Source organism: Cryptomeria japonica, chromosome 1 (genome assembly GCF_030272615.1).
Source record: "Cryptomeria japonica chromosome 1, Sugi_1.0, whole genome shotgun sequence".
NCBI lineage: Eukaryota > Viridiplantae > Streptophyta > Pinopsida > Cupressales > Cupressaceae > Cryptomeria > Cryptomeria japonica.
In genome coordinates, this window is record NC_081405.1 from 633,118,251 (window position 1) to 633,190,339 (window position 72,089).

Here is a 72,089-nt window from a genome sequence, read left to right on the forward strand (position 1 = left end):
ACCCCTCAGCACCTCTATCGTTGGTGTGAGCTAGGCGACCATGAGGACGCAAATTGCCCGCAGGCAAGGGTTAATCTCCTCAACATTGAGAAGGCTGAGAAGACTGGTGAGAAAGAAGTACTGGCGATCACCCGCGCCCAGACCAAAAAAGCTACTTATCCTGACCCCCGTACGGAGAAGGAGAGATTATGGGAGGCAAAGGCCAATATTGAACGTGAGATGACGATCGAACGATGAGACAACGAGGTGGCAAGTACATCATCCCGTACGGAAGCGAAAAATAACATCATTGGACAAATCTTGCAGATGGAGGTGCCGATAAAGGTAAAAGACCTTCTAGACTCTATGCCACAATTGAGGACTGTCATCCTCACCAATGTGCAAAGCACCGCAGCATCGAGTGCACCACAGGTACGGGTTCCCGCCACCGCATCGTCGAGTGCACCACAGGTAGGGGTTCCTGCCACCGCATCGTCGAGTGCACCACAAGTAGGGGTTCCCACCACCGCTTCAAAGAGTACACCACAGGTGGAGGTTTCCGTCAGCCCTTCGACTGACCCAATGTTACTAGCCTTGAGCACTGGTAGACACCCAGCTGTGGTAGAAATGGGTATCCGTGGGACCATTCTGAAGGACACCATTGTGGACGGGGGATCTGGGGTGAATGTACTACTAGAAGAAACATGGAAGCAGCTGGGGAAGCCCACCCTGTGGCCACCCACATTCAACCTGGTGGGAGCGGACCAACACGACATTAAGCCACTCGGGCTGTTGATGGCCCAGCAAGTGACAATTGGTACGCAACCATTCTTGTTAGATTTCGTGGTTATTCCCTCGAAGAAGAAAGGCTATGACGCCATCCTGGGGAGAGCGTGGTTGATCAACGCGAGGGTAAACCACAACTGGAAGAAAAATACACTTTCCATGGAGAAGGGAGGGCGGAAATATACCATTGACCTACACACCCAAGATGTCGGGGAAGAGCGCGCCTCTTCAGACTCGGACTCAGAGGACTCTAATAAAAGGGAAGGGGGTCCCGATGAAAGCAAGGGCAAGAACGCGATGGAGCCGAACAGTGAAGGGGTGCTTGAATTGGAGGGATGTTCTAAAGATGAGGTATGCTCACTTAACGGGCTCTTCCACTGGCAAATGGTGGATTACAAAATGTTCCAAAGCTATAGGCTCGAAGTAGAGGAACCAGAGCAACCAACAGAGGTGTACCTGCCGGAATACAGAGAATATTGGAAGGGAGACGCCCCAAACCTTGGTGACGTAAATAATCCGAAGAGTGTCGGCAATGATTGGAACCCTATGTGGAAGGTCGCAGCCTTCAAAATCTTTATTATCCTTCTTCTTCTTATGTACGGGAAGGAGGTCGTGGTCCCTGTAGAATTTGTGGTTCCAGGTCTTCGGATGGCCATGGAAAATAAACTTGCCACCAATAGGTTCAAATTGAAACCCTACCACGCGAAGCGCGCAGGGGACCCGAGAGGCCGGACAGACACCCGAGAGCCCGGAGGGGGATCCGAGAGGATGGAGGGGGACTTGAGAGGCCAGGCAAGCGACTTGAGAGGCACGGGACAAAAGGAGACTTTTGGGCGAGGAAAATCGAGAAGGATGAAGGGCGATCCCAGAGATAGGGGACCCGAGCCGAAGACTCTCTAGACAATTTTAAAAAAATTGCACGGTCGTACGACAGCAGTCGTACGGTCAAAAAAAAAAGAAAAAGGGAAAATGGCCACCGTACGGTGGGACCAAGGTGACACCACCGTGCGGTGGACGGGGACACCACCGTGCGGTGGAACCACCGACAGTGACACCATCGTGCGGTGGAATCACCGACGGTGACACCACCGTGCGGTGGCACCACCGACGGTGACACCACTGTGCGGTGGGAGCCACCGAAGGTTGTTGCCAAGACATGAACCCACCACCGCACACCGCACAGCCCGACCACCGCACAACACCGAACACCGCCGCACAGCAAGGGATAGAGGAGGAGGAAGACGCACCGCACGGCCCGACCACGCACCGCACGACCCGATCAACACGCACAGCAAGGGTTACGCACACCAACGCGCAACAGCCACAAAAGGAAAAAAAAAAAAGAGACCAAGCCCGCACAATCCACACAGCCACGTAAGGGCAAAACGACCGCCACAGGTAGACCAAGTAGCTACACAATCGGAGGTGCCAATGCTGTTGTTGACCGTATAGGGAGGTTGTATGGCCGGGGTGTCATCGGGGACATTATAGTGCTAAAAACAAAAACAAAAAAAATGACGATGACCAGAGTTTGAAGCCAGGACACTGGAAATTCAGAGTGGAAAAGAAGGGTTTTTGACATCATAAAATATCACAGAAATGATGCGCGCCATGGACTTTCGTGGGGTTCTGAAGGTTGTAAATTGGTGTCTGGGGCGCTGCCCCAGGACCCCGCGGGGGCGCTGCCCCTCGACCCCGCTGGGGGCGTTGCCCCCAGACCCCCAGTTTATTTTGAGCTACAGAAGACCACAGGAAGTGTTGTGGTTGTCCGTATTGTGAGGAAGAAGCCTGAAGCTAAGCATTGGTGGGGAAGCCATAAGCCGTAGAGGGAGACGGATTTGGAGGTTGGGAACAAACAGAGTTCGAGGGAAGGCATTGCAGGTCCGCGCAGTTGTATGACATCAGGGAGTTATTCAGTTCAGTTTTTAGCCTTTGGGGAGTGTGATGGAGGATTTGAGGTGTCTCCTAGCCTTTGTGCCAGCGGGTTGTGGCCACCTCCAGGCAGGATAGGTACGCTTTGAGGAACTCGGAGTATGTCTCGGTTGGACGTGAGGTTGCCTTGGTGGATGCACAAAGGGCTCGGGAGGAGCTGACCACCAGGTTGGAGGCAATAGTCGCGTGAGACTTAGTTCAGCGTACCCAGGAGTTGGATGCCGGGAGAGCAGCACGGGTGGCTATCGAGGACAAATTGGCTAGGGAGATAGTATCAATTGAGTAGCAGTTGGTGGAAGCTGAGACTGAAAAACGTGTTTTGCAGACAAGTTTGGGTTAAGCACAAGAGGACTATGATGGCAAAGGAAGCAATATTGGTGAATTCCGCACTTGAGCATTGGCTGGTAGCAGAAAAGGGTTTTCAGGTGAGGACGCAACAAGTGTATAAGATCCGGGCCCGACTGGCGTCAGTAGTTCCTGCCATTCATCTCTATTTTGTATTAAGTCGTCGGAGTCAACTTATTTTCTTGGGGGGGATGATGTTGACGGGAATAATCATTATGTTATGTTGTTATATTATGTTTATGTTGTTGTCGGTAATAATGAGTTACGGCGGTCAGTTAGTTAGCCGATGGGTAGGTAGTTGGAGTCACGACGGTTGTGTCGCACCCCTTCGGGTATTATATATTGTGTAACTTTTCTTCGAAAGGATCATGTTAGTCGTGTCAGATGTAATGTTATAAGCACTTATTGTACATGGACTGTGGAATTAATATAGAGGCTGGTTATTTAATATATTTCCATTATGTTCATTGCATTCACGTTCTGCATTTAACCGTTTACCCGAGGGCAAACAGAAGCCTCTTTTCATCAGCGTCATTTTTCATCAAAACAGAGTAGCGAAAACAAAGCTTTAAAAGATATTTCTTGAGCAAAATTTGTGTCAAACAAACATTGTAAGAATCCAAAACTGATCGCACGAAAAAACATATCTATCCTATCAAAATCCGGAAACATCATCACAAGTATCAAAAGGATCCTTTATCATCTCATGGATTTCATCTAAAAAACACTTGCTTAAAACCTCAGGTTGTCAAATCAAGTTTCCATATCGGGAGACTTTATCCATATCATTTGACACACTTTGTCGTGAAGGGGCATCTAAACCTTCACTTTGATAAAGTAGAACTTGAGTTTTCAAAGCAAGATCAACTGAATCCAAAACAAATCAAAGGAAACCATTGATCACTTATGCATGACTAATCCCCATATTTTGAGAAGAAAGAATATTTATCGTAACACCACGTTGAAGAAACAACAACCAAGTTTTTCCAAATTTATCAACAGAAACAAGTTTTTATACATCAATCGTCAATTCTTTAAATCTCATCGAGTATTCCTTCATCACGTCAAACTTTATATCCAAAACAAATCCAACGAATTTGACAAAGAGTCTTTAAAGACTAGGGCATATTGTCAAAAATCCGCCTTTAATCAAATCATAAACCGTGGAGGAAGGATCAATCCGGCATTCTTACTCGACGAGTGTATCACTTACAACACACCCCAACTTGAACCACCAACCCCCGAGCAATGTATCGAAGAGGATTTTGTCCCCTTTGTCACTGAAAGTTTCTACTAAAATGCATGTTACTCGCTCTCAACAAAACCAACAAAGCGAGGCACAAGCAGAGTCCAGTATGAATCGAAGGTTATCAAATCCTTTTGAAGGTCCACACCTAGAGGATACTGAAATTTCTGAAGAACTTCTTCAGGAATGCCAAGAAAGTGCTTCATTCCAAAAGCTTGTAGAAAGGCTCACGGAAAATGACAAGGAAAAATACTTGCTCATGCTCACAAGCAAAGGAGTCAAACTCCCTGAAGACCTTGACGCAGATGTATTCAGAACAAGACCTCAACATTATGAATATCAAGAACGACAATGAGAAGGGGAAGCACGCGACCCTAAACAAGATATCCCTGAGCAAAACATACCAGAGCAACATACACCAAGACAAAACATCCTTGAGAAAAACATACTGTTCCATACACCGTTTCAACCCAGGATCAATGCAAGGGAAGAACTCTTCCCTCGGCAAAACAATACACCTTTGGTTGCCCTTACTCAACAAATGCAAATGTTACAAAGACAAATGCAAGACATGCAACAAGGGACAACAGTGTGGTACTCATTAAACGAAATCTGTCCTTATCCTTTTGACAGAAGATTGCACATGATCCCTTTTCCTCCAAACTCAGACATGCCTAAATTTGACAAGTACGATGGGAAAAGCGATCCTCGTGATCATGTCAAAGAATTCTGTACCATGAGTCTTGAATTTGCTCATGATGACACCTATCTAATGAGGTTGTTCCCAAGAAGCTTGGGAGGACAAACAATGGAATGGTTATCCAAAATTACACCACCTGTCAGATCATTTGATGAATTGGTTAACAAGTTCATAACACAATATTCCTATAACATCCAACATGCTATAACCATGCTAGACGTCTGCAACACTAAACAGAAAAACAATGAAACATTCATGATATTCCTTCAACACTGGCGACGTATGGTTTCACGATATCCTCGAGACATTCCTGAAAAGGAGAAAATAGAAATCTTCATCGACAACTTGAATGGTGAGATGAGTTACAGGCTCAAACTCCAATGCATACCATCTTTCACTAAGTTAATCGAAAACAACATTCAAGTAGAAGAAGCATGTGTCAAAAAGGGAACGCTCAAATTCTTCAAAGAAGGATCAAATTCATCAAACTACAATAACAACAACAACTTAGACAAGTCTCGATCCTGGACTCGAAACAAAAACGAAGGCAACAATGAATCGCATGATCCAAAATCTAAGCAACCAGTGCTCACATTATCAGGAAATCCTCAAGCTACAAAGAATCCTAAAGGTGCTAACCCATACACTAACACATATGCACCGAATACCAATCAAGGTCAACCCAACGCAAACAACACCAACAATACTCAAAACAAAACCACGAATCAAGGACCTAGTAACAATTCATGCGACAACAATAACAATTTCCAAAAACGAGTCTTCACACCACTGGAAAAATCACTAGAGTCGGCATTCAGAGAGCTCCTGGCAAACAAGATTCTCTCTTTGCCTGCAATCAACAACTATGAACCCTGAATCAAACCACCTTGGTGGAATGACTCACATTATTGTGATTTTCATCGCAACAAAGGTCATCGAACGAACGATTGCATGAGATTGAAAAACATTGTTCAAGACATGATTGATCGAGGTGATTTAACGATAGATGGTCTCAAAACAAATGGTGACCATGAAGCCTTTAAAAATCCTCTTCCAAACTACAACAAAGATGGAGCTTCAACCTCAAACGATACACGTGGATCTCGTATCAACCACATCTACAATAACACCATCAATCACATATCAGCTGAAGACCATCATGTAAATGTCATCACAATCCGAGACCAACTTAATCACGAGTCTGTCAATGTAACAACCAGAGCTCAGAAATATGTCTTGAAGGGACATACCGCACCTACAACCACTACACCAAAAATCCAATATGATTTTTAGTCAGCCAACTATGCAAAACTCCGGCTCAAATATCTATACTAGAATTGCTGAAATCGTCGCCAAAACACAAAGACATATTGGAGCAAACGCTATTGGAAACAAATGTACCTCAAGATCTGGATGCAGACAGATTTCAAGCCATGGTCGCTCATATGACAGGGCCTCATAATCTCACCTTCTCAGAGCACGATAATACTTCCTTAAGTCATCCGCATAACACTCCCCTCCATATTGAAGTCATCGTTTATAAACACCGAGTAAAAAGAGTTTTGATAGATGGAGGAGCTGGACTTAATATATGTACCTTAAAACTTATCCATGCATTAGGCTTCTCAAAGGAGTCTATTGATCCACGTAAAAAGATTACCATAAAGGCATATGATGATGAAGAAAGGTCATCTAAAGGAACCGTGATGTTACCCATTCAAGTTGGACCAGTGCAAAAGGATACTATGTGTCAGGTCTTAGACATAGACCTCACCTACAATATTTTATTAGGTCGACCCTGGATACATGAAATGCAAGCAATGCCTTCTACGTATCACCAGTGTGTCAAATTTCCCTATAACGGACAAGAGGTCTCTATATCTGCTCATCACAATCCATTTCAACATTGTAATGCAATGGGGGCAGCCCAGGATAGTTTGGTTCCCCATAATAGGGAAAAATAGAGATCCTCAACATCAGATCTACAGACGGCAAAGCCCGAATCATTACCTGGAGATTTCAAGCAAAAAATGCAAATCAGAGAACAAGGTATAGGAGAGTACTCTTTGGAACCCACGTGTTTGGCCAAATTACCAACATCACCTAGATCTCATGGACTACCCACTACATCAACACATTAGGTAACTCAGGCCATCACCAAATTTGATGGTACCTTCATCCAACTAGGCACTCTAGCACATGAATCAGAAGAGAAAGACATTCTTAGCTGGTTATACAAAGATGAGGAAGAAGATAACAGGGCAGTTGCTCTGGATATAGTTCTACCAACACACCTATATGGAAAGGGCTACTTAATCATGCAACAAATGGGATATGACGGTAAAGGACCTATTGGAAAACGCAAAGAAGGAGTCACTGAACCCATAGATATTCCTTCGCAGCCCAGTAGAGATAAAACAGGATTGGGTTGTAAACTCACTTTCCTATTAAGAAGGACACCATACATAACTCCAAAACCTCAATGGAAAGCAAAGAAGAAGTACAAAGAAGAATCCTAGCAGGAAGCACTATTTGAGTCAGTAGAAACAATCCGCAAGGCATGTGAACGTCAAGAACAGAAGCAACATTAAGAAAAGCTTCTCAGCCACAAGAAGGCCATATTTGCAGCAGTAGCTCATATTCAAACACCAATATCTCAAAAACCAATAGAAACATCTCCTGATACCGTTATTCCTCCTCAAGGAGGCACAATCTATGAACAAATACATAAAGTAGAAGCAGGATCCGACACCGAATCGGCAAAGACTATCAAACTGGTATCCATCATCAAAGATCTATTTTCACCCTACAACATACCTATTTACAACACTGATAGAATCTGGGATGATGCCTCAGAGACTAATTCCAATGAATATGAATGGGGTAGCTGCTCAAATGCTACTAGAGATATCACTAACAATACTAGCTCCATATCCCTTTCCCGAGAAGAGCATAACGCAGAAGACAGACCTCTTGAATTTGGACCACAAAATATCTATGACGCCAAGGAAAGCGAACAGAAACATTATGAACAAATCTCTACAAAAGATGATACCATCAAAGACCTTGATGAAATCCTTGACTTCTTTACCAAGACCGATCACGATGAAACCTCTGTCTTGACACTTATAGTAGCAGAACTTGATCCACCAAATGATTCCTTACCGCTTGTCTTTCCCGACCTCATTGACTGGAATGAGCCCGAAATACATGATATACCTATTTTCCCAGACGATGAATCTATTATCCACTACCTATGTATTGTTAACCCAGAAACAGGCTCTACCAGTGAACGAAGTAAGAATGTCTGCAAACCAGGAAGTGCCAGGTCTCTCAGTCACAAAAATGAACCAAATAAAATATCTGATGTTGAAAACCAGTCAATGGCAGCTCTAGATCACAAAAAAGTAAAAATAAAAGACGCATTTGAGGGTGAAAACCTTTTTAAGGCACCTAAGGATGGGAGAATTGACACTCTTCCTGAGCATTTTCATGAGCGATCACCCATATTGATTGAGCCCACTCAATCAATCAACATTGGTACTACAGAAGCAGTAAAAAACATTCACCTAGCAGAATCTCTGACAGAGGAGGAAAGATCGACATTTCTCATCTTTTTTAAAGAAAAGCAAATTAACTTTGCTTGGTCATATGCAGATATGCCTGGAATTGATCCACACTTAATCATGCATCACTTGTCCATCTCTCCAGGAGTTAAGCCAGTCAAGCAAAAACTACGAAAGATGAATCCACAAGTAGCACTCATGGTCAAGGCTGAACTGAAGAAACTATTAGATGTCGGATTCATCCGACCCATCGACTATGCAGAATGGATCTCCAACATAGTGCCAGTATCAAAACCAGATGACAGTATCAGAATCTGCACTGATTTCAGAGATGTCAACAAAGCCTGTCCAAAAGACGACTTTCCTCTGCCCAGTATCAACATAATTGTAGACCTCACAGCGGGCCATGGAATGCTTTCACTAATGGACGATTTTTCAGGCTATAATCAGATAAAAATAGCCCCAGAGGATCAAGATAAAACAACATTTACCTGTCCTTGGGGAACGTACTGTTGGAATGTTATGCCTTTTGGCTTAAAGAATGCAGGAGCTACTTATCAACGAGCAATGACAATAATCTTTCATGACATGATGCATACCTTCATGGAAGACTATGTGGATGATTTACTAGCTAAATCCTTCACCAGAGCGGATCACCTCAGCATCTTGACAAAGATCTTTGACCGATTGGAGAAATTCCAAGTCAGGCTCAAACCTAAGAAGTGTGTCTTCGGGGTTACATCAGGAAAATTACTAGGCTACATCGTCTCAGCTAAAGGTATTGAAGTGGATCCAACAAAGGCACAAGCCATTATGGAGATGCCACCACCAAAGAATATCAGTCAGCTCAGATCTTTACAAGGACGACTCCAATCAATCAGGCGATTCATCGCTCAACTAGCTGATAAAAGTCTACCATTCAATCATTTGCTCCATAAAAATGTACCTTTCAGATGGGAGGCCAAGTTTGCAGAATCTTTTTATCAAATCAAACAGTATCTGATGAACCCACCAGTTCTAGTACCATCGGTAGCAGGAAAGCCCCTTATTCTATACATTTCAACAACAAATATATCACTAGGGGCACTGTCAGCACAAGAAGATCAAAAAGGAAAGGAATGAGCCATATACTACATCAGCAAGACATTGAATAGCTATGAACTTAACTATACATTCATTGAGAAGGCTTGTCTAACAATAGTCTTCGCATCTCAGAAGTTCCGACATTATATGCTAGCACACACAATTAAGCCAGTGGCAAAAATTGATCCTCTCAAATATCTACTCAGCAAGGCAGCTCTTATCAGCCGGTTGGCTAAATGGGTCACGATCCTCAGTGAATTTGCCATCCACTACACAGAATGAAGAGTTATCAAAGGATAAGCAATTGCAGATCAAGTAGCTGAAGCACCGCTACCAGGAAAACAAACTATGGAGATTGAATTTCCGGACAGGGACGTTCTTCCTATTTCTACCACACAATGGACCCTATACTTTGATGGATCCTACACCCAACATGGTTCAGGTGCTGGCATTCTATTCATCACTCCTGAAGGGCATACCATACCAAGATCATATCGGCTTATGTTCCCATGCACAAATAATGTGGCTGAATATGAGGCATTGGTCATAGGCATCAAAATGGCCATAGAATGGAAAATCACAGAGTTAATGGTCTATGGAGATTCACAACTAGTCAATCAAATCAACAACGACTATTAGACAAAGGATGACAAGCTACTACCCTACAAATGAATAGTGGATGACTTCAAATAGTATTTTGTACACATCACCTTCGAGCAAATACCAAGGTTGAACAATAAAGCAGCCGATGCCATGGCTACTATCGCTTCATTACTACAAATTCCAGAGCAACAGAGTCATTACGAGTTCCTGGTAGAGCAACTATTCTCCCTAGCCTATGACCACTCTGAATCCCAGGTTGTCTGTGCCTTAACTGGTTCAGATTCCCCTTTATATGGACCCATATATGATTATCTAAAGAACAACATCCTACCCCTTGATCAATCTCATAACCAAAAACGTAATTTTATCCGACAAGCTGCCCATTATACCTTTGTTGCTGATACTTTGTACCATCGAGGTCTAGATGGTACTCTTCTTTGTTGCCTTGATCGGAATGAATCTGATTCTGCTTTACATGAGCTTCAAGAAGGTATTTGTGGCACACATTCAAGTGGGACTGCTCTTGCTAAAAAACTTCTAAGGATGGGATACTATTGGCCTACAATGGAAAAAGATTCTTACCACTTCGCCAAGAAGTGTCCTAAGTGCTAGATCCATGGCAATCTGATACATGCACCAACACAGGAACTACAGCCATTTACAACATCCTGACCCTTTTGTCAGTGGGGACTAGATTTGGTCGGCAAAATTCATCCTTCATCTTCAAATGGACACAAGTTCATTATAACTGCAACAGAATACTTTACCAAGTGGATAGAAGCAGTCCCCATGACCACAGTAACTGGAAAGAAAATTGTGTCTTTTATCCCGAACTATCTGATCTGTAGATATGGTATTCCAAGTTCCATCATCACTGATAATGGACGACCATTCAAAAACCAAGATGTCCGAGAACTATGTGAGCAATTCAAAATACAACATCGGTTCTCTACACCATACTACCCCCAGGGGAATGGTCAAGTAGAAGCATCCAACAAAACAATACTGAAAATTCTCAAGAAAACAGTAAATGATGCAGGCAAAGATTGGCATATACAACTCAATCCAGCACTTTGGGCATACGGAACCAGCATCTGTACACCTACAGGAGCAACACCTTTCTCATTGGTCTACGGATTAGAAGCTATTTTACCGCTGGAAGTAGAAATTCCATCTCTCAGAGTCTCTCTAAAAGGCTTAATTCCAGATGAAGAGTATCGGGTTAACCGACTACAAGAACTGGAACTATTAGATGAAAGACGTCAGCATGCTTACACTCATCTCAAAGCATATCAGCAACGCATGTGCAGAAGCTACAATCACAAGGTCATCCCTCGCAACTTCAAAGTTGGTGACCTAGTCCTCAAAGAAAATCCAAGAAATCAGCAAGATCGAGAAAAGAAAGGGAAATTTGAACCTAACTGGTTGGGTCCCTATGTCGTCATATTAGTCTATGGATCAGGTGCTTATCAACTTACAACTTCAGAAGGAGATGTGCTTGACGAACCAACTAACAACATTCATCTGAAGAAATACTCCACTTGAGTAGTCTAATGCACGGAAAAAGTCAAAACAAACCAAAAAAATTAAAAATCAAGAAAAAGCAAATAAAAAGGTACAATAAAAGCAACTGGTGAAAACCTGGTAACAGACGCTATTGTGAGAGGACAACTTCTTCATCTATATCTAAAACTCAGAAACATTGCATCGACCAACCAAAAACTTCACTCCATCACAGAGCAAAACATTGGATCACTAAAACAAGAATCACAAAAATACTAAGATGGATGATTTTCTGAGGTACTAAATGTTGCATTATCGCATAAAGTCTTGACTATTTTTGCATTTGAACTTTTTAAATTATTGGATTCTCTACATTTTCTCACTAACGCTTCAAAAGCTAGAGATCATGAGGAAACTCCAATATTTTCTTAGTCTTCTGTCTTTGAGGCGATCACTTGTACTGTGTAAATACTTGTCTCGAGACGTGATACATCGAATATCACTGAAGACATGATTCCACTTTACGCATACAAATGGTTTAATCTTGTCTGTTTATACGCAATCCACACTCTGGTCGTCCTGGTTCAATTATACCTTGACGCTTGTGCTATCTTGCAAAATCAAACATCATGTAAATTTTTCTCAAGTCATTATGGTTCAATTATACCATTATGCTTGTATAAATTTTCAACATATCCCAAACAAATCAATGCTCAATGATGATACCTATATCGAAAGCAAATAACATATGGTTATATCGGGATGACAACTGCAGAATGAGGATGCTCAAAAAATAAATAGTTGCATATCATTTTACAATTAGTTACATATCATTTTAAATCTTTCATTTAGTTGTACATCATATCATTATCATACATCTCATTTTCAAGATACATCTCACATCATTATCATTATCATACATCTCATTTTCAAGATATATCTCACAGCATATCAAATCATACATCATACATTTACATCATGCATCATATCATCTATCTAAGCATTGCATCATCATAAAGTAAAGAAAGAACATATAGAACATGCATCCATAACACATCAAAATGATGTCATCTTGTAAGAGCCCAACTTGGCTCTCCTCTGCTGACTGTTTCTTTTGAATGCAGTAGATTTGAATTTGTTTGGTTTTTGAATGTTTATTGATTTTTTGTGTTTTTTTGGTAATAATGAGCAATGATACAATACTGAAATAAACTCCTATGCTTAAAATAATACTGAAACAATAATATATTACTGCTGAAATTAATTTACGAGACTATCAAGGGAATGTTTGTTCTATTTTATGGCCAATATGCCTGAAAAACAAATTCATTACAATGTAAGATAAAAACTTGATTTTTGTTGTCCCAGTAGATGAAAAAAAAATCTGCAAACTGCAAATTTTGATTTTTAAAATTTTTACTGTTCACGCGGCATTGTAGCAATCCGTACGGCGACACTGTTCACGCAGCATTGTAGCAGTCCGTACGACGGTACTGTAGCAATACGTACCGTACTTGTTAATCACCAAAATTTCTTCAATAATTCTGCAATAATTTCTCATGAATTTATTCTTCAATTCTGCGCAATTAGATGCAAATAAGACCTCTGAATGGAGTCTTCCTGAAACCAAATATCACTGAATATTTCATCAACTCAGATGGTGAACATTGAAGCAACTATGTCCTCCAATGGTGGCTGAAAACCCTAGTCTCCAGAGCAAAACCCTTTCAATTTCACAATGTCAAAATAAAATAGCCATCCTCTTCTTTCCAAACTCAACGCTATATATCCTTTTTTGTAAGTCGTACCCTAATCCTCTTAATTACAATTTTGCTTGTAATTTCATTTAATTTCACTTTGGGTGTCAAAACGATTTTAATCATTAAATGGGCATTTAATTTTAATATTTCAATAGTTTGGCTCAGATAATTTAATTAAAAACATGGCCCCGTCTAATGATGAGTTGACCCTCAAGTTAAGTGATTATAATATAAAGTCACTTTATAACTTTATTATTAAATCACTTAATAATAAATGCTAAGTCATTCAAACTTGTCTAACTCCACAAATATTTTGAATTTAGCTATGCTGTCTGAAACTGGAGCTCACTAGTTGACCACCCATATGACCGTGATGTCTGCTAAAAATAACAGGGGTCCATCTCCAACTGCTAAAAATAGCCTGGCCAAGCCAAACTCAAAGCAAAACTCATCATAAACAAACTCTGGCAACCCAGAAGTGTACTCTTCTCTGTCCCCGAAAGATCTCCACGCCAAGGTGACCCTCTATCCAATCCTACTAGCCTACGAGGGTCTTTGATAGGCTAATCACAAGCTAGAGTGATGTCTCTAGCTAGAAGGGGACATCACACATCTATATATATATATATATATATATATATATATATATATATATATCAAAAATGATCCAAATATACAAAATCTGTCATGTCTGTGCCCAGTACAAAACAATGATCTACAAATACAATAGAGACATTGTCTCTTAGATATGACTATCTCCTGAGGGGGATGGTCTCGCAGCTGATGTCCCAGCTCCTAGATCTCCAGGAGGATCCTGTCTCAAGGGCCCCGTCATGCCTCTGCTCTCTGACTATGACCCAGTCTCTCGAGATCGACTCGATCTCGCCTGCGTGAAGCTCTGCACTCTGCGCTCCCGGGGCACGACATCCTCATAATGGTGTCGATAATACTCCGCCTCCCTCACTCTCAAGGACAGCTCTCTCATGATATCTCTCATTGGGCCCCCTGCAGCCACTCTCTGAATGCTAGCTACCAGCTCCTCTGCTCAACCACGCCGCTCTATCTCTGTATCTCGCTCTAGAGTTAGCTGAGTAATCTGACACTGCTGCATCAATAGCTATGCCTGCAGCTGCTGAACTGTCAACCGCAGGGTCCTGATTTGAGCATCCTCCACATGTGTCGGGACTCAGACCCGTAGGGGCACCCGTGAAGGGGTACCCCCTATCCCTCTACCTGTCCTAGGTGCTGGTGGCGGTAACTCATTAGTCCTCCTCCTCTGCGCTGGCCGCTTCCACTCATCCGTCCCTCCCACCGCTGCCATCACCTCTCCCACTCTCCCCTCCTCCCCTGCACCGATCGCCAACCCTCCTCTCCCTCTGTCTATCACAGCTCGTCGAACTGCTCTCTCCACCCGACCTCCCCCGATATCCTCTCCCCTGTCGTCCTCCTCCGCCTCCATCATCTCCATCATCACCATTTCCCCCAACCTCCTCCTCATCGTCATCGAAGGCAGGCTACATCTCCTCAGGATCTGATATCCTGGCCACAGCACGCGCTGCAAACAAACCAGCAAAATCATGGGTCATACCTGCGTCTAGTATCTCAAGAGCATAGTCCTATATTTGACCCGCTAAGCTAGAGAACTCCTCTACAACTATTCCGCTATCAATAGTAGGGCCCCAATCCGGTATGTCCTGTCTCCGGTGCGCATACAAGCAGGTCCCCTGTGGTATACCCTACTGCCGACCATACTGCCTCAAAACCCTGCCCGCTTGGAATCTCTCAATCACAAAGGGCGTCCGCCCTATCAAAAACCGGCTCATAAAAACAAAAGGCATCTCTAGCCCATCCTCTGCCCAAACCTCACAATCTATATATGGTCACCAAACGACCGTATCTATATCATCCAGAACCCTCCTCCAGTGCTCCAGTTTGCCCAGCTTACGCTGGACAACTAAACCCTTGTAACCATAAGCATATGCCCACCCAACAGGCCTGTCTCTGTCCACCAGTGGCCTCGCTGCCGGAATGTGCTCCCAGCACCATACTTGTAAAAGTGTCACGCCAGCTGACAAACTGCCGTAACCCAGATACACAACCTCATGAAGGTCCCTATACAAGTGGGCTAACATGGATGATCCCTAAGAAAACCTGCGGCCCTAGGTCACCATCTCCTCGAGAACCAATCCCCAAACCACATAGAATCCCTTTGACCTATGATCAGGACAAAGGAATCCACTTATGAAACCTGCTAATACTGACGGAAGACACACATAGTCTAGATCAGGAACTCCTGCCATGGGATCTCATACCCACACACTGTCTCATCATGGAAAATACGTCGTAGTGCCTCAGTCCCACCCTCCTTAGTCTGCTCGTACGACAATAAAGCACCTGCTACGGGAATCTGCAAAATCCTGTAACAGTCCTCTAGAGTGACTGTCATCTCACCAGTAGCAAAGTGAAAGGTGTTCGTATCACTGTGCCACCTCTCAGCGAGCGCTGTAAGTAGACCCCGGTTCACAGTGAACCGAGGCATATCTAACAAAGATGATAAGCCGCATCTCTCAATCACATCCAGGTTAGTCTGTGCCAACTGTGGTATCAATGCCCAAGGTCTAGGGAACCGCTCCCGCGATTGCACCACTCCCAATCGCTCCTGCCAAAATGCAAAACAAGTCCAATATTAGTTTCCACATCAAAACAAAGATATCAAAATCAAAATCACATAAAAAACATGAAACAATTTGCAAAAACTAATCAAGTTCCACATCATATCATTCCATATCAACTTGTAACATAACTCAAGTTTTCAAAAACCATATCAAAACTTGTAAAATAACTCAAGTCTCCACATCACATAAACTTGTAAAACAAATCAAGTTTCCCACCCATATCAGCTTGTAAAACAACTCAAGTTTCCAACCCATATCAGCTTGTAAAACACCTCAAGTTTCCAACCCATATCAGCTTGTAACACAAATCAGGCTCCACACATATGAACTTGAAACAGTGCAAAACAAATCATGGTTTGAACAAAACAACACGTTAATATATCTACATCAATAACTTGAAACAAATCACAAATTTAAACCAAATTATATCAAAACTCATATTGGACAAATTATCAAAAACATGACCAAAGACATAGCAAATAGCAAAAATCCATCTCTCCAGGCAAAACTGACCTTTTCCTATGAGATCTTTCACATTCAAAAATCACTAATTCTTGCAAAACCCATTCCATGCGCTAAACTATATCCATGCGCTACCCTATTTTCTCCACGTGCTATTCTATCTACCCTATGCGCTAGACTAACTCTACGTGCTATCCTTTTTTCTCCATGCACCAACCAGTCTACCCTAAGCGCTAAAACCGACCCATGCGCTAATCTATCCCATGCTTGCGCTACCTATTCAACCCTATGCGCTAGGTCTAACCTACGCGCTACATCCCCCTACCCATGCGACCCCCTATGGACCCTATGCGCTAGGTTTGACCTATGCACTACCCTTTTAACCCGAAGCGCTACCCTATGTTCATCATGCGCTAACCTGCAGCTGTGCACTAACCTAAAATTTTCATGCGCTACCCTAAGCATTTTCGGACACTACCCTAAATTAATACCCTATGCGCTACTGAATTTATCGTATGTGCTAACCTAAGACCTCTATGCGCTAAAATGATAAAACCGAATTTCAAAAATAAAAAACAGACAAAAAATGATCAAGTGAAAAATCAAAAAGGGGTCAAAAGGGTTGACTTACCGGTGGTCCATACGCGACAAGTCTCCGATGCCTCCGAACGCGCTTGAATCGATGTGTAGAATAGGGAATAGACATTTTGTCTTCTCTCCAAAAGTCTCTTTCTCCAAAGTCAACAAGCACAAATGAGACAAAACAAAGCACTTTTCCCCTTTTATAGGGTAAAATAAAATTAGGGTTAGGGAAATGAGCATATAATTTGCTCGTGGTCTCCCTCATACCCTCGCCCACGTCAATTATCGGGAGATGAATCAATTTAAACATTTCACCTAGCCAAAATTTTATACCGCAAACACAAATTATCAAATCAAATCACATTTTTCAAAATTTTGATTCATCTCCCGAGGGGGCATTATCACCATCATTTATCAAATCCGGGGCATCACACATCAAATCTGGGGCATGACATAAAAATCCATAAAAAACGACATTGATCATAAAATCGCAACGACACATCATTTTCTTTGAAATAACATGTGCACACACGTCACTTCAAAGAGGGGCAAAATGTAGACGTAAAAAAATGACCATATTCCTAAATGAATATTTTATGTTCATTTCTCTATTTAATTAAATCCAATTTAATTAAATTACCCACATTCCTCTATTTAATTAAGTAAATTACTCAATTAAATTCATTATACCATTTAATAGGATAAATTCATTTTATTCAATTAAAGCCCTTATCCACTTTTTAATTAAATTCAAATTTAATTAAAATAGTCATCCTAAATTAAATAAATCTAATTTATTTAATTACAACCAAATTGAATTAAATTGAATTAAAACCTATTTTCCCTCACCCACTTGCAAAATCCTACACCTCCCACTTGCATCCTAACCCTCTTTCTAACCTCTTCTAGATTCTTGTAAACCTAATTAATTAACCCAAACCCATCCATTATCCCTTTTCCCTAAATTTGAGGAGGTCACTTCTCAAATTTGGAGCAAAGTCTTCAAAATGCATTAAAGCCTTTATCCATTCAACAACTTGTTGAATACCCCCAAATTTGGAAGGACTCTTACAAATTTGTCCCCAAAGTCTTCATAACCATTAATGGTTAACTCAACCCTCTTACATGGTTAACGAATTTCCATAAACTCAACCTCCATGTAACCCAAGGGTCTCATCAAGCATTTATTGCTTTGACCATGGTTATCCTTAAACCTTTGCACAAGAGTTTATCCTTTGGGTAAAAGCTTTATCCAATAGATAACCTTAACTTAACCTTAACCCTTAACCCCTAGGGTAACCATGAGGTCTTCTCAAGCATTTAATGCTTCTTACATCTCCTCTCAACCAACCTTATGTTGACAATTGTCACCATTTCATTGGTGCCAATTGCAAACATGGATTCCCAACTTTCAAACTTGGCCCTTGATTGCCTCTTTCAATCCTGACCATCCATTGCCCTATTTTTGCTATAAATAGAGCTCTCATTCCTCCATTTTTAAGAATCCAAGTCTCTAAGCATCACACTTATACTCAAATCCATTCAAGCTTCCATATTTCATATATGCTCATCATTTAGCCTCTCTTTTAAATAGGAATTAATCTAAATATGCATATTCAGAGTATGTTCCCTATCATTTAGCTTAAATCATAAACTAATATAGTATGCTAGGATAGTCTTGTTTACTAACCTTGTCATCTTATAGCTAGTTTATTGCATTTGTAGCATCATGCATAGCTTAGGATGCATCTCATCTTAAAATCAACAAAAGCATCCCTCGTTCTTGCATTTGTCATCCCTAAACCATTTTGCTCAGTGATCTGAGAGCAAAAACATTGGTTTGAGGGACTGTGCAAGATAGAGAACCATGGAACCATCCTTGGGAAGTTGAGCCATACTTCATGACTCCATAGCTTGCACCAAGAAGTCTTGTGGGTGTGTGAGCAAGGCTCCCTAGAGCTCCGTTTTTCACATATTGAGTTCTATCGACCCGCTTTTCCCGCATGCACATACATACATACATACATACATACATACATACATACATACATACATATATATAGATATATACACACACACACATACATACATACATACATACATACATACATACATATATATATGTGTGTGTGTGTGTGTGTGTGTGTGTGTGTGTGTGTCTATATATATATATTGGAGTTGAGGAAAAATCAACTCTACAGCTCCCAAAGATCACCTACATGCAAACTTGTCACAGAAGGAGAGACGCAGAAAAGCTATGGAGGCCAAAATTCAAAGATCCAAAAAAAAAGGAGTCATATTGATTGTGCAAGAAGAATGCAATTCAATAATTACAGTTGTTATGAAAATACAAAGAGAGAATCCTTATAAAAGGATAGTCGAAACCCTAAAGAATTATAAGATTCCTAAGTTTAGCTTAAGCATGGAGTATAATAGACTAATAATTAAATAAATAATTATTAGCTAATAAAAGATAACTCCAACACCCCCCCTTAAGATGAACTTTGGGAATAGCTAAAAAACAACTAAGGACTAAAAAAACATGTAAAAAATGCAGGAAAGCAACAATGGGTCCCAACAACTAGGCTTGATGAGGTACCCAAGTACAATAAAATCTCTGTAAAGTGGAGAAAAAGGAGAAAAACCTGTGGGAACAAAACTCCTCTCCAAGAAGAGATGATAGCTCAAGTGAAGGACTAAAAAGCCTCCAAATAAGAGTGTTCCAGAAGATATGAACAAAAAGAAGAGAATGAAGAACACCATTGAAGCATGAAATAGCTGCAAACACTGTCAAATAGTAACTGCTGATCTAAAGAACCTCCACTGAAATAGAACATGACCAGGTAGAGAAGATTGTAATCTGCATGAGTGCCCTCAAATGACACTACTCGGATCAGATGCCAAACAAAGACAAACAACCAAACTCGAAGATACAGATGGCATGAAACACCAAATCCTGAAGAGCTGATCAATTGAACCAAGGAAGCATTAGAACCAACAGGCAAACCTCCCCATAATGTTGAAAAGAGAGAGGGACAGGTACACTGAAAAGAACAACCAATAAGAACTGCATGATGAAAAACCAGGAACATTGAAGGTGCAGAGAAAGTACATAATGTCATGGAAGGAACACTCACTTGACACACATCATGAGGATAATGTCATGGAAGGAACACTCATGTGACAAAGGTAGATGGCAAACAAAGACAAACATCAACCCCCCCATGACACTTTATAAGTAGTGCATGTACAGTAAGGCACAAGATGTGCAAGATTCCAAGTATACAATACATGATGACACTTTATCTTAGTGTGTTTGCATAAATAAAATGATACAATGATCATAAGAGACAAAAGACTGGAAACAAAAAGAACAACCAAATACAAGACATCCTACTCAAAGAGAGAGATCCCAAGACCTGAAACATTCAAGATATTCACTTAAGTGCTGAAAAGCAAAAAAATGAATAAAATATACTTGGAGCAGAATCTGGAAAGAAAAAATTATATGAATGGAAATAATACAGAACAAGTTTTCCAATGATATAAGGTTTTCGAAAAATAGAATTCAGATGCTCAAGTTATGTCTCCTGGAGTGCAAAAAAAGAACTTCTGGCTTTGACAACAAAAAACACCATCAAAAAAGAAAAATCAGAAGATCAAACCTCCAGATCTGAAGAGAGCTCGAAAAGAGCTTTCCGACGATATAAAGTTTTTGAAAAAGCGCCTCTGTATGACCAAAAGAAAAAAAACCCCTCTTTTAGGACATAATGAGGGTAAAAAATAAAATATATATATATATATATATATATATATATATATATATATATATATATATATATATATATATATATATATATATATATATATATATATATATATATATATATATACTAAAATTTTATGATGCATTTGCAGGTACAGTCGTATGGTTTTTTGTGCCTTGAAAAATGTGCAAATAAAAAATCATGACCTAGATGCTTGTCATCGAAAATATGCAAATTATATATCAAAATCCATGGAATCAGCCTTCTAAATCTAACTATAAGGTCCGTTTGGCACCAAAATTTACCAAAAAAATCAGCTACCCCTAGAAATGGAAAAAAACAACTGCACAAACACCCAAATACACAGATCTGAAGAACAAGGCCCAAAATCTCTCATGAAGAAAACAGGGGCGTGCAGATCTGGAGCTCTGATACCATATTGGATTTGAGGAAAAATCAACTCTACAACTCCCAAAGATCACCTGCATGCAAACCTGTCACAGAAGGAGAAAAGGAAAAAAGCTATGGAGGCCAAAATTCAAAGATCTAGAAAAAAAAAAGTTATATTGGTTGTGCAAGAAGAATGCAATTCAATAATTACAGTTGCTATGAAAATACGAAGAGAGAATCTTTATAAAAGGATACTCGAAACCCTAAAGGAGAAAATCCTAAAGAATTATAAGATTCCTAAGTTTAGCTTAAGCATGGAGTATAATAGACTAATAATTAAATAAATAATTATTAACTAATAAAAGATAACTCCAACAATATGTATATGTATATGTGTGTGTGTGTGTGTGTGTGCACATACATATACATATAGTGTGTGTATGTCTATATTTATGCATGCATTCATGTATGTATGTATATGTACATACATACATACATACATACATACACACATACATATGTGTGTGTGTGTGCGCATGCGCATGCACATGCACATACACATATAGTACATACACACATGCATGCATGTATACATACATACATACATACATACATTAATGCAAATATTTATATTTTAATCACATGTAAGATTAACATTGAATGATTGCTATGAGACATGTATTCAAATTTATAGCATAACTAAAAGCGTGAAATTTAATAATATTATTCATTCAAAAGAGGACCTTTAGTTTCTACTAAGAATACTTGTTGATAGGACCTATAGACTTCAATTCTATCTAGGCAAAAGACACTAATGCTAAGTACCACAATTTCATATAGCGTGCTTAGATTTGGTCAAACTTGAAGTTGTAGCAAGACTTGCACTTTAATAGCTTGAAATGAAGTTGGCATTAAGAATAATCACCAATGAATAACAAAACACACATAATCTTGCACCTTGCCAACAACAAATCAACTAATGTACCTAGCCATACCAAGTTAAAATGGGTGTCTTTGGGGTATGTGATTAAAGGTCTACATTCTTCAACCAACAAGCTAAATAACATTATTTGTCTTATTTTCTTTTCCAAAATTACTATTGCTAATATCAATTTACTAGTCCCAACGATTATTTATAAAATCTAAGATTATTGATTTTAAAGTACATGTATATACTTAATTAACTTAGATTAACCTTTAGAACAATTTTGCATTACTTATATATCTATATGAATAGTGATTTTTAACCATTATCTAGAGAGTTAGAGTGTGGGATGGACACATAACTAACTAAATATACATTAATTAACTTAGATTAACCTTTAGAACAATTTTGCATTACTTATATATCTATATGAATAGTGATTTTTAACCACTATCTAGAGAGTTAGAATGTGGGATGGACACATAAATAACTAAGTAGATAGATAACAAAATGATATAAAAATATTATCATTAAAACTTCTACTTTAGGAGTTATTACATTGAGTGTTAACCTAGATGATAAAAAGGGGGCAAAAGTATTTGATGCAATGACTATGAAATAAAGTGAAAAAAGAAAAACCATTTATTTTTAAATAAAAAGACATAAAATTTAAACTCTATTCATTGTTTCCACATCTTTTCCACATTCTTCCCATAGTATAGAAGGAATCCTAATTTATCATTTTAAGTTTCAAAATTAGCATATAAGTGTATAATATTTGAATAAAACAAAAAAATTATGAAATTATAGTAATGCATTTTGAAAAGTAAAATTAAAAGTTACATACAAACAATATATTATCTTTAAAAAATAGATTTTTTTTTAATATCTGAAAAATATACAATCTTTTTTTAGTTGTTTTTAGTAAAATATACTCATTCATAAATATATTTATACATTTTTATTTAAAAAAATAATATTCATTATTTTATATTTTATTTATGATTAATTTTATATTTTATTACATACAAACAATATATTATCAAAAAAATTAAGATTTTTTTAAAATATTTGAAAAATACATAATGCCATTTTTTTAAATTAAAATATACTCAATCATATATATATATTTTAATTTTAAAATGTACTGTTTATTAATTCCTATTTTATCTATGGCCTGTTCATGGGCTTTCTAGGGTTAATCTTAGTGATGATGGGGGCTCAAACAGTGTCTGGGTTAAGCTGGAGCAGGGGTGGGTCAAAGTAAACTTTGATGGGGCATCAAGAGGCAATCTGAGTATTTCAAGTGCAGGTTGCGTCGCTTGTGATGCAAAGGGGAATGTTTTAATTAAAGGAGTTCAAAGGTTCCAAGATGGTACTAATAATGAGGTGGAGGCACAAGCATCCTTGCTTGTAGTTGAGTTGGCTAGAAATTTGAACATTTCGAAGGTACACTTAGAAGGAGATTCCAAAATTGTAGTTGATGCAATCTCAAAGGGTTCTTCTCCTAGTTGGCGTATTAGCAAATTCATTTCAATTATCTGCTCAAAGTTAAGGGCTTTCGAAGATTTTCGAATATCTCATATTAAAAGGGCAGGAAATGGGGTGGTGGATTTTTTGTCCAATGTGGCATGTGAGCTGAACCCTTTTGTAACTTGTTGGTGGGGTAGTGCAGATGAGGAAGTACATTGGTTTGCTTAGTTGGCAACTAACGATTGTGATCTTAATGATTGAAGTGATGTTGAGAGTACTTGGCACCAATTTTTGTGAAGTGCGTCTGGAGAATGATCTCTTTTTGTAAGTTGAAATCATGTTTGGAGTTTTAAGTGAATATCGTTGGACGAGTATGTTTAAACTCTTACATGCAAGTACGAGTCATTAATGTGCCTTCTTTATTCATCCCTTTGGAAAGCATGCAAACTCTGTCACCTTGGTTGAGAAGGGTAGCAGGCAATGGTACCTCATATCAATGGGGATTGAATGGGTATTATTTTGAATGCCTTTGGTTTATGTGGATTCAATTGCGGCCTTCTCAATATTTCGGTAGGCGTTGGGTAAACTTAATTACTGGTAAAGGTGGTGTAGGTGATTACCTTGCCGATATAGGAAGAAATGGAAGCAAATTTTACCTTGAAAACAAAGAAGCAACTTTGTCCATTTCTTGGACCTGTCTCAGAGAGGAGGCTAAATGGGATGTTTCTGTTCAAAGATGAAAGGCTGGTGAAGTGTGTGAAGAGGCTATTGGGGGAATCTATTGGAGTGGTGGAGCATCACTATAGAACCAACATGGATGTGTGCTCTCTTATATTGGGGATTGGAGTTGGAGAATTTTGTGGAGTCGGTGAAAAGGTGATGAATGTTGATGTCTCAGAGGAGTACCAATTGGGAATGGAGTCGATTCTTGAGTGGGCAGTCCCTGGTGTTGGTTTTGACTTATGTGAAGGCATTGTGAATTTTCACTAGGTAGTTGGGGTAAATTTCATCCCTTTTGTGAGGTGGCAAGATGATGAGACTAAGGCATGATTCAAAGGGGAGGCGCACATTGGCAGGGATGCCCTAAAGGTGTTTGTGGACTTAATGGAGGTGGAAGTGGCCCTGTAATAGACCATTGAGGAAGCGAGAGTGATGGAAGGTGATTGACGAAGGACAAGAAAAAGGAAGTGGGCGAATGAACCCTAGTTTTTTCTCCGGGTTGTTTTCAGTTCTTCTTTGTTTAATGGTGATCTTTCTTGGTTTTGGTCTATGGGGGTTAATCCCTGTTAGTGTTTTAGTTTTTGACAAACTGTGAAAAAATGTATATACTTCGCTGTATCGAGCAATTTTTGTAAGCTCGAAGACATTGTATATTTTTTGAGGGTTGGTGGTGCATGGGTGGTTGCGGTAGGTGGTTTTGGATTGTAGGGTGGTTTAGATGAGTGGTTTTCTAGATAATTTTTGGTGGATGGTTTGGTGTTCTCTTTTAGTCATTTTGTGAACTTCCCGTTTAATTAATAAAAAATTACTATTACCGATCAAAAAAACAATCCTATTTTATCTATGATTACATTTTTATTTTATTACTTACAAACAATATATTACAAAAAACAATTAAGAATTTTTTTAAAATATTTAAAAAATACATAATCTCTTTTTTTATAAATAAAAAAACAATACCTCTTTTTAATAAAATATACTCAATCATATATGTATTTATACATTTTAATTTTAAAAAATATATATAACTAATTTTTTTTATATAATCACACAATTATATCTTAAGATTTACTCATTATAAATTATATTTATAATAAATTATTAAAAATTATAAAATATAATCTAATCTTATCTTTATAATTTAGATTTGAAATTCATAAATCTGATTTTCTCAAATGTAATGAATTATAAAATAACCTTTCCTTTCTTTTTCCTATTTAAGAACAAACTGACAATGTATTCAAAATTTTGGAGCCAATTTTAAAACTAGTGAAATTGTTAATATTTATCTATTTTTTCTTTCCATTTTGAAAAGTAGATAACTTGAGTTATATTTCTTTCTATAAATTACATTACAGAAGTATATCTCTGAATTGCAGAGTTCTAAATGAGAGTGGTTCTGATTGAAGAAGAATATAACTCTCTGAATTGCAGAGTTCAGAATAAGAGTGTGTTTTGATTGAAGAGGAATATAACTGTCTGCAATATTTGAGTCAGATTTAATCCACAAGAAAGATCTCTGATGGATGCTTGGGTGAGTACTAGATTTTCTTTTATATTGATCTTTCCAGCTTTATTTGAATGCCATTATATAATTTTATATAATACTTTTGTTGTCCTTCCTTTTTTGTTCAAAGAAAATGGGTCGGGCCAGGATTCCCATGAAGTTGATTTCTAAAGATGCTTCAAGGAATTTGACATTTTTGAAGAGGAAGAAAGGATTGAAAAAGAAGGTTGAAGAGTTGAGTATTCTTTGTGGAGTGGATGCCTGCATGGTCTGCTTTGGGCCTAAGGCACACCAACAAATATCTCAAGAGCAGCATGTTGATGTATGGCCTGATATGTCCGAAGCTCTAGAGGTCATTGAGAGATACAGAAGGCTTCCTAAGGAAGAACAAGACAAGAAGAAGCTTGATAATTCCAGTTTCTTACAACAGAGGATAAATAAACTCAAGTTTGAATTGGACATGAAGAAGAAGGAGAATGGATATCTTGAGATGGGCATGAAGTATCCTTGCTGGGATAACTGTTTGAATGATCTCAGTGTTGAAAAGCTCAGGGACTTGATTAAGTATATAGATGTCAAGCTAGAAACGATTGGTGATAGAATAAATTTTCTTACAAGAACAGAGCGTGAGATTTTTTGTACTGTTGGTGCTGAAAACAATGGAGTTCCATCCAAAGAGATGGAATATATTGTTAGGCAGCCATTAATGGAACCATATCATTCTCCAACTTATCAGAACGAAGAGAGAATGAGTTTAACAACTGGTCGTTTACAACCCTATTTAAAGAGGGAAGGACATTTCTCCAGAAACCCTCTTGCAACAACAATGATTGATTATTCCTCCAAGGCCAATCCCAATATTCTCAGAGCAATGGAGGACTATCAATATGCAGGTGACTATCAATATGCAGGTAATCCCTGGACTCACAACATTAACAACAGTAAAGATAAGATGAAAATAACTGCTATGGACAATTTTCAGCATGATAGAATTATCCAAGATGCTAGTCAGGAATACCCTATAATCTCTAATCATGTTCACTCCAATGTTAGTTTGTTACGAAACTATTCAGACCAATGGATAGCATGTTGCACTATCTTTTCTCCTTGTCCTAAACATTCTACTATGGGTTCCAATGGATCACAAACTGCAACAATTTCATCAAGAATTGGGGAGAGTAAAATAGAAAGTAAGCAATATTATCTTTATTTTGAAAGTTTATAAAAATAAAACCCAAAACTTCTATTCAGATTACAGTATTTATTTGTTTGGTGAGTAATAGTTCGGTGGTTTGAAACTCATGAATTTGTAAATAAATTGCCTTATTCATTTTTTATTTTTAGGTGGGTCATCCTAAAACTCTTGGAGCTTTGATTTTCACCTTCGAGAACAAAATATAAGGTAGCAGAGATCTCATTTTCATGGTTTTAGTTAAAATTTACATAGATATATACATGAATTGTGATGCTTATAGCAGTAATAAGTAGAAAATTCTATTGATTAAAACTCAGTAAATTATTTGTGTTTCAATGTGCAGATGCATTTGCTGCTGTTTGAATGTGCATGAATTGGCAGAAGGCATTTCTCAAAAATTTTGGAGCCATGATTTAGGGTGAGGAAGTATGGAGGTTACAGTGGTATTGAAATTGTAGATTTTGTGGAGGCCTTTGTCTCTTCTGAAGAATTGGTGAAAGGCATTTTTCAAAAATTCTAGAGCTATGGTTGTAGGATGAGGAAATATGGAGGCTACGATGGTCTTGACATTGCAGAAGGCTTTGGCTCTTTTGTGCAGGCACATGTCCTCTGTATGCAATATTTAAGTATTTATTTATGCAGGGTTTAGGGTTGTAGTATCATGTTTCCTCGAAGAGGTTTTATTGCAGGTACATCAATTTAAAAGGGTTCTGTTGACATTGTGGTGTAGGTTCTAGACCTCTAAAATTTCAAAGACAGTTCTAATGACTAATCCTTAGCTTGTTCTATTTTGTGAACCTTTTTAAAACTCTCACTCTTTATTTTATAGGGCTTCTAAGCTTCTAGACAAGCTGTGTCTGAAATTTTTTCTTAAGAAACTGTAAAGTAGATTTTTTTTGTATTAGTTATTGCTGGTATTCAAATCATTGTTAGGAGAATATCTTCAATTTTAACTTCTTTTTTTCCTTCTAAGAACAGTGGATGAAATACAAAGTGTTGTTAAAATTTCTTTCTGGAATGTTTCTCTGGGGATGGCAATGTACAAATTAGATTATTTTATCTAATGGTAAGCCTCACGTGTTATTTAGATTACTGTATGATTATGTATTCATTCTCATAAATGATTTGGTAACAAGAGCTACAATGGGAAATTTCAGATTTCTGTCTACTGTCTTTGCTGTTATCATGTTTAATATGTATATTCGGTTTTCTGTTATCTGTTGTGAGGGACGTACAGGATGTGCTTGTATTGATCATTAAGAAACATGGTTTAGTAAGAGAATACCTTGGTTTGCAACAGATTAAATGTGGCCATGAATATTTCCCGTCTTTATATTGGTATTTCATGTCTTGCTAAAGAGAATTTAAAACTATTTCTAAATTTTTGTACATACAAGTTATGCTTGCACATCTTACCTTCATTCGGTTGATTGGCCATTTTCTGATGAAATGTTTTTAGTGATTTCCAAAATCTTAGTCGCTGCCATAAATATTTCCTCATATACCACCGTGTAATCTCCAAAGCCATTCTGTAGATTGCCTGGAGCTGCTGGCTTAGCTAGTGACCTCAGGTACAAACTCAGTTATCATCAACAATGTGTTTTCTGGAGTGTGACAACTTCAAGATGTAGATATTCATGAAAAATTTGACTGCTAAGATAATAACCCTAGAGCAGAATCCTCTTGATACAATTGACAATGTGAAGGAAAAAAGCCAGGATAAGGAGGATATTCCTCCTGATCAGCAGAAGCTAATCTTTGCTGGGAAGCAATTAGAGGATGGCAAAACACTGGTGGATTACAGTATTCAGAAGGAGTCCACCCTTCATCTAGTCCTTCGCTTCAGGGGTAAAGCCAAGTTGCCAACTATCATTGTCATTTTTAATGATGTCTGTGCTCACTTATGCTTGCAGAAGGACACAGTTCAAGCAGTTTCAAGCTTTGTATTTCAGAACTGGTTGCCACCGCTTTTTGGCTGTTTTACAATTGTACAAGGTGGACAAATCTGGTAAGGTGCAGAGTCTCAGGAAGAAATGCCCTAATCAGGAGTGTGGAGCTGAGGCTTTCATGGTTAACCGCATTGACAAGCATTACTGTGGCAAGTATGTTTTGACTTATGTCTATCAGAAAGCTAGGATTTAAGATAATTTTAAATTTTTGGCTAATTTGAGTTTAGAGATGAAAAAGGGCTTCTTAGCATTTTCACATCAAATGCTGGGGTTTTAAATTGTCAAGATCGATAAGAATTTTTGTATCAGGGATTTAGATTTTATTTATGCAATCGGTATTTATCAATCATTATACTGGATTCATGAAAATCTGTCATATTATTTGTTAAAATTAATAGACTGATCTGTTTTATCCCATATGTGCTTGATTGGGACTTCTTGGATCTAAGTTTATTTTTCCTTTTATATTTCTTCAATTAATGCCAGCGAACTGAGTTTAGAGATGAGGTGGATTGAGGGTTAACATTGTTTTTACCCTCAAGTGGGAAGTTCCTTTGCTAGAAGACACTCTCCTATCTGTATTGCTGTGTACAATGTCTGTCACAGGTTTTCCCATCTTTTATCATTTATCATTTAAATTTAAATATGTAAAATGGAAAACTAAAATTAATAGTTGCAATTGAATGATTTCAAGTTTGGTTCGAGGAAAAAACTATTTGTTTGTTGCAGTAAATGTTAAGCACCACAGAAATTTATTTGGTTCATAACATCTTCTTTCATACCTAAATTGCCTATTGCTTGAGCAAAAACATTGCCAAAGGGTTTTATTGAAGATAAATTGCATCAAACCCTTGAATCTAAACTATGGTAATCTTTGTGTGGATGAAATGCTAGGTAAAAGTCATTTTCTTGATTGTGGTCGTTCAATTAGCTTCTCCAAACAATGACACTGAAGAAACATTGATTTATGTGGCATAGGTAACAGAATTAACAATGTTAGTGCATAAGATCCAGAATTTCCATAAGAAGAAATGATCAGCAATCAGAAGGAAAAGATAAGATAATTGACAGTGAAGAAGAAGGGCATGATATATAGTTAAAAACAAATACAATTTTCATAAGAAGCTGGTCCATTGGACATGAAAATGCTGCAGGTAGAACTTAGTTCCTTTCTCCTGATATGAATTAAAGGAATCTTATTTTTCTGTTTTCTAGCAAAATCTATAGTTTGTTATCTTTCTTCACTTGTATCCATTTCTGCGTTCCAAGTTTCACATCTTCATCATGGATAGGTGAGTTGTTTGGCTCCTCTTATTCTCTTTATGAGATTATTATTATATTTTAAGTTATTGGATTCAATCTTATGCCCAATAAAAGATGAACATAGTTTTTTTTTCTGGTAAACTGATCTGCCAGTCTTTTACCTCTAGTATCAGGCCTTTGGAGATTATTTTCACTTGATTGAAAGCATTTTTTATTAATCATGAAAATGTGTATTTTGTTAATTGATCTAAGAAGCTCTCTTCAGCAATGCATGTAAACCTTTCCATTCCTCCATGATCATAAGCATCATCAAATGTGTATTTTTCAATTGACAATATAGCATCTTCAAATGTGTATTTATCAAGTGACACTATAGCACCTAGAATCTAACAGTCATAGAGAATGTAAACCTTTCCATTCCCCCATGATCATAAGCATCATCAAAGGTGTATTTTCCAAGTGACACTATAGCATCTTCAAATGTGTATTTATCAAATGACACTATAGCATCTAGAATCTAACAGTCATAGAGAGTACTTTAAATTTGATTGATTTCATTCTTCAAAAAATGTTTAGAGATTTCTATTATTCATCATGAAAATGTGCATTTGTTGATTGATAAGTATCCTGATGTATTACTCATCATGAAATTTGTGTCTACCAATTGATCAATACCTTGCTCCTCTTCCAAACTGCATCTAAGCCTTTCCATTCCTCCATGATGATAACATCATGAAATGATGCGTTTATCAGTTGATTGGAAGATGGTCCTTTTGATTACTTACTAATATAAGTTAAAATTCAACTATGCTGTGATGTCCTGTTATAGGTGATGGTTTCCCTTTCTTAGTATGTTCGGAGATATATGAATATGAACAAATCTGCAAGCAACATAAATAGATGATGTTGTGGGTGTGGTCCAAGTTCCAACTGAGCTCACTTATAATATCAAGAATATTAATCAACTTCTTGAGGCCTGTCACTAAAATTTCAAGTTTAACAAGAAGCCCTAGAGTTATCACTTGGTGGTAAACGAGGGCATCCAAAATGTCATTCCTGTTGTCTCCTAGTGGATTGGACAATATACAAAATTGCAAGTAGCATACAGTGTATTCATTAAGTTTCCTAGCAATGACAGTAGGAGGCAATGCCTATTGAGAATATTTCTCAATTGACATTTCCTTGATGTATCATGGTGCTGGTGCTCATAATCGGTAATGTACATTATGTTTTTCCATTGTCTCTCTACATTGTTTGCCACCTTTATGTGTATATTTCCTTGTTGGCATTGGAATCCATTATGGTTACTATAGGCTACCATTATCACCTGTAGTCAGAGCAGCTGTGTATTTGTGGAGCACCCTCATCCTATGTATCATCCTACTTTTAATTTCAACATGTCTTATTGAATAATACAATGCAGTGTTCTGGGGTTCTTCCCATAATGTGTTGGTTAAGTGGTGGTGTTGTTGTGATCACCAAGGTTCAAACCCTTGCTGGGCCATTGTGATTGCAGGCTTGTGCCTTCGCTGATCCAATGTGTTCGTAGGTTTGAGCCTCAGTTTTGTCATATGGGAATGAGGTCCCCCATTTGTGACCTCACCGGTTCATAGCTTTGGATCAAAAGTGTTTCATGTGGTGAAAAGCGTTTCATGAGGTATTGGAGGGTGTAAGTTTACCCAGCATTTCAAAAGCAAAAAAAATTGCAGCGTTCTGTTGAATTTGAGATTGATTGCAAGTTTCATTTTCTTTTACTAAGTACAAAAACTGAACTTTCATTAAAGCATAATAAGTTTGAAATAAATTAGTTTCTTGTATCTAGGGGATGCAAATTGTTGGGATTAAGGTGTCTCAACCTTAGAGTCCTAACATGTCGAATTATTAAATTAATTGTTGCCTAATTGATTTATCCTAAGCTACAAACTTCCTGAGTTGTAATTGTTATGGTTTGGAAGATATTGTCATATATTTCTATTTTGGAGTGGAAATTGATTTGGCAATTTCCTATGTTGACTAAAGAGTCTTGGTTTTCGACTTGTATTATGTATTGGAGTTGTATTTTAGTTATTGAAATTTATGGTGGAGTTCACTTTTGACAAGTGGTGTGGGGTAAGGTTGGTGCCTATTCTTGATCATAGTAATTTCTATGTTGTACTTACATTGTATTTGGCAAGATAACCGTTATGGATGAGATAGGTGTTGTTGCCTTGGAAGATGCTATGAGCAGCGTGTCATGGGATTAGCAAGATCTTGTTTATGACACAACTTACCTCTTAGGCATTGAAGATGGTTTTGGGAAACATGGGCATCTAGCTTTTTGTGTTGAGCTCTATATATATGTTGACACCTTAGCTGATTTATGAGAGGGGAAGTGTTCATTTTACAGGGTTACAATGCCGGTTTTTCTCTAGGATGGAACAAGATGTAAATCTCCATGTAAAATGTATTGTAACTTGTTGCTGAATAATACATTGGCTCGATATTTTGGAGTGTGGGTTTTTTTACCTGAAAGGGTTTTTCCCATGTATATTTGTGCTCTCTCTTCTGTCTCATTCTTGTTTCATGATTTTGAAGTATTAAATCTGTATGCTATAATGCTGCTAAAATTTTCTTAGATCTGTAAATTGCATCATCTTTCCTCAAGGTTTTAATCACGAGAAATCAACTATGTCTGTTTTCGCTTTTATGACATAATAATATGTGCTTGTATCAGCATGTTGTAATCTGTTTTGAAGAAACACATAATACTACAAATACATATTGATCTTAGAGGCTTTATTAGGATGCCCCATTTCCCTCCACAAATAAATTCTCCTTGCTAGAAGATCACAATAGTATTGCCAAACGGTAAATATTTAGCCTCTTTGTGCAACTCTTTTCTTCAATTTCAAAGGGAAAACAATGCGTATATGTTCTTTTTGTAATACAGTATATTTGCAAATGGTTCCTATTTGACATTTCTTCAACAATACATTTGAGGCAATTAGTTTTATATTTGAAATGAATATCAGATCAAACTTATCTTATGGCGTTCTTAATATGTTGTGGCCATGGCATTTGAGGAGGTTCGATGCTCTTTTTGCAAGGTACTCTTCTCTGCTCGTTGATTTTGAGCACCTTCAATAAATACTTCTTCCACGTTTTATTGTTTTATTTCTATGCTCAGGGTTTTTAAGATTTTGTTTTACTAAAGATAGTAGTTTGTTCATCTGCTCTGTTTTTTGTTGGGGAATTAGTGAACAACTATTAACTACTTTCTATTTTGAGTTTAGAAAGTTAAAATAGAAGTAAACCCATGTTTTGGGGATTTAGTGGTTAAGTTTTAGATTTTGGGGATTAGAATAGATAGATTAAAGGCTTGGTAAAAGCTTCAGCTTTCTAGAAAATAATAGGACATTTGCTTCATTTTTCCTGAGTATATCTATGTTGTATTCTTCTTGAGGTTATGTAATGTTGAACTATGGAAATGTCTTCTATTTTGTTTTTTTGGTCAGTTGTGTTGTTTGTTTGTCTATCTATGACAAAACAAATTGCAGGTTAGAGTTAAGGAGTGCCTACATCATTTTGGTATCGAAGCAAACCATAATGACCTAGAGGGGAGCCAATGTGGACTGGGGATGAATAGGCAGGAGGAATGCAAGACAGGAAATATAGATGATAAATTAGTTAGAAGGTTAGAGGCCCTTGAGGCTAGGTTGCCTCATGAGGATTCAAAGAATGAACTAGATGTTCAAAGGGGTCAGGTTGGAGCCATAGACCCCATGGAATGGGGTGTTGAAGCTATAGCCAAACAAGGGAACAAAATTAAATTTAAGTCCTTAAATTTAACTGTGAACTTAGTCAAGTGTTCAGGAATTGGATTCAGAGAAATATTATGAAATGGAAGGAATTGAGGAAACTAATCCACGAAGGGTGAAGGCTACAACATAAAAAGAAAAAAAAGTCTCATATTGCTCTTTGCTGGGAGAATCTCCAAGATGTTAAGAAAAGGGAATGGGAAAATCCAAATGTGGTTAAAGATGCTAGAATCTTGAAAGCTAAGTTTACATCCTCAAATTATCAACAAAATCTTTTTAAGGAGTTTCAAAATCTTAAACAAGAGTCATCAATACAAGCTTATAATGAGGAATTTTTGAGGTTGCAAATGAGGATTGATTTGCAAGAGTATGCTAAGCATGCAATAGAAATATACATCAACGGGCTTAAATTTCAACTTAAGATGAGATATATTTTCTTTTTAAAACATGTCAAAGTCATGGCTTGCATATATTAGCATTTTATGAACTTCAATACCATAACATTTGGAATGTGTTGTTTAAGTTCAAGTTTATCATGTTCAATTTTGGTCTACGCTTAATTGCATTAGATTATAAAAGGGGAAATATTATGTTTAATGCATGATTGTACACATAATCTATGGTTGAGAATCTATGGCTATAAGAATACTATTAACTTATATAATTCTAAAGAATGCATGTAAAAATTAGCCTACATTATCAATTCTTGGAACATTTTTATGATAATGAAGTTGAGATACCAACAAAATTGTCTCATTATATAATAGTTGATTCAATTAGAAATAACATTTTAGTTGAAGAAATGATTTTTTTTTTTTTTTTTTTATAATCATACTCTTTCCAATTTATATTATTACAAGATTGTCATGTAGAGAGGGCTAATAAGAGATAAAATTATGAGCAATGACTATTTAGATTATCATATTGTATACTTCTCAATACAAAAAGTTCAAGCAGCATGCATATGCTTTAAAATATATTATTTAAATGTATGTCTTGATATATTCAAAATTTTATCACAAACATTGTTTTCAATCATAAATTTATATTGATCTCAATGATGACTATCCCCTTCGTCAAAATGTCATTTCCTCATTGTTTCATATATATAATGTGCCTTCCTAATCATCCCACACATTGTAACAGTGTTGGTGAAAAAGAGAAATTATAGAAATGCATACCACTTGAAACCTACTAACAATAAAAGTCACAAACCATGCCACAAGGTTTTATAGTAAGTAAATCTAAATACCATCACCTACATGATGTTCAAGAATGATATGATTGATCATTTGTTCTTTGTCTTTTGGTAATTTTTTATTGCGCTCACTAGTGGTGTGTCTCTCAATGCTGCAACCTTTAGCACTTTGTCCCTTGCTTAATGGCAATATTATCCATAAATAGTCAAAGTTGATTCATTTACCCCAATTTATTGTTGGTAGAAATAGACGTGGGAGCCATATAGATCTAGAGATCTCCCTTTCACATCTTAAATGCTATTAGTGTATTTATTTTCTCTACCAAAATTTGGGTAACCAATATTGTACATTAAGATGGAGAATTTTTTTTGTGTGGAATGCATGAGGTAGTGAAAGAGAGAACTCTCATAATGCACCAAGCAATGGAAGTTAATCTCTATGGTGGGAAAATTAATTTGGGATTTCTCTTCTAACCTTAAAATATAAGATATTTGTTAATTACTAAAAGAAATAGTCCATATGAAATTAAAACATGATACAATAATATTGCTACATGATATTATGTGATTGTGATAATCTAAAATATTTATTCAAATAATAATTAGAAATTTGATTATACAAACTATGTAAATGCCAAATACAATAATTCTCTACTGAATACTTGATTACATAAACTTCTAACTATATTAGATAGATGAATATGTCAAATACAACAATTCTATAAGACCGAAACTTATCTTTAATTATACATGCTTCTATCTATAATAGTTTTATGAACATGTCAAAACAACAATTTTATATTGAATCTAATTCTCATCACACAAAATTTTATCTATAATAATTTAACGAATATGTCAATACAACAATTTTGTAAGACTAAATCTAATATTTAAAATTTAAAATTTTTTTAACTAAAACAATTTTAAAAACATATATAATAATGAATTCTTATTAAACAAACTTTTATCTATAATAATTTTATGAATATATCAGGTACAACAATTCTATAAGACTAAATCTAACAATTTTGTAAGACTAAGTCTAATATTTAAAATTTAAAAAACTTTTAACTAAAACAATTTTAAAAACACATATAATAATAAACTCTTATTAAACAAACTTTTATCGATAATAATTTTATGAATATATCGGATACAACAATTCTATAAGACTAAATCTAATCAATTATATAAACTTTTACCTATAACAATTTTATAAATATATAATAATAACAATTGCATAAGATTGAAGCTAATCTTTAAAAGAGAAATTATAAAATAATACATATTATCTATGTAGAGAGCAAGTCAAATTTATCCCTAGGACATACCATCCCCCATTTAAGAAAATCAAGTCATATTGTAAAATTAATATAAAAATGTAATATTTGACTCTAAACACTTTAGTCCTTTTTCCTACCAACTTAAAAATAAATATTTTTAGTTTGACCTTAAAGTGTGGGTTTTAATCACTCGCGTGCATTGTGAAGGATATGAAGGCTTACTCTAACACTTTCAATTTATGTTAATTTGATTTTGATTAAATATTTTAATATAATTATAAAATATTAATGATTTTTTTAATGTAAAATTGGATTTATTTTTTATTTATGTTTATTAATTTATATTTTTTAATATATATTATGTTCATATTATGGTACCTATTTTCATATATTTATCTTTTATTTTGATATTTTTGTCTTTTCAAGTCAATCTTAGATCACTTGGATTCACTTTTATTTGACACATAATTCTACATTTAGATTTTTTTTTTTTGTTGATTCAGCATTGTGAGCTATCTGGATATACATTTACATAATTATTGGTATGTCTTAGTATTTATAAGAATTCAATACATATTAATTCAGATAATGCTAAAAACTATTTTCTTCAATCTAAATACAAGTTTGTAAAACCATTTTAGTCAAGGGTGTTGTAATAACCCTTATTAAATATTTAAATCAGATTTAAAGAACTTGTTAATATGTTATCAGATTTGCAAAATGAAGTAAATTAGCAAATCGAGTACACCATAAAGTTTACTAAAACACACCAAATTGAAATATTGTTGAAATAAAGTGTTCTAGAATGTCTTACAATAGAAAATAACCATCATTATATGCTATTATTATCAACCATACAAACTAAAAATTACTTATATAATGTTCACTCCAAAACTTGCAAGAAACACTTGCAAAGTATCACAAAAATCTACAACTAAAGAACATGAAATGCAAATGCAACCCCTGAGTGAGATTACTCTTCGAGAACCCTTGGACCCAATGCCCTTGAGTATCTAATCCCCTTGGTTTATCAGCCCAAGAGATCAATTCTTCATTGGTTTAGTAGTCTTGAAAGTAAACAACATAAGCTTGTTAGCAAAATGAGAGAGAATGAATCAATGTTGCCAACTCCAACCAATTAAATGGAAACCTTTTCAAATTCATTTTTGGGCGCTAATATCTAAGGCCTAGAGGGAAAGATGTTTGAAATTCAAATTAGGAACATCCACTTGCCATTTTTCAACCACATCCCAACATTTTGTTCTAAAACTACCAATCTTCTCTCTTTATTTAACACTTTCTATTTCCAACTCACATGCAAAAGTTGCTATTTCCAAAACCCATGCCAATTTTTGGAGTTAGAAATGTTTCAAATAATATCTATTAATATTCCATTAATTTTAATTTGACAAATTCATCTTGACAATTTTACTTTTCCAATTTATTTGCAGGTCCCGGCTTACTATTTTAGATAACTGAACTTACTATAAATAGTAAGTTCTAATTTTAGAAAGGTGACATGATAGGGGTTTACCTAGGAGAACACAACCCTTATAATTTAGCAATCTCCCCAAGGGTTTTCAATACTTACAAGATCATGACACATTAAACAAATATTAGAGATGCGGGCAACATGTGTTTCATTAGTCTACAATCAGATAATTCAATCTCATAAGTTTCAATATAATTTTGTGCATAGGGTCAATACTTTGAAATGTAAGATTGATTTTGCATTGAGTTTTAGATCAATTGCAATCTTGATACATTTCTTGGATTAGGAGCTTTAATTTCTATACAATTAATGAGTGAAATCAACACACCATCAACATTTATTCTTTGTCATGATTTAACAAGATAAATGCCTAATCTTTTTATTTTTTGAATAATTATTTATTATAAATTATCATTTATATTTGAATTAACTAGTGTAAGTTAATTTGTACATCATCTTTGTGGTTGTGTTATTAACCTATATTTACTTTAGGAATATTACTTTTCCTTTACATTTTGGTGAACCTGCCCATGCTTACATGCCCTAGAGTTTGATATTAGGTTTACAGCTTCACTCCTTTTTTGGTGTTTTGGATTTGATACAATTTTAAGCCTATTGTTCACTTCCAAAATTCCTAAGGTTTAGATTTATTTTATTTACAACATTTATGTTTATAATATATTAATTAGGATTTGGGTATACAAAGTGATGTATATCTTTTATCACTTCTCCCCACCCTTGTATAACCTACTTTTACAAGGCTCCTTCTAGGTCACTTTCTATCGTGATATGCTTCTATATGTTTCATGTCTTTTTATATGTTTCTATCTTTCATAACACATTGTCCTTTTATCCTTAATACTCTCATGATATATGGTAAGGATAAGGATGTGTCTTCTATGGATGTATTGTTGTATCATATGTTATCTTTTATTTTCCTCCACAAGATTAATTAGTGCTCATTGCACTTATGTTATTATCCTTGAGCTTCATAATGATCATATGGATTGTTGTAATGATGATTTTATACACCCAATGATGTGTCTTTTATTATAGAAATTATTGATATGGTTACATTCACTTTACATATTCATGAGATTGTTACACCACACATGGTGATATTTCTTCCACATGTCATGACAATTCTACATCCGTATAGCCATGCTTTTTAGATAGCATATCTCTTCTTATACATGATCATATGATTCATGATGAACGATCTTTTTTCTCATGCATCTCACGATGATGTCATGTCTTATGCAAACAATGATTTATCCCTTCATGTGAATGGATGTGGTATTATTACACCTTAAATTAATTGCACAATAATTTCAAGATCCAAAGAACTTGTGTTGATGGTTATGATGGTTCTACAAATGTCTCTTTACATGTGAAATAATTTTACATGCTAATTGTGAATACTTAGAGGATGATATCTTACTCATTAGTGAGTTTAGATTATATTTAAGTGTCAAATATTTGCAATCATTTGGTTCATATATTTTTTTTTATACTTACTTTATGGATTTATTTGGTTCTTTTATCACCTATTTTTTGACCCCCTTTTCACAAGAGGATAATATGAACCAAGAAATTTCTTCTTATGATTTATCCTTTAACATAAGTTCATCTTCTATCCATATTGCATGTGTCTACTATACCTACTTTCCATGCCACTCCTAATTCAAATGATTATAATATTATGGTTCATATAAATCAAAGAATAGGAAGAGGTCAAAAAGTTACATTTCACAACCAATTTTTCTATATAATGCATTAAATATATCTCTGTTATGTTAATTCACATCTAAACCATATGATTTTGATATAATTCAAAAATTACAAAACAAACAACCCAAAATATTATTGTCAAATTTAGTGTGTATATCACATTTTTTTAGAAATATTTATCTAAAATATCTTAGAGAAAATACAAACTTTCAAAATTGCTCAATGATGGGTTGTCTCTTTGTTTGATTCAATTGGTCATAATGATGATGATGTGGTCCTATATGCAAAAATTATTAATGAATAACTACCTTTAGATATTATGGTAAAATTTTACAAACTATTTATTGAACAATAATTAGTTTATAATAGTCTAACCTAAACATATGTACTAATGATTATTTAAACCAATTAGAAGCACACACATGTCAAAGGTACAATCACTTGACCTTACCATGTGAGAGGATTTGATCATGTGAGTAGATATTACAATAGTACCATTATTCTCACAATCAAGGATTGACCTTGCCTATTATACACCTTGAAAGAACCTAAAGAAAAATCTAGTATAAACTCTGATAAGTTATTATGTTCATTGACTGCATATCATTATGACTTTAGGATTCCTTCTAGTCCATTGATTGGGTCATTATTTAATGATTCCATTAAAACATTCAGTGTTCATTAAATATTAAAATAAATATGTGGCTTAATAAATCATGATATTTAATCCATACACATTTACATATAAGAACACATATAAAATATACAACACAATCATATATAAAATGATAAAACATCAATTCTAAATCATTAACATTAATTCTATTATCATAGTATTCTAATCTACCAAATCAAATGTGATAAATAGAATATCTAATATCATAAAGGACAAAGTTACAATATAATAAAGTGTTTGAAACAGAATAAGAATCAATATCTTACTCATTCCTACTAACACATCTTCCAAATTCTCTACATGAAGTTTAGATATTTTAGTTGAGAATTTGGGGTTATTAATCCCTTAAACTCGTCATTGATTGTGACCTTTTGATTTGATATTTTTAGAATAAAAATTAATTTGTTATTAGAATATCAAATGGACAAGTACCCCTACTTTTAGGCCCTAGTTGAGCACTACTACTTCTAAGCCATCCACTATCCAACTCAACTGATTATTCATACTCCTTTAATAATTTTCTACTATCTACATCAAATTTACTTTTACTTTTCTTATTAGCATTATTCGTTTCTTTAATCATTTAATGCTAGTGAACACCATCCTATCTATAGACCCCTTTAATTCCAAAATCTTCAAATTGTCAATAATCTCCCTCATGGTGGAATGTTATGAGGCTTCCGTAGTCTCTTGAATCATTATTTGGTATCTTTCCTCTTTCTCTCAATTTTGTTCCAATCACCTTTCCTTGTGAAAAATAATATTATTTATCATTTTTAATCTCTTTAACAATTTATATCTACTTCTTATCATTGTCTTTATCCATTGATATTTCTGAGTTGTTATTACACTAATCATTTTATTCATCCTCAATGGTTCAAACTAGATCTACTCAACATTTGAATGTTATGAGGATCTGCCTAATCTATTAGTAACCCTTAGGTTCCTAACCCCCTAGAGTTAGAACCTATTGTGTGCTACCACATAATATCATAATTCCTTCCATGCTCATATATAATCCCTTCTCTCATTTTTTTTCCTCACTACAACAATCTCCTTGGGTTTAGGTTTCCCCTTATCATGAACAACTAGAGTCCTATAAATAGAGCCAAACATTGACAAGAAATCATAAACCAATGATCTATGCTATTTCTATATTAGTTTTATATTTTACCCTAGTATGATAGATAAGAAAGAGAATCATAATACATATGGTATATGAAACAAAACATAAATCAAAATAAATTTATATGCATGCACCATTCATGCACATATTTAATCTCAATAGACTTCTCATACAAATTATATCATTATATGATATATCATCATATATCCATTGCATTACATCTCATACTTCACTTTGATATATTATTCTCTTCTCTTAGTATTCTATCACACAGTTTATCTATGAATCTTAGATATCTGCATTTTTTTATATCTTGACTATCTAGGTCTGGTATGTTAAATATACTAACACACAAGACAACTAAGGGGTTGGGGGGGGTGAATCAGTTGTATGAAATCATAAATCTATTTCTTAAATCAGATCTACAACAACTTAACTTTAACACATAATCCACAGAAAGATATGAACATGAAAAACCAGAGCACACCATACATAACGAGACACCGGATTTTACATGGAAAACCATGTTAGGGGAAAAAGCACGAAGAAGCTATTCTCAATATATGAACACTTGTGAGGGTGACATCGGTTAAGGTGATTTTTACAAAGAAAGGCTCACTGCCATAGGCTCACTACCAGGGGGATCACTACTTGAGAGAAAGAAAGAGAGGCTCACTACTAGAGGGATCACTACCAAAATGAAGAAGAATAAAAGAGAAAAAATCCACCACTAATGCACTTATGCAATCGCAAGATCTGTAGATACCTTCTACTCATTGCTTCTAGTAGCTAACACATGGAATCTCACACTACTTAACACTTTTCATCAACTCAAAATCAACCATCAAACAGATAGGAAGATATATCCTCTTTCATACACCTTCATCGAATTTCACTTTCTTTCACCCATACACATCTATATCCACAACACCCAAGCATCACTATATATATCATCTTCACATACAAAGTCTCCCAAGGTCGGCTAAGCAACTGATCGAATACAATTCAAATTAGGTTGGCACTAAATATTCTTGCGGTGGAAAAAGAATGTAAAGTGGACCATAACACATCTTAACTAGTACCAAAATAATTGTCAGATATGTTATACAATAGTCCATAGGGTAAAAACACAAAAATGTGTCACGTTTCAGGCCAACTTATCAACACAAGTGAATTTAAGTTATTCTAACTAAAAATTAATTTTAGTCAAACATATGGTCTATAGAGCTGCATTATAACTATCTTATATATTGGCCACATTTTTTTCAATTGGAATTGCTTACTAAATGTATATTTTATACCACTTTGGGTCTAATTACCAATTTTTTTATTTTTATTTTTAAAAACTCGATGTTTCAACACCTCCTACTCTTATAACTAACATTATTTTTGAAATGTAAAAATACCCTATTATAGATCTATAAGTGAATTTTCCAAAATATATATCTTTTAATATTTTAATTAGTTTTTATATTTTATATTTTATTTTTATTGAAAGTAGGTCATCAACACTAAAATATAAGGTTCATCATCTTGTAAAAGAAAAATACTAAAATTTATTTAAAATTTTAATAAATAAATAAATGCATTAGAGAAAAGATTATATGTCAAGATGATATAGTTATTTTCTAATTTGGATAAATAATTAAGAAAAAAGGTGATGTCAAATGGAAAGAGTTATATTTCAGTACACGCATCTTTTTAAATTTATTGTATATACAAAAAAAATAGTTAAAAAAATATTTTTGCACTTAAGTTTCAAATTATCAATAGACACAAAAAAATTGAAGAGAAAAAGGTAAAATTTACTATATAAAGTGGTGCAGGAACACCTACTCATCTAGATGCCTCGTGAAGGCTTTTGTATTTGTTTTTGTTTGTAAGGTTTTTTTAAGGTTGTGTAAGGTCCTAAGGACCCTTTGGAGTCAATTCAAATCATTTTTTAAGGCTACTAAAGCCATTAAGCTCTTGGTGACCTATACGGTCCTAATAAGGTAAAAAATGGTCAAAGCATGTAAAAATGCCCAATATGGGTTGAGATGATGTAATAAAGTCATTTAAGCATGTCTAGAGGGTAATTAGATGATTTGGAGTCAGTAGGACAAGTTTTGGAGTCATGTTGTCAAGTTTGGCAAAAAGTTGCAAAGTTGTCAAAAAGCAAAATTGCAAAATTTGCAAAAACAAAAGTGTAAACCCAATGGTCAAATCAGTTTGAAGGTGGTAGGACTTGGTTTGAGGTTTTTCTTTTGGTTTAGTTAGCATATATATGTGTGAGGGAGGTCTAATGGAGGTGGGGTGGTGTGCATTGAAGAAAGAAATCAATAAAATGTTCAAGTTTTCTTAAATGTCACTGCTTTTTCTGAATATTACAGTCTGATATCTCTCTAATTTTCATAGTGAAAGTCATTTGTTTTGATTATAAATCTATTGGATATGATTGTGCAGTAAATTAACTTTATTTTAGTTTTTGTGGCATTGCATTTCATTGCATTGTGAGGAAGAAATCATAATTTTCTTAAAAACTATCAAAACCTTGCCAAGGGTTACTCGTTTTGGTAAAACCCTCATAAATTTTGTTTTAACTGTTGGATCTGGATACAGATTGGAGAAAGAATCTGAAACTAGGTAATATACAATCTGTTTGGAGTATCTGGCTTCATGATTATTTATGTGAAAGTTATGAATGATACTTTGCTGCACTTTATAGTGAAATCAGACTATGCATTCCTTAAGACAGCGGGACAGTCAATTTTTGGAGATGGTGTTCCAAAACATGTTTATGTACAAATTGGATAAGTGAAAGTAGGGCATAAGGGTATCTAAAAAATGTATTTTGTTTTTGGGTTTCAAGTTTATATGAAGAGTTGTGACTGAAATAGCCTCTATGTAGGGCTACAAGGAAATAATGCAGTCTATGAAGGAAAGATGCAATGTCGAAGTGTTTATGATGGTAGTAGGGTTTAGTGTGATTGCATATGTTATTGTCACATTGTAAAAAGTCTAGCAAAGGTCAAAATAAAGTACTTGTGGTTGATCCCTCCATTGTGTTGTTGCCAAGAGTACTTCAAATAAGTCAAAAGTCATGATTTATGTAATCATTGCCTTGAAGAATTGTTAATTTGAGTTTCATTGGATTTTGTGGTATGGCTTGAAAATCCAAGTGAAGATGTTCTCCAAGTACTTTGTGAAAAGATCATTTTTGTGAGTTTTGTGAGTCTGGTGTGAACCCTTAGCCTCTACATCATAAAGTGTGACGCCTTGTGTAACTTCAATTTTATTATTTTATCAACAACTAAATTATAGTCTTTACTTCATGACAAAGTATATTAAAATAATTTTTTAATTTTTAAAAAAACTACAAACATAAAACACGCACAAAAATATACATTTTATTAGTTTACATCGTTTCAAAATCCACAACATATATTTCACTTTCTATTGATTCAATTTAAAAAGTTGAATCAATATTGGTCATTTCCTTTATAAAAGTGTGACACAACTTTGTGATTTTACCCCATGATCATCAGAGCAACAATATGAAGTGTAGACACCCGAGGTTGGCCAAACCTAGAGTAAACACCATCAAACTTTAAAATCATGCTTCTAAAGCCCAAGAACACATGCCAACTGAATAGAATGAAGCTAAGGAAATTATCAACTTAACTCCAAAACCAAAACGCCATAATTCATAACACAGAGAAATGTGGAGCATGCATTTCATATAGAAACACTGTCAAACATACTAGTAAACATAACTTCCTTGTCACAACAATATAGAGAACCAAATGCAGAATATAAAATCTCTAAACATAGCTTAACATTATATCCAAACCACAATGATAGATATGCAACATAGAAGATATGCAAAGCAAATCACTCAACACAACTACACAAAGAACTCAACAACACTTATACCAATCAGTCACTAATGACAACCAAAGCATGTTGACATCAATGACAACACATAAGCCACTCATTTTGATCAACTTTGCAACATGGTATAAATATGCTATTGGCACAACTTAATTACATATAAGGACATACTCCTATCCATATTTATTCATGGTTGTGATTTTTTGTGTTTTTCATGAGTCATATTATTTTGTTGCATTGTTGTTCATATTACCAAAAGGTATCTTTAAATCCTTCTATTCTACACAAGTGTGGGTTCTCTTAATGCAAGCACTCTTTTAAGTTTTCAGCCTAATGAGATTTTCTTGGTCATGTTTGACCAATGATCATCAACTAGCATCATACTAAATGCAACACTCTCTATTTGAGTAAATCCTCACAAGGAATATTATTGTCACTATCACAATCCATGAGTGAAGAATGATTATCAGGATACTTATGGACAAGTGAAGTGTTAGGACCCGGGAGGCAACTGAGAGGGGGGGTGGGGGGGGGGGGGTGTGAATCAGTTGTCTATTAATTTCATCCCAAATATAACTTAATCAAACATGATACTTAATACCGATAAACCAAACTTAATTCTAGTTGACAGATTAGCAATTAATATTAATACCGGTGAATCTTAATGCATAAAACAGAACAAGAAACAACATCCACAACTCATAACATAGAGATTTTAACATGGAAACCTTGTAAGGGGAAAAACCACGGTGGGAAACCTTATCCACAATCAGATGATACTACTGCATATAGTATGTGTATACAAATGGGGTCTCCACATGTAGAAAGGCCAACCGCCTAGAGCACATTGCTCAAATGAGAATCACAATGACTACAATAGGATGGTTAAATCCTAGAATAATGTACTACTCAAAATAGCATCTCCAATGCTGGATTCAGTACTGGTTAAGCTCTGATAATCACCTTCAAACCTTCCTTGAACCTTCTCTATGGTCTTCTCATATGATCTTCAATATTCACACATACCATGTTATAACCTTACATACCATATATCATCACATATCATCTCACAAATGAGATCTTACATATATACCAAAACCTAAGACCAAATGTGTAGGTCGGCTCACTAGGAATATTACAATTAAATCAATTACAAATAAGTCAAGATGTGATGGATCATGTCGGCTCAATACATTTACAATAATATCCAATCAATAAGTCATCTCCTTAACGTGTCATGCAGATCTAGAATAGATAATACATACCGGTCCGTAACCTAGACCAATTTGTCGGTAACAACAAATATGTCAACCCGATTAGACCAATAAACGCAACACCAAAACCAAGTATCCAAACCATGTCTTCGACATAAACAAGTGATCTCCAGATGATAACAAGTCATCATCAGTGCCAGTGAACAACATGGCGATGATTGTGCATAAGTCATTGAACTTGCTTGTGAACACAATGTGCCGGTTCAACATAACCATAGATCTCCAGAAGGATAAGTGTTGACATCAATGACAAAACTAATGCAACACATCCATAATACCAACATGAAGTATATTTGTGTAAAAGGAAAGGATGATCACTAAATAACTCAAAGAAAGAGGAAATTAAATGCATGATATAATTAGCCGATAGGCTATCCCTTGTGGGGGCACCCCATGTCGGAAAAATGTCTCACACCATTGAAATGTTGATGTTTTTCGGTTGTTGCTGGGAATTTAGTGGTGACCGAAAACAATTTATTGGCAGTAGAAAACTTTGCTCGCTTCATGCCTTAAAACAAATCTTTAATCGCAAGCAATATTTTGGTTTAAAATGCTGCAAATATCTTGTCTTGAAGATTAGTTTTGTTTATCTTCTTATAAAGAAAATCTGCTTTGAAAGGGTTTGTAATATTAATCTTGCAAACTTTGTCCATTTTTTCTAATCGACATTGTCAACAACACGACACAGTTTTTGTAGATTCTTCAGGTAAGTCATGTGCTATGGTTTCCGTGAGGTTTTTTATGTAGGCGATTGGATTACTTTCTATTGCATTTTGCTTCACTAAAAAATAATTATGTTGTTCTCTGTTAAATAAAGGTATTGTTTATGTGGTTTTACCTATGGTTATTTTTTGTATATGATATCATTGTAATATTAGTGTTAGATTCTTATTTGTTTCTTCACATAGACATATTTTGAACTGTGAAATAAATTTAACATTTATTTGGTGGTTTTAAATTTTTATTTATTTTGTTTTCCTTGCTCTTGAGGTTAATTTTGTGACAATTTTCCTGACATAATTATTATGTTCATGTTGAATGGGTACTACCTACTGTTGATGCTCTAAATACAATTGTAATATTAACAAGATCTTTTAAAACTATTTTAGAACCCTTACTTAGCATTATCCAAACCCTTCATTCATTCATTGAAACATAAAACAAGCCCCAAGAATTCACATGGCGCTGATTAGATTTCTACTTTATTTGTACACAACCCTTAGGCCGTTAATAAGACTGGAAACAATATTCCTACAAGAAAGAAATTGCTTACATTGCATTTTGCTGAAATGCTTTTGAATTTCCGCTAACTAGTAGTAAATAGGAAAACAGATGCAGCTTCCTTTAGAATTCCACTTGTTGAGCACACCAATGAATATGTTCCCTTTGCTTGGAGATTTTGGTTTCAATTGAAGAAGACTAAGAATACAAGTAATACAAGCTATAAAAATTTGCACTTGTATATATTGTAATTGGAATTTCTCTGATAGACATGATATGAATTACTTTCGACGTAATCATTGCACCTCTTAACTGTCATTGCTTTTTCTGAATATTACAGTCTGATATCTCTCTAATTTTCATAGTGAAAGTCATTTGTTTTGATTATAAATCTATTGGATATGATTGTGCAGTAAATTAACTTTATTTTAGTTTTTGTGGCATTGCATTTCATTGCATTGTGAGGAAGAAACCATAATTTTCTTAAAAACTGTCAAAACCTTGCCAAGGGTTACTCGTTTTGGTAAAATCCTCATAAATTTTGTTTTAACTGTTGGATCTGGATACAGATTGGAGAAAGAATCCGAAACTAGGTAATATACAATCTGATTGGAGCGACTGGCTTCATGATTATTTGTGTGAAAGTTATGAATGATAGTTTGCTGCACTTTATAGTGAAATCAGACTATGCATTCCTTAAGACAACGAGACAATCAATTTTTGGAGAAGGTGTTCCAAAACATGTGTATGTACAAATTGGATAAGTGAAAGTAGGGCATAAGGGTATCTAAAAACTGTAATTTTTTTTTTGGTTTCAAGTTTATATGAAGAGTTGTGACTGAAATAGCCTCTATGTAGGGCTACAAGGAAATAGTGCAGTCTATGAAGGAAAGATGCAATGTTGAAGTGCTTATGATGGTAGTAGGGTTTAGTGTGATTGCATATGTTGTTGTCACATTGTAAAAAGTCTAGCAAAGGTCAAAATAAAGTACTTGTGGTTGATCCCTCCATTGTGTTGTTGCCAAGAGTACTTCAAATAAGGAAAAATAATGATTTATGTAATCATTGCCTTGAAGAATTGTTAATTTGAGTTTCATTGGATTTTGTGGTATGGCTTGAAAATCCAAGTGAAGATGTTCTCCAAGTACTTTGTGAAAAGATCATTTTGTGAGTTTTGTGAGTTTGGTGTGAACCCTTAGCCTCTGCATCATAAAGTGTGACGCCTTGTGTAACTTCAATTTTATTATTTTATCAACAACTAAATTATAGTCTTTACTTCATGACAAAGTATATTAAAATAATTTTTTAATTTTTAAAAAAATTACAAACATAAAATACGCACAAAAATATACATTTTATTAGTTTACATCGTTTCAAAATCTACAACATATATTTCACTTTCTATTGATTCAATTTAAAAAGTTGAATCAACATTGGTCATTTCCTTTATAAAAGTGTGACACAACTTTGTGCTTTTACCCCATAATCATCAGAGCAACAATATGAAGTGTAGACACCCGAGGTTGGCCAAACCTAGAGTAAACACCATCAAACTTTAAAATCATGCTTCCAAAGCCCAAGAACACATGCTAATTGAATAGAATGAAGCTAAGGACATTATCAACTTAACTCCAAAACCAGAACGCCATAATTCATAACACGGAGAAATGTGGAGCATGCATTTCATACAGAAACACTGTCAAACATACTAGTAAACATAACTTCCTTGTGACAACAATCTAGAGAACCAAATCCAGAATATAAAATCTCTAAACATAGGTTAACATTATATCCAAACTACAATGATAGATATGCAACATAGAAGATATGGAAAGCAAATCACTCAACACAACCGCACAAAGAACTCAACAACACTTATACCAATCAGTCACTATTGACAACCAAAGCATGTTGACATCAATGACAACACATAAGCCACTCATTCTGATCAACTTTACAACATGGTATAAATATGCTATTGGCACAACTTAATTATATATAAAGGACATACTCCTATCCATATTTATTCATGGTTGTGATTTTTTGTGTTTTTCATGAGTCATATTATTGTGTTGCATTGTTGTTCATATTACCAAAAGGTATCATTAAATCCTTCTATTCTACACAAGTGTGGGTTCTCTTAATGCAAGCACTCTTTTAAGTTTTCAGCCTAATGAGATTTTCTTGGTCATGTTTGACCAATGATCATCAACTAGCATCATACTAAATGCAACACTCTCTATTTGAGTAAATCCTCACAAGGAATATTATTGTCACTATCACAATCCATGAGTGAAGAATGATTATCAGGATACTTATGGACAAGTGAAGTGTTAGGACTTGAGAGGCAACTAAGAGGGGGGGGGGGGGGGTGAATCAGTTGTCTATTAATTTCATCCCAAATATAACTTAATCAAACATGATACTTAATACTGGTAAACCAAACTTATATCTAGTTGACATATTAGCAATTAATATTAATACCGGTGAATCTTAATGCATAAAACAGAAAGAGAAACAACATCCACAACTCATAACATAGATATTTTAACATGGAAACCCTATAAGGGGAAAAACCACGATGGGAAACCTTATCCACAATCAGATGATACTACTGCAAATAGTATGTGTATACAAATGGGGTCTGCACATGTAGAAAGGCCAACCGCCTAGAGCACACTGCTCAAATGAGAGTCGCAATGACTACAGTAGGATGGTTAAATCCTGGAATAATGTACTACTCAAAATAGCATCTCCAATGCTGGATTCAGTACCGGTTAAGCTCTGATAATCACCTTCAAACCTTCCTTGAACCTTCTCTATGGTCTTCTCATATGATCTTCAATATTCACACATACCATGTTATAACCTTACATACCATATATCATCACATATCATCTCACAAATGAGATCTTACATATATACTAGAACCTAAGACCAAATGTGTAGGTCGGCTCACTAGGAATATTACAATTAAATCAATTACAAATAAGTCAAGATGTGATGCATCATGTCGGCTCAATACATTTACAACAATATCAAATCAATAAGTCATCTCCATAACGTGTCGTGCTGATCTGGAATAGATAATACATATCGGTCGATAACCTATACCAATTTGCCGGTAACAACAAATATGTCATTCTGATTAGACCAATAAACGCAACACCAAAACCAAGTATCCAAACCATGTCTTCGACATAAACAAGTGATCTCCAGATGATAACAAGTCATCATCAGTGCCGGTGAACAACATGCCGGTGATTGTGCATAAGTCATTGAACTTGCCTATGAACACAATGTGCCGGTTCAACATAACCATAGATCTCTAGAAGGATAAGTGTTGACATCAATGACAAAACTAATGCAACACATCCATAATGCCAACATGAAGTATATTTGTGTAAAAGGAAAGGATGATCACTAAATAACTCAAAGAAAGAGGAAATTAAATGAATGATATAATTAGCCAATAGGCTATCCCTTGTGGGGGCACCCCATGTCGGAAAAATGTCTCACACCATTGAAATGTTGATGTTTTTCGGTTGTTGCTGGGAATTTAGTGGCGATCGAAAACACTTTTTTGGCAGTAGAAAACTTTGCTTGCTTCATGCGTTAAAACAAATCTTTAATCGCAAGCAATATTTTGGTTTAAAATGCAGCAAAAATCTTGTCTTGAAGATTAGTTTTGTTTATCTTCTTATAAAGAAAATTTTCTTTGAAATGGTTTGTAATATTAATCTTGCAAACTTTGTCCATTTTTTCTAATCGACATTGTCAACAACATGACACAGTTTTTGTAGATTCTTCAGGTAAGTCATCTGCTATGGTTTCCGTGAGGTTTTTTATGTAGGCGATTGGATTACTTTCTATTGCATTTTGCTTCACTAAAAAACAATTATGTTGTTCTCTGTTAAATAAAGGTATTGTTTATGTGGTTTTACCTATGGTTATTTTTCGTATATGATATCATTGTAATATTAGTGTTAGATTCTTATTTGTTTCTTCATATAGACAAAATTTGAACTGTGAAATAAATTTAACATTTATTTGGTGGTTTTAAATTTTTGTTTATTTTGTTTTCCTTGCTCTTGAGGTTAATTTTGTGACAATTTTCCTGACATAATCATTATGTTCGTGTTGAATGGGTACTAGCTACTATTGATGCTCTAAATACAATTGTAATATTAACAAGATCTTTTAAAACTATTTTAGATCCCTTACTTAGCATTATCCAAACCCTTCATTTATTCATTGAAACATAAAACAAGCCCCAAGAATTCACATGGCGCTGATTAGATTTCTACTTTATTTGTACACAACACTTAGGCCGCGAATAAGACTGGAAACAATATTCCTACAAGAGGGAAATTGCTTACATTGCATTTACTGAAATGCTTTTGAATTTCCGCTAACTCGTAGTAAATAGGAAAACGAATGCAGCTTCCCTTAGAACTCCACTTGTTGAGCACACCAATGAATATGTTCCCTTTGTTTGGAGATTTTGGTTTCAATCGAAGAAGACTAAGAATATATGTAATACAAGCTATAAAAAATTCCACTTGTATATATTGTAATTGGAATTTCTTTGATAGACATGATATGAATTACTATCGACGTAACCATTGCACCTCATTTAGGTGCAAGCGCTAGCAATACATCCATAACATATAATATTGTGAAAGTACTAAAGATGGAATGATTATATGTTAGAAATGATGGGTACATATCAAATAATAATACACACTTCTAGGAACTAATTGTTATCTTGCGTGTTAACAAATTTAAATTGGAGGAGAGAGCTTTGAGAGCTAGTGAGGAAGATACAAATTTCTCTTCCATTATTATTCTCATAGGCTCCATTCTTCACTAATTTAATATTCTTTGTCATTCTTGGTTTACTTTGTTTGCTTCACCCCCTCTAGATTTGTTGGATTTGTTGTAATTTTATAATTGTTAGGTTAGTTGTATGCTGAAATCATATTATGCCTTTTTTGTATAGCTTAGTGGGTCTTATTATTTTTCTTACATATCTTAGACATCTATTCTGAATATTATTTCCTTTTTTCTCTAATTTTATAAGTTGAAAACATTAAGCTTTTCCTAATTATTATGCTAATAATAAATGGAATGAATAAAAATTGAAATAAATGTCAATGAAGACAATGACCTTAAGTTGAGAAGAAATGATAGTATAGGAGTTGAGAATAGAAGTAACAATAAAGGAGTAAAAATTGGTTTCAAGAATGACATAATTCATGCAAAGTAGTCCCCAAAGCCAATGAGCTAGAGATTATCTCGACTTCTATAGACTTTGAAGTTATTAAGTTCTACTATGAAGAGATACAATAGCTTAATGTTTTAGTGGAGTAAGCTATAAAAAATAATTGATAAAAAGAAATCATTAGGTAGAAGAAAAAAATCAAAAACCTAAAGGAAAGCCTTGTTAAATTGGAAACTTAGATGAAAAATGAATTCAATAATGAAATGATCCTAAGAGTTTAATGGAATCAATGCACAAATTAAGGTATTTTTAGAATTACAAAAACTAGGGATCTAAAATAATGAAAAAAGGATTTGGTTAAAAGGTGGGGATAAAGGTACTAAATATTTTTTCATTTTGAAATTGAAACAATGTAAGGAAAAAATTGGTCCTATTACGATTGATGAGAAATTGATGGATAATAGAAAATGATATCAAAGAGTCTTTTTAAAAAAATTAACATTATTTAATACCAAGGATGATAATATTTAGAAAAATGGTGAAGAGCTCTTTGTAAAAGAAAAATCCTAGAAAATATGAAAGATGTTGTGAATAATGTTAATTTTTTAAAAAAGACTCTTTGATATCATTTGCTATCATATCCTAAACTAGTAACTTCACATGCCAAGTCACAACATACTCAACTTCATCGGAAAAGAGCCCTTCACTTGTCATTTTGTCAGCTTTACCGGTGGACATCTATACCGATAGTATCTTGTGCACGTATACTGGTAAGATACCATGCACACCGATAGCACCAAACTTCATCTTCATTATGACAACATCCTCTGTCTGCAACTGTTCACCATTGCCTTCAACTTCATCAGCCCAGACATCATGTTAGCCGGTTTGTCAAAGTGACAAACACATCATTCCTTTACTCTCCCTTCTTTGTCCCGGTAGCTCAACATGCCTACCTAGCTGATCCGGTGCATAACTCTAATTTCATGCATCAAAGCTAACTTAGTGTTTCACCGGTTCATCCATGTGAGCCTTCAATCACCTACCTTCTACTCTTCTGTATTATCTCAGAGGATTATAATGCATTTCATGCATAATGGGAGATAAGCTCCACTTACTGGTGGGAGTGGATCCTTGACATCTGCATTTTGCAATGCACCAATATGGCTTCCTTGTTTGAGCAGGCATATCTTCAAACAACCACATATAATCCTGTTGCGCACACTCTTTGTCAGTCTTCTCTTCTTCCTGTGATATCTTCTTCATCTGGTGACTGCGTCTTTATCTGGTGGGATTCCTATTGTTTCACAGCCAAACATCTGACAACATACCGATTGCCACTTCTTCATTAGCTCACCTTGCTTTCTTACATACTCGTTGGAAACAATGCACTTGCAACATATCACTTACCAGTTGTTATCCAATACCGATCTCCAGTCCTTATATCTTCAACACAAGCGAACACTAACTTGTGTACCAATGACTCCAATGATCATTATGCTAGATGACATTCTCTTCCTTACTGGTGACCTGCTATGCTAGTTGACATCAATGACACCATTTCTGGTATGCATCAATGATAACACTGCTCATCAATCTCCCATACCGATTGCCATCCTATACCGGTTGACATCAATGACAACAATATAAATTGCATTAGACACATAAATGAGCTGTAAAAGGGAGGGACACGTATTCATGTGTGTTTTGACATGTCATAGGGCATCTAGAATGGAGATAAGGTCGGCTCTACTTTATTGGGTGGTTTTAGCCCATGGTTTTGTAATACTGTTTGACGGTTTCTTGTATTGTATCTCCTATATATGAGGTGTGTGAGATAGAGGTTGTGTGTAAGAGTCTTATGGCTATTGAGTTACCTCTAAGTCTCTGATTAGTGGTACTCCTATGAAGAGATTTCTCTGCAAGTATATTATAATCTGTTATTGATTGCTGAATAATATATTGAGCTACTTTTGGAGTGTGGGGTTTTTCTCCCGAAAGGGTTTTCCCCACGTAAATCATTGTGTTGTTGTTTTGTGGTATGCATGATATTTTATTTTATTTTTGTTATGTTTTTATAACTACTGTAACGATTTGTAAAAAAGATTGCATTACCCTCCTCTCAAGGTTAGTGTAGGAAGTTGTTCTGCCAATTAACTTCCTTATTTGAATGCATTATCTTGTTGAGTGAATGTGTTGTAGGAATCGTCATATCCCTACTCTGTCCATTAAATGTGCTTCAGAAGTTAATGAATGCACTATAGAATTTTTTGAATGTGCTACTTTACTGAGTATTTGTGCTATAGGATCGGGTAAATGCGTTGCAAAGTTAATCAAATGAGTTGTGCTATTTTGTAAAAGTGATAATTTCCTTGTCCTTTGTGTTTTGGTCATTTTGACTTTCTGTGATGGTTTGTCTAAGTATGCACCCTGTACCAGAGGCTATTTTCGGTATCCTTGTGATTTTCAGAGTTGAATGTTGTTTAGACTTGGATATTTTATTATGTTTATAGCTCCGGAAAGATGAATTGTGCCTTGCTATTAAGGATTGTATTGTTATGGCTCCAACAAGATGGTTTATTCCTTACTATGGAGGATTGCTTTGTGATGGCTCCAACAAGATGGTTTATTCTTTGCTGTGGAGGATTGCTTTGTGATGGCTCTAGTGAGATGATGTGTGCCTCATTGTAGAGGAATTTATTTATTTAGCTAAGAAAGAGGGAAATATGCCTTGCTCTTGTTTATTAAATATTATATGAGGCTCTTGGTTCATTATATGTTTTGGCCTATGGCATTTTGTCTATTATTTTTTATTTGCACATGTTTATGTGGATGTTATTTGTAGATATATATTTGTTTGAGCCTCCTTGTTGATGTTATCATTTATGGGTTAGTGCCCTAAAATCAGGGGTTGGTTCCCTAAAGAAGGGGTGGTGTTCCTTGGGTTGGTTCCCTAAATGTTGTAACTAGTGTGTTTATTGTGAGGTTGGATTGGAGTAGTAGACTCCAACAACATTTCTCACTGAGGTTTTTCCCATGTTGGGTTTTCCTCGTACGTCCAGTGTTATGTGATGTTCCTTTTGTGTGTGGTTGCATTTGTGTCAGCCTCCTATCTAACTGGTATGTTTTCTTTATGTTAGATCTGCTAACCGGTACATACATACACCTTATGTTGAAAAGGGTAAAGTTTGGAAACCACCGATTCACCCCCCTCTCAGTGGGATCTTGTGTTCAACAATTGGTATCAGAGCCTAGGTTCCTAGTTGATAATATTTATCTGGCTTGGGTAGGTTTTGGTATTTGAACACAATGGTCTGTTTAGTGTTACCCCCTACTCTGGTGTTTGATGGTTCAAACTTTTCTGTTTGGAGTTGTAGGATGGAAGTCTACCTATCCTCTCTAGGGTATGATGTGTGGATGTTGGTTGTAAATGGTCTCTCTAGACCGGTTAGTCCTCCCACCAGTCCTGAAGCAGAAAGAAGACATGAATGTAATGATGAAGCTATGAAGACCATACCCAGTGGGCTATCTGATGATGTATCAACACAAGTGGACAGATGTAAATTGACAAAAAGCCTATGGGAGATATTAAAGAAGCTCTATGGAAATGAGCCTAGCATTGTAGAACTGGTTTGTGGAAGCGAGAAGGAAAAATGTAACACGTGTCTGCAAATGAAGGTGGATCTATTAGCAGAAGCAACAATGATGAAGATGAAACCCACCTCTTCATGGCTCAAGATTCAGAAGATGAGAGGCACACAATTGAGAATGATCATGTAGATCATTCCTACTGACAAGATGTGTTTGGAAGTGATAGTGAAGATGAGGAAGAAGAAGAAGCATAAGTGGATCTTGAAGGAGAACTTGTAAATGCACTCAAAGAACTTAGTAGAGTGAGGAATGAATACAAGCTGTTCAAGAATGCTGTAGTTGTGGAACAAAACTGGTTGATCCGATGCCTTGAAGAATCTAAGAAATGTATCTCAAAGTTGAAGACTCAACAAGAAGACACCAAGGAGTGCAGGTGCAAAGATCTAGAGTTTGAGCTAGATGCCAAGGATAAAGAGTATCAACAGCTAAAAGGAGAAATGTAGAATTTCCGCAAAGACCTTGAGAAATGTCAAGATGAGCTCAAGGTGAGAATCCGGTATGATGGCAACAGTGATGCCTTGGACAAAATATTGAAGAAGCAAAAGCATTCCAAGGATACCAGAGGATTAGGAAGTGATTCTGGTGAATGCTCCACCATCAAGACTGCCCCCCACAAAGACATTCTGTTTGTGTCCTCAAATGGAGATAACAAGGGACATACTTTCACTGTTTGGAATACTCCCAGTAAGAAGGTTGATCTAACCACAACTGGTGAAGACTTAAAGCTAAAGAAGACCTATGCTGCAGGGAGAAATAATGCAAATCCCAAAGGAAAAGGAAAGATGGGAGAAGGAAGATTCACCGGAAGCAAGAATATGAGAAGACAACATACAAGACCTCCTACCAGTAGAAGACAAAGAAATGTTGCTGCCCACAAGACAAAGCATGTGTGGGAGAAGAAGGGATCAGATGGAAGAACTGCAAAGTGTGGACAATCCAAGATCCACCCCCAAAGAAGCAGAAATAGAGATACTAAACCGGTAATATCTCCTCATGCATGGCAAAACAAATTTTTAAGCTACAAGCCCCCTTTCTCTAGTTATTGTTTTGCATGCAAAGAATATGGCCATAGGGAAGATGAATGCAGAATGAAGTCTAGGAATAGACAATATGCTCTTCCTAGAAACAATATTGTTGTATGTCGGAAGTGTAATGGCTTTGGCCATAGAAGTCATGATTGCAGAAGGATGAACTTGTTGGCATATGGCAACCAATATAGCAGCTATGCTCAACATCAAAATGGGTTTAGACCATATGGGAGAGAAAATGCTGCATGGAACAAAAGGAGAAGAGGTTTTGTTCCTGCAAGATCAAGTGATAATAGTATGACTAGAAGAAGATGGTCAAACCGGTTTGATAGAAGGTCCTCCAATCATGCGTTTAGCATGAACACAATTTGCCTCTACAACAATGCTTTTGGTAATGTTGCAAATTTTGGGAGAGAAAGGACCAATCAACAAAAGAAGGTAAGACCTGTACTCAAGACTGGAAATGGGAAGAAGAATGAGACCAAGTAGGTATGGAGGAAGAAGGAAGAAAGTAGAACCATGGATCGACATTGTGCATTCAATGCACAAGTGATATCTCCTAAGGCTTAAAGGAGATGCAGGAACTTAGGGGGAGTAGCACATTGACCATATCATTCACACCCTCAGTAGAAGAGGACATGTTAAAGGACAAGCTACTGCCGGTATAAAGTAAGGAAATGAGATGGCAAGTGTGTGTAGTGGTTGCCTTGGCTACACCTACAGATGAGAGATGTATTACTACTTCATGTGTCAATGAATGGCTAATTTGCAATTGGGATCAGAAGAAATTGACACAAGAAGACAAGAGTTAGAGGAAGATGCTTCGATAGTGTTGATGGACCGGTATAGGAAACCGGTTTGTCTACTAGGTTATCGGTATGTATACTAACCAGTATTGCAGGTTATGTAAGTCAATGAGGTCCGAGATCATTGCAATAACTTTGATGGTGTGGCATGAAGAAGTATTTATGTCTCAGGTGATATTGGAAAAGACCCGAATGATATATGTTGGCCCGGTAGTTGATCATGTATGCAAGCATCTTTTTGGGCTCACCAGTCTGATTTTTGGCATGATAGAGATGTGGTATAGCATTGTGTACATCTAAGATCATGTCATAAGTTGTGGTGGATGTAATGGAGTTGAAAGATCATCAGTTGATCACATATGCATAACTCAACCGATATAAGGTACAGATTGGAGAACCGGTTTAGAACCTAACAGGCAATGAGGACCTGAGATCTATGACTCAGGGGGAGTTCACAGCCATATGTTCTAATTTGTATCAGAATTGCTAGAAAAAGGGGGAGAGAAAGTGTTTATGGTTGTACTAGTATGATTGAGACTTTGGGATGTGCTCATGGGTCCGTGTTTGTGAGGCATTTCAATGTCAGTGTCTTAATTGAAATCACAATCAAACCACCGAGAGAGTTGCCCGCAGAGAGGGAGAGTTACCTGCACAAGAGGAGAACATAAAGTTGATATTGGAGAAGATACAATTGGTATTAGTGTCAACTTCAACACTTGGTATCACCAAATTAGGGTCAGAATAACTTTTGCATATCAAAAGGAGATGATGCAGTCTGACCGACAGGTAAGTTGTATTCACTGACACATGTTCCTTCAATTGGTTTCAGACTTGTAAATGCAATTGACATCTGGTTTTAATATACACTTGGTTGCTGAGCAATTGGTGTTAGTTGGTGGTTGAGCCCTCCATCTCAAGTGCTGCGGATTGAGAGAATGCAATATATGATGGTCAAAGGAGGAGAACCATCCGGTAGAGAAAAAGGGAGAGAGATAAATTTGTCAGTGCACAGTAGAGACAAGGAGGAGAGAAACCCTGCCAGTGCCCATTGCCATTGTTGTCAAAGGGGGAGAAAGTATATGTAGTATGCCAGATACTAAATGTGTGAGAATCCATAGCACACACAAAGGGGGAGAGAGAGAATCTGTAGTATGCCGGATACTACATGTGTTGACATCAATGCCAAAGTGGGAGATTGTTGGCATTGTGTTGTCATTGATGTCAATCGGTATAGGATGGAAACCGATATGGGAGATTGATGAGTAATGTTGTCATTGATGCATACCAGAAATGGTGTCATTGATGTCAACTAGCATAGCAGGTCACCAGTAAGGAAGAGAATGCCATCTAGCATAATGATCATTGGAGTCACTGGTATACAAGTTAGTGTTGGCTTGTGTTGAAGACATAAGGACTGGAGATCGGTATTGGATAACAACCGGTAAGTGATATGTTGGCAATTCATTGTTGCTAACTGGCATGTGAGCAAGCAGGGTGAGCTAATGAAGAAGTGGCAACCGATATGCTGTTGGATGTTTGAATGTGAAACAACAGGACTCCCCCCGGATAAAGATGCAGTCACTGGATGAAGAAGATATCACAGGAAGAAGAGAAGACTGACAGAGAGTGTGCCCAATAGGATTATATGTGGTTGTTTGAAGATATACCTGCTCAAACAGGGAAGCCATATTGGTGCATTGCAAAATGAAGATGTCAAGGATCCACTCCCATCGGTAAGTGGATCTTATCTTCCATTATGCATTATAATCCTTTGAGATAAGACAAAAGAGTAGAAGGTAGGAGATTGAAGGCTCACACTGGATGAATTGGTGAAACACTAAGTTTCTTTTGATGCATGAAATTAGAGTTATGCACCAGATCAACTAGGTAGGCATGTTGAGTTACCGGGACAAAGAAGGAAGAGTAAAGGAGTGATGGGTTTGTCACTTTGACAAATCGGCTCAGATGATGTCCGGGTTGATGAAGTTGAAGGCAATGGTGAACTGCTGCAAACATAGGATGTTGCCGAAATGAAGATGAAGTTTGGTGCTACCGGTGTGCATGGTATCTTACCAGTATATGTGCAGAAGATACTACCGATATAGATGTCCACCGGTAAAGCTGATAATGTGACAAGTGAAGGGCTCTTGTCTGATGAAGTTGAGTATGCTATGGTTTGGCATGTGAAGTGACAGATTTAGGTCTTCCACCAGAAGAGCAACAAAGTTCAAGTTTGAAGGCAAACTGGTTAGGGTATAATTGACAGGGTTTGTGAACCAGTAGATAAACCTGGTTGTGTGGTTGGTCAGTGATCTTGTTTGGACTGACACAAAAGACTTAGCAGAGGTGGATGTCGACAATGATGACACATAGGAGACATGTGTCATGCATGTTGTGGTCGGTGAAGTGTTGTCGGTGAGGTAGGTGGTGACTGGTGGATATTAATGTCGATAGTGTGAATCATGGGTCGAGAGCAGAAGGGTGCAACTTGAGACTGATAAGAGGACAAAGATTTGATTTAGTGGCTTCATGATTGAGGTCGAGTGTCCAGGTGCTGATTAGGGTAGGTGAAGCTATCTGCGTGATCACTTCATAGGTGTTTGACAAGTTCAGATTGAAAGAGGTGTCGTGTTTCCCAAATATGGAAAACATGTTCTAGACGTTGCGTGATAGGCGGTGATAGGTGATCCATTGTAGGTGGTTGATCTCTGAGAAGAGATTTGATCTAATCTGATTTGATTGGATTTGGTTTGCCTCGAGGTCAATGAAGGAACTCTAGCATGCCAGAAGTTTGAATGTCATTTTGGCGGGAAGGCATAGTATGAATGTGCAGATTGAAGACCAGATCTACTGCTTCTGCATGAGAGAGAGACGCCGATTAAGTGAGAAGAATCCAAGTGTTAACTAGTCAGTGAATCCATCAAAAAATCACAGAGGTGACTGAGTTCTTGAGTGATAATCAATTAGAAGAGTTCAACCAGCTAGGGTAAGGTAACTAACAGACTGTCATTGAGCCTAACAATGGAGTGCACCAGTGGTGATTGAACTGGTAGAGAAGAGGAAGAGAAGAGAAGAGAAGAGTAGAGTGAGGATCTATGAAGAACTGACAAGCTAAGAACCGATAGTGATCAGAGAGGCAGAGAGTAGAGTACCGACAGAGAAGAAGCAAAGGCTAAACCGATAAGGTTGCAACAGAGAGAAGGTGAGTAGAGAACCAACATAGATCTGTATAGAGGTGAACTGGTGGAGAGACATGTGTGAGAGTTACAAAATTGATTTGTAACAAGGATATTACTTTTGTTTTAATGTAGGATATTGTAATCACTGAGTTGGAGCTCGGTGCAAGGGTTGGTGCCCTAAAATCAGGGGTTGGTGCTCCTTGGTTTGGTGCCCTAAAGTAGGGGTGGTGTTCCTTGGGTTGGTGCCCTAAATGTTTTAACCAATGTGTTTATTGTGAGGCTGGATTGGAGCAGTAGACTCTAGCAACATTTCTCACCGAGGTTTTTCCCATGTTGGGTTTTCCTCATACATCTGGTGTTATGTGATGTTCCTTTTGTGTGTGGTTGCATTTGTGTCATCCTCCTATCTAATCAGTATGTTTTCTTTATGTTAGATCTTCTAATCGGTACATACGCCTTAGGTTGAAAAGGGTAAAGTTTGAAAACCACTGATTCACCCCCCCTCGCAGTGGGATCTTGTGTTCAACATATATTTCCTATTTCAGGAGTCCAAACTTCCGGAGGCCATAACTTGTGAACCATGTGTTCGATTGACGAAACGTTTGAAGTGCCAAAAAGCTTGCGAAGTTCTCTATCACCTCATAAGTTGCTACGCTATTTACACCCACTTTTTAGAATATTTAAAAGCCTCTAAAGTCCTCAAAATTAAATTTAAACCTTTCATCGCACCCTCAAATAATGGAAACTTTAATATCTTCAAAACTGGCTATGATCTTGCGATGAAAATTTACCAGCATGCTCATCTAGTCAACTAGAAGCTTCGGGGATAATTTTGCACCATTTTGTGCTCAAATGAAAACTTAATATAAATAGTAACCTCATGTAAATGCAAGGTTGAGACACCATTTTCCCAACAATTCATTGAAACAACACATTTGCTAAGAGGTTTAACACATATGAAAGATAAAATTAGAATACGGAAACCAAAATTTGCAATAAAGACCAGAACATAATAAGTACACAAACTGATACGGTAACCAACCCAAAAGGGATGCAACAAGAATATAAAGCAAGTAATTACATAATATTAAGGGAATGATCCAATCACATAACATAACAAGGGCCTCCTAGAATGATCACGGGAATCATCCTTCGAGAAGTACAATAGGTAATACAATAGCCCCATTCCGAAAACAACAAAGTTCTTTCCAGAAAATAAGTTTGCAAATGATAAACCCAAAAATGCACTAAACAACAAACTAGAAAGACTCCAAATTATTTTAGGCATACATCAGGCAGAGAACAGGGATCTCCTAATAGTCACATGAATTACAATGAAAGCCATACACAGTAAAATATTAGGAAAACAACCATACAAATACAATACTCCCAATATTTGCTTAGAAATCCGATAAATAAATTTTCCAACAAATCCAAACTCCCCATTCCCACAAAAAATCTTTCCACAGGCATAGAGAATACAATCTTTTCAAATTAAAAGCAATAGAAGGGAAAATTCCTCCAACCTGGAATATTGAAGTTATGACAATGAAATTTGAAGAAGCGCAAATCCAATCCAAAATCTAGCCAAATCACAACCAAGCTCCCAAGCAATCAAAATCTTCAATCATACAAAAAATTCTCGAGAAAGCCAACCCACGACAATGCTTAGAAAGCCAACCCACGACAATGCTCAGAAAGCCAACCCACGACAATGCTCAGAAAGCCAAATAAATAATATTATTTAACTTACCCAAATCTCTCAACCAATAATAAAATAGGGTAGGTAAGATAAATACTAATTTAATAACCCAAATGGGTAAAAATAGATTAAATAATAAGTGTATGCGGGAAAAGCGGGTCGATAGAACTCCAAATGCGAAAAACGGAGCTCTAGGGAGCCTTGCTCACACACACACAGGACTTCTTGGTGCAAGCTATGGAGTAATGAAGTATCACTCAGCTTCCCAAGGTTGGTCCCATGGTTCTCTATCTTACACGGTCCCTCAAACCAATGTTTTTGCTCTCAGATCACTGAGCAAAATGGTTTAGGGATGGCAAATGCAAGAATGAGGGATGCTTTTGATAGATTTTAGAGTGAAATGCATCCTAAGCTATGCATGATTCTAGAAATGCACTAAACTAATTATAAGATGACAAGGTTAGTAAACAAACTATCCTAGCATGCTATATTAGTTAATGATTTAAGCTAATGATAATAGAAATACTCTAAAATGCATATTAGATTAATTTCTATTTTAAAGAGAGGCTAAATGATGAGCATAAAAATGATATATGAAAGCTTGAATGTATTTGAGCATGGATTGATCATTATTCTCAAAAATGGAGGAATGAGAGCTCTATTTATAGCAAAAACAGGGCAATGGATGGTCAGGATTGAAAGAGTTGATCAAGGGTTGAATTTGAAAGTTGGGAATCCATGTTTACAATTTGCACCAATGAAATGGTGACAAATGTCAACATAGGGTTGGGTTGAGAGAAGGGGTTGGAGGCATTAAATGCCTGAGAAGACCTTATGGTTATCTAGAGATAAGGGTTAAGCTTAAGTTAGGCTTACCCATTGGATTAAGAGTTAATCCAAGGATAAACCCTTGTGCAAATAATTAAGAGATAATCATGGTCAAAGCATTAAAGGCTTGATGAGACCCTTGGGTTGGATGAAGGTTAAGTTAGGCAAAAAGTCTCTAACCATGTAAGAGGGTTGAATTAACCATTAATGGTTTGGGAGACTTTGGGGATATTAAGTGGTTGAAGATTTGAAGCCTTTAATGGTTATCAAAGACTTTAAGGTTTTGAAAAGTGACCTCCCCTTGCTTAGGGATGTGACAAAGTTTAGAAGATGGGTTAGGCTAATTAGAAACGATTAGAAGAGTCTAGAAGAAATTAGGAAGGGGTTTAGGAAGCAAGTGGGAAATGTAGGAGAATGCAAGTGGATGGAGGGATAATAGGATTTAATTGAATTTAATGAATTTCATTCAATTTGGTTGCAATTAAATAAATTAGATTTATTTCATTTAGGATAACTATTTAATTAAATTTGAATTTAATTAAAAGTGGATAGGGGGGTTTTAATTGAATAAAATGATTTATTCATTAAATGGGTATAGTAAATTTAATTTAAATAAATTGAGTAATTTACTTAATTAAATAGAGGAATGCAGGTATTTTAATTAAATTGGATTTAATTAAATAGAGAAATGAACATAAAATATTCATTTAGGAATATGGTCATTTTTATACGTCTACAATAAGAATAACCAATAATAAAATAAACTATGGGCATAATAAATAAATACCCAATTAAATATAAAGCCACAAAACAATAATAACATAAGATCAATAATAATAAATAATAAATAATAAATAATAAATAATAAATAATAAATAATACATAATAAATAATAAAATAATAAATAATAAATAATAATAGATCCAATAAATAAAAGCTTAATAGATATTAAACAAAATAACATTAATAAATATTAATCCTCAACAATAAATCACCCAATAATAATTAAATATCAAAACTATATATTAAATTAATTTTAATATTAATAGACTATATGAATCAGTTATTAATTAATTAATTAAATAATCATAACACCACAAGGCAACCTGACTAGGGTCAATCAACACAGCGCAAGATGCTAACAAGATGGCTCACGTCAAGACACTAGACTGACAAGGGTATCAACTTAAGCCTAGAGTGTGTAGAAGGAACTCATGTCACCTCCAATCAACTTGCCATTGGGATAAGACATGCTCAGACCCATGAGACCAGGTGGAGTCAATGTCTAGTACTTGCAATCTTGCAACCACCAATATCCACGAGACAACATAGACAATTGCATATATCATAAATAATCAGACAAGTGAAGAGAATCACAACATCATATCATGCTTGTAATGAGTGATATGACATAGACTCTATCATGAATATAGTTAGCAAGCAATCACGACAACCATAGCATCTACTTATCCAATGTAATCACGAAGTGGGGTTAGTACTAATAAGATATCATCATGTCATTATGAGCAATATAATCCATCCAAGAATAATGAGTGCATATATAGATCATCAAATAGAAGTCCATCCACCATAATAATCCAAGATATGTCATCATCCACATAATCATCATATATCAAATGTCCATATAAAATGTCTGTCATCATCAATAAGCATATGAGATATAAATAAAGTCATAGATATTAGTCAATCATCGTCAAAAGATCTAAACAAGTCTATCGATGCACAAATCAAAAGATGGATCAGGGAGGGACACTACAAAAACAAATTAAAACTATTGAAAACTCTATCTTAAATCCAAGCGTGTCGCTTCCATTGTTCTTCTGCTTCTTGTGGTATGTTGGCTCTCAGAGTCGTGCTATAAAAAATCCTCAATATGATGACATAAGAATTTGAAGACAGTGGTTGTTGAAAAAGAGAAATTGATGCCGAATTTATAGATTCTGGAGGGTTTGATTGGATGGTTGAGATTCATTTGAGAATTGAATCGATCAACAGTTGGGATTTTATGTGACAAGTTGGTGGGAGAGAATTGCTCATCTAAATGAGAGATCAACTAAATTGATTGAGTTAACGAGTTTGATTGAGAGAAAAACAAAATTGATTGATTAGTTAGGGAATTTGATTGAATAGTTAACTGACTTGATTGATTAGAAGACTAATTTGATTGATTACTTTTAATTGGATTGATTGATCAGTTAGAAAAAAGTGATTGAGAGTTAGACTCAAAGTTAGTGGTAGTTATAAATTTGACATGTGATGTAGGAAATTAGAATGAAATGTCATTAGATTTGAATTTGGATTTTCAAAAATGTTAAATGAAATGTAAATTAGGAAGAAATGAAATAAACTTGAATTTGGAGGGAATTTGGTTAAATTTAATAAATTTAAGAAATTCATCTAATTTGGAGGACATAATTAGATAATTAAATAATTAAATAATTTAAAGAAATTATTTAATTATGGATAAATAGAAATTGATTTTAATTAAACATTAAAGATCATTTAATTAAAATAAATAATTGTGAATAATTAAATAATAAAATTATTTAATTAATTTTAAGTGGGAGTGGTCAAATGATTAATTGATTAAGATAGAAATTGAATAATTAGTTTGTAATAAAAAAGATGAATATTAGTGTAGAGGAACAAAATGAGATTAATTAAATAATCTCAATTTTTTTAATTAATATAGAGGAAAAATTAGTGATGTTAGTAACAAGACAACTTTGAGTGTCTACACAACATTCTCAAACTATATAAGGTAATATATCAACAAATAAATAGGCATCTTTAGACATTATGCAACAAAATGATGTTATCCATGAGCTATTCCAATGGATGCTAATCATGAACACATCTTTGTTGAAGTTGAACCTATAATTAGGACACTTGACTATTAATTCTATAAATGTAGCAATAACATACGGTATTGTTAAGAATAATCATTTGAGGATGATCTATTAATTGTTCATCTTTTGAAAAGATATTTATGTAGTAAATGTTTAACTATTTAAATCCTTCTCTCAAGCATTAGTTTGATTGCTTGATGAGAGGTGGATCCATCTTTATGTGATGACTATTCATACTATCATGGCTCTTTTGTATTAACTCTTTTGGTTTGTTAACATGCTATTTCTATTAAGCTACCATGCATTATAACTTATTTTTTAATACACAATTTTAATTTAAAAATAAAAATATATATGCATACATATTAACCAAGAAAAATGACCAAAAATGATCCATATATGAATTATACAAGGGTGAGATGGTGGAATCATTGATGCTAAAAAAGTGATTCCTCAATATGCCCATTCCCTAGGAACTATGAAATATCTAGAATTTTGTGCCAGTCAAATCTATGTTGTGCCTGGTCAACTTTGTGCTCTCTAGAACTATTATGAGACATGAATCCACCTTATAATATATGGGATAGATTTGGCGAATTGTGTACTTGTGCCATTAGGTTCACCATAATCTCTATTTGTTTATTAATATGTTAGAACTAGTAATATTAAAAAAATACCATAGAAAAATTGTCAGGTCATGTTCTCCTAGATTGACCCCCTCGATTAAATCAACTTCACAATTGTAAAAGAATATCAAACACAACACCCTTAAGCATGTAGGTGTCATGGATGATTTTAATGAGCTTATCAATGCTCCAAAATGAATTTTCTAGAATGATTTCTCTTTTCAATGCATAACACTTTTAGATATTCCTCTCATATGAATCAATGAACAAATGATTGACTTTTATTACTAAGAAATGACAATAAATTGCACAAGTGTACCAAGTCACTTCATAAAAGTTTGTGAAAAAAGAAAAAGTCAGGTAAATTTTAATTTAATTTTTTAAATTGAAGGGTCGATTCCACGTGTTGTTGGAATGAACTCACACATCATTACATTAACCTAGGAGATGGAGGCATGGATCTCAAGTTGAAGAAGTACATAAATATAGGCCCAAAATGAAATATAACAATGACAAATATATAGAAATGAATATGAATTTAAATAAAGATTAAATCAAAATATTTGAAAATATGTATAAACAAAAAACATGCGAAATTTTGAAGAATAACATAAATTATAACTATACGTAATTCTCACTTTACCGATTTATCTTTAAAGCAAAATCCCATAAGACCAACTTTTTAAAAATTTAAATATATACTTTATCTTTGGAATTTGTTACTTTTCATCACATCCCTAGGGAATGGAATGGTGTTGTGGATTGTTTGGCCAAATGGGGTTCTGACCAACAAGAGGATTGTAATATTGTGGATAGGGGACAATTGCCTCCTAATTTGTCTCATATGTTACACTGCTTAATGGAAAATGACATAATTGTGTGATGCTCATTCTTTGTTGGACATTTGACCTTTCTTACTTTGTAACTCCTTTATGTTTTAATAAAATTTTATCCCTTTTTAATAAAAACATTTATTTTAATATATATAATCTTTTAAAAAAAATACTATTAATTTATCACAAGATATATAATTATCAATTTATCAATTTGTTAGAATGAGATCAAAGGTAGTCTACTTTTTCAATTCCAAAAAAGAACTTTCATTCTTCTTTAGAAGACCTTTTCTTCAATGTCAATTTTCCTATCTCCTTCTATTGTATTCTAAAACTATTAACAATGTCGATTGGTTTGATCGCATTATCTTTACCAATGTGAACCCTAAGAAATTATTTGTTATTCTTGTTAACTTTCAAGAAGTTCTTTATAGTCTTAACTTTAGTTGGAATTTAAATCTCTCTATGGAGAAGTGGTTTGATATCCTAAAAGTTTGTTGGCCCAAATTTATAGATATAAAATCATGCTTTAGATGACTTCTCCCCTTTAAGAAACTTTCCATTAATTCTATACTTTTTGAATATCATCTACCTTCAAAAGTATGTGATTTTTGTAATATATGATTTGAAATTTTTTATTGCATGCATGCTCATAATCTTTGGTCTATCGTTGTTGGAAATGATTTGGGTAGGGACATCAAAAATGGTTTTACATGGCATAAAATTTTATTTAATTTTGTGAATGAATTCGATGAGATCTTTGATGATTTTTGGTTAGTTATATCTGTTGAGATCTTCTTATATATTCGAAGAGACTGTTGTAACAAAACATTATAAAATAAAATAAGATATGTTATGGAGTCTCTTAGATAGGTCACTCTCCCTCACATTTTGATTCAAGTTCCTATAATCTTGGAAATTATTTAGGATAAATTCTTCAAGTTGTTGGAAGATGGTCTACTATCCATAAAAAATAGATTAAAGAGTTCATTTGTGGCTTCAAGAGTTGACAAAACTTTGTGAGGGAATATGTGGAATTTCAAAAAAACAAACTTCAAGACTTAATGGCACAACATTCCCAAACTTATTAAGATAATATATCAACAAATAAATAGGTACATCTAGAAATTATGCAACAAAATAATGTTATCCACGAGCTACTCCAATGAATGCTAATCATGAACACATCTCTATTGAAGTTGAACCTATCATTAGGACAATTGACTATGAATTCTTTAAATGTAGCAATAACATAAAATATTGTTAAGAATAATCATTTGAGGATGATCTATTAATAGTTCATCTTTTGAAAAGATATTTATGTAGTAAATGTTTAACTATTTGAATCCTTCTCTCAAGCATTAGTTTGATTGTCTGATGAGACGCAGATCCATCTTTTTGTGATGACTATTCATACTATTGTGGCTCTTTTGTAATAACTCATTTGGTTTGATTACATGCTACCTTTATTAAGCTGGCATATATTGTAACTTATTTTTTAATAAACAATTTCCATTTAAAAATAAAAAGATATGTATACATATTAACCAAGGAAAATGACCAAAAATGATCCATATATGGATTATACAAGGGTGAGATGGTGGAATCATTGATGCTAAAAAAAAATGGTTATTCAATATGCCCATTGCCAAGGAACTATGGAATATCTAGAAATTTGTGCAAGTAAAATCTCTGTTGTGCATGGTCAACTTTGTGCTCTCTATAACTATTATGAGACATGGACCCACCTTATAATCTATGGGATAGATTTGACAATTTTTTGACTTAGCCATTAGGGTCACCATAATCTCTATTAGTTTATTAAAATGTTAGAACTAGTAATATTGAAAAATACCATAAAAATATTGTCAACCATGTTTTTGTAGATTGACCCTCTTGATTAGACCAACTTCACAATTGTGAAAGAATATCAAACACAACACCATCAATCATGTAGGTGTCATAGATGATTTTAATGAACTTGTCAATGCTCCAAAATGCAATTGCGAGAATAATTTCTCTTTTCAACGCATTAAATTTTTAGATATTCGTGTCATATGAATAAATGCACAAATGAATGACATTTATTACCAATAAATGACAATAAATTGCACACGTGTACCAAGCCCGCTCATAAAAGCTTGTGAAAAAAGAAAGAAGGTAAATTTAAATTTAGATTTTTAAAATTGAAGGGTCGATTCCATGTCATAAAAGCTTGTGAAAAAAGAAGAGACACACAAATTTAAATTTGGATTTTTAAAATTGAAGGGTTGATTCCATGTGGTGTTGGAGTGAACCCACACATCATTACATTAACCTAGGAGATGGAAGCATGGATCTCAAGTTGAAGAAGTACATAAATATAAGTGCGAAATAAAATATAAAAATGACAAATATATAGAAATGAATATGAATATAAATAAAGATTAAATCAAATATTTAAAAATATGTATAAACAAAAAACAAGTGAAAAATTGAATAATAACATAAATCATAACTATACCTAATTCTCATATGTTGGACTGCTTAGTGAAAAATCACATAATTGTATAATACTCGTTCTTTGTTGGACGTTTGGTCTTTCTTGCTTTGTAACGCCTTTATGTTTTAATAATTTTTTACCCCTCTTTTTAATAAAAAAATATTTTAATATATATAATTTTTTTAAAAATAAAATATTAATTTATCATACATTATATAATAATTAGAAACGACTTATAAAATACATCAATACATAAATTATGATTTATAAAGATAACTTATACATTGATAGATACCCATTTCCTAATTATTCCCATATTATTGGAAACATCTTAGACATGGTCCACATCTTTGCATCTTTGAGATGGTCAACAAGGGCAGTGCAGTGCAGGGGACAGGTGGCTGTGGAAGATCTGAAAGCAACAGTCTTGAAAAGACTTTGGACCACCATGCTCATGAAACCAAGATACCACTAATTGTCTGATCATATCAGGGACATAAACATGCCCTTGATTTAACGGCACATATCACATGGAATTTGTCTCTCATACATTCCACAGATTAATTTGAACAAGCAGAGAGGTGCCCACATGATTTTAAATACAATTTGTTTACTCAGTTACATCTTCTGGGCTGTGTTTGAAACAGTACAGATGAGCAGTTAATCTTTCTGCCACCCTTTTAATACATAAATATTCATTAACCTGGCCGAGTCAAACATTTGACAAGGCAATGTTGATTGCAATGAAAAGTTGAAAAGTTGATCAGTACCAGGTCAA

The 72,089-nt window shown here is 35.3% G+C and overlaps 1 protein-coding gene and 1 pseudogene across 1 annotated transcript; both read left to right on the top strand.

Annotated features, from left to right (window-relative positions):
- Positions 1-25,871: 25,871 nt before the first annotated feature.
- On the top strand, positions 25,872-28,068 carry LOC131042509 (agamous-like MADS-box protein AGL80). The gene is made up of 4 exons (XM_057975824.2): positions 25,872-26,031; positions 26,135-27,194; positions 27,349-27,406; positions 27,543-28,068. The coding sequence occupies exons 1-3, from the start codon at positions 26,020-26,022 to the stop codon at positions 27,360-27,362; spliced, it is 1,086 nt and encodes a 361-aa protein (XP_057831807.1). The 5' UTR covers positions 25,872-26,019; the 3' UTR covers positions 27,363-27,406; positions 27,543-28,068.
- A 756-nt stretch (positions 28,069-28,824) lies between these two features.
- LOC131042512 (ubiquitin-ribosomal protein eS31 fusion protein-like) lies at positions 28,825-29,356 on the top strand (annotated as a pseudogene).
- The last annotated feature ends 42,733 nt before the right edge of the window (positions 29,357-72,089 follow it).